Source organism: Aptenodytes patagonicus, chromosome 5 (assembly GCF_965638725.1).
Source record: "Aptenodytes patagonicus chromosome 5, bAptPat1.pri.cur, whole genome shotgun sequence".
Taxonomy (NCBI): domain Eukaryota; kingdom Metazoa; phylum Chordata; class Aves; order Sphenisciformes; family Spheniscidae; genus Aptenodytes; species Aptenodytes patagonicus.
The window spans coordinates 53,317,274-53,388,111 of record NC_134953.1 but is presented as its reverse complement, the minus strand read 5'-3'; the positions used below and the strand labels follow the sequence as shown (position 1 = coordinate 53,388,111).

At 52.3% G+C, this 70,838-nt stretch overlaps 1 protein-coding gene across 1 annotated transcript; it reads right to left on the bottom strand.

Moving 5' to 3' along the window:
- Positions 1 to 29,465: 29,465 nt before the first annotated feature.
- TMEM121 (transmembrane protein 121) lies at positions 29,466 to 67,030 on the bottom strand. Its single transcript, XM_076338201.1, has 2 exons — positions 66,978 to 67,030; positions 29,466 to 31,456 (listed from the first exon to the last, which is right to left on the bottom strand). Exon 2 carries the CDS (start codon positions 30,803 to 30,805, stop codon positions 29,867 to 29,869), a length of 939 nt encoding a protein of 312 aa, XP_076194316.1. The 5' UTR covers positions 30,806 to 31,456; positions 66,978 to 67,030; the 3' UTR covers positions 29,466 to 29,866.
- Positions 67,031 to 70,838: the final 3,808 nt, after the last annotated feature.

Sequence of the window (70,838 nt, the reverse complement as noted above, 5' to 3'; positions counted from 1 at the left end):
CCTGCCTGTCCTCTGACAGCATAGGTGCAGGGCTTGTTTTGCCACCTGCACATCCCCTTTAAAAAGGTCAGAGCTCCCCGTGCATCACGCCTGGTGCCCAGCACAGATGGAGGACGAGATGCAGAGGTTGCTGTCCTTCCTGTCCTTCTGCGGGGGGATGCTGAGGTCTGGTCTCTCTCTCAGGGCTGCTCAGCAAGATGGGGAAAGTTTGAGGGGTCTGTCCATCAGAGCAGTCCCTGCCCGGCCGTGGGTGCTGAGCCCTGCGTGCGGGGCGAGGGACAGGCAGCCCTCCCTCGGAGACGCCAAGACTTTCACAGCTGCACGGCTCCTGCAGCGTGTGGGAAGCTTGGCGAGCCATTGCCCAGGGCAAGGTTATATTTAGGATGGTTTTTGTTTAAGCAGAGGGAAGATGGTCAGATTTGCAAGCACGCTGGCTTGCCCATGGGAACGGTGTCAGATTATGGCTCTAAGCAGGGGATGGAAAAGCAATTCTACCTGCAGGCTGTATGGCATGGGGAGGGGGCTCTGCTGATGGGCAGCATGGAAGGAACCACAGTGCTAAGGGTAAGAATAAGCAAGAATTAAGAATCATAAGCTCTGACCCAGGTGCACAGAGCTGTGCAGGGACGATGGGGCCACCCCCTTCTGCATTATCCTCCTCTTCTGACGGATTAGGGTAATTCAGAGAAGGGAAGCAGGCCAGGGAAAGTCCGCTTCCCCTTTCAGTTGAGAAATAGGGATCTCTCAGCTGCCCCCACATGTGGGAAAGAGGGTCCCAGAAGACTTCCAAGTGTTCTCTTACAAGCAAGAGCCACCCGATTTGGGCAGCTCTGCTTCTTTGCCATATGCCTTAATCTTGCAGCAAAAGAATTCAGGGAGCAAACTACCGGTATGTCCTGGTTTCAGCTGGGATAGAGTTAATTTTCTTCCTAGTAGCTGGTACGGTGCTGTGTTTTGGATTTAGCATGAGAATAATGTTGATAACACATTGATGTTTCAGTTGTTGCTAAGTCGTGCTTACACTAGTCAAGGACTTTTCAGCTTCTCATGCCCTGCCAGCAAGAAGCTGGGAGGGGGCAGAGCCGGGACAGCTGACCCAAACTGGCCAAAGGGCTATTCCATACCATACGACGTAATGCTCAGTATATAAACTGGGGGGAGTTAGCTGGGGGAGGGGTGACCGCTGCTCAGGAACTGGCTGGGCATCAGTCGATGGGTGGTGAGCAATTGCATTGTGTATCACTTATTTTGCATATACTTTTATTATTATTATTTTCCTTTCCTTTTCTGTCCTATTAAACTGTCTTTATCTCAACCCACAAATTTTACTCTTTTCTTCCCGATTCTTTCCCCCATCCCACTGTGGGAGGGAGTGAGCGAACGGCTGTGTGGTGTTTAGCTGCCTGCCAGGTTAAACCATAACTGGTGTTAAAGGGAGAGCCCAGTTAAAGGAAGAGCTCCCAGTGCCTTCAGGAAAGAGCTGTGGGCAGGGTAAGGGGATGATGTGACTTTACGCTGTCAGCTCAGGCATCCGGGTCTGCACTTTTCAAACTCTTTGCCATGGGCAATAAAACCTTAAAAATGCAGGAAAGGTTCCCGCGTGTGCTGGTTTCTGTCCTGCACCCTGGGGCATGGGGGACAGCATGTTCAGGGAGCGTTGCAGGGGGAAGGGGCCGGATCCTGCATGCAGACAGACAGCTCGTTTCTGCACAGGAGGCAGAATTTCTGTATCAGACACGGAAGTTGGAAAGAGCCCAAAAACTGCAGCTGTGTTGAGCAAATTGGATCGTTATATTAGAAACTGAACAGGAGGAATCTGTGAACAAGAGCAGCTTGATGCTAGCTATTTTTCATCTGAAGAGGGATTCAACAAGACGAAACCATTTCCCACCGTTACCTTGGCCACAAGATGAGATGACAGTTTGATATTCACTGCCATCATATCTCCTGCTATCAATGCAAGTAGCCCGTCACGCTTCTCCCACCCCTGCCTGCTTCTCCGGCTGACACGGTCCTGCTGGGAGCACACAGAGCACCCAAGCCCCAGAAGTCTGGAGAGCAGAAGGGCTGAGGCACAAATCAAGGCGAGACATGTCGGTGACAAGAGCCCTCCACGGCCTAATGCACTGCCCAAAAACCCTGCGCCAGGGCCAGGGGGGAAGGGTGGCTGCAGGTCACGGACAAATAGAGCCAGACGTCCTGGCAGACGAGTGCTGGCTTTGGTGCTGCTGGAGGGGGATGTCACAGACCCACCTGGTTGTGGGTCCCCAGGACCCACCTTTGGGTGCTCACTGTACTCTCTGCATGCAGTAGTGAGGACTGGAGCAAGGAGCAAAAAGGCATGGGCTACCCTGGCTGCCAGGCTGCTTGGTTGGGCTCTTAACCATGCCCCATGGCTTTATTTAGCAGAGAAGTGGCCTGCAGCCCTGCAGGGGAATCAGCTACCAGCGTAGTAAGCTGTGACTCCACTTCCATCACCTTTGCTAGGGGAAAACACAGCCCTTTTCTTCACTGGCAGCGTGAAATGGGAGATAGGCTCTTCTGCAGGATGCACGGGATTGTGCCTGGTTAAAAGCCCCAGCCAGCCAGCAGCATCCAGGGCACAATCCAAGACTGAGCAGGGGCTGCAGCTTGCAAGGAAGGTTTGACCAGGAGCTGTGCTGCCCATGGTCGTTAGCTCTTGGGGACGGCAATGCTACCAGCCTTGAGCATCAGCTGCAGAGGCGAGCCCACCTGTAAAGGTGCTGGGGGCTCCTCTCGCCTTTGCTGGCACAAGCCTGCCTGGAGCAGGCTCCCATGCCTGTTGCAGCACACTTGGCAAGGGGAGTTTAAGTTAAATGTCAGTTGTGATTTGGCATTTTATCTCTAAGTGGGGGCGAGTGACCTTTCTGGCTGTGGTTGTCACATGTTCCTGGCCCCATGGAGGCAGGTGCAGGTGGCTGGGGGAGGAGGCACCAGGCCATGCACCAATTTTTGGCAGGAACAACATTCATTCTTTGCTGTTTGCTGTTTCTTTACTGCCCTTGAGTCATTGTTAAATTTGTCAAGAATGATTTACAACTGTGTCAACAAGTGGGATGCAAGCTGCTGGTCCACACTGTGGGGAGGAAGAGGGAGAATAGCTCCTGAGATGCGATACAAACTGGAAAGTTTGAAGAGAAAAGCACAGCTACGCTCCTAAGTTGCAGGCTTGCCTAGTCGGGTATTGCTGTAATTGCTCTGCATTTCCCATGGTCTGTCATTGCCCCTGGACATTTCTTTTGCTGTTCAAATGCTGCTGAGTCTGTTTGACAGGGCTGAAGTTCAGGCTACGGTTCAATATCTTCAGCTTGTTTCTGCAGCATGCTGAGAAACGGCATGCTTGTCTCCCCAAAGATGTCATGGTCCCTCCCTTGCAGGGAAGGCTTTGCATGTTGAACCCCAGAATCACCAAAGGACATGTCGTCGCTCTCTGGAGACCTTTGGAAATGGCATTGGGGATGCATGAAATTTTCCTTCTGCTTTATATCTGGAGCAATCTGGACAGACAGCAGTTGTCTGTTGGAGCAAAATACTACTGCCACGATGTAGTTGCATGTAGCTGATGTGTATTTGCCAGTGAAGAGAATTACTGTAACCACTGACAAATCCGTAATCGCCAAGAAAAAGCAGCAATGGAAGCAACCGTGTGCTGGAGCAATGCATCCCATTGCTGCGAAATGCATGCATGAAAACAGCCATTCTCCCTCCTTTACCTTCAGTAGGTAAAGAAAATTGCCATGCATTTGTACTGTGGGGTCTCAGACCCAGCTGGGTCATCTTACCATCCGAATGGCCTGGGGAGCACATCATACCGGGTCTGAGGCGATGGAAAAATCCCTTCTCTATTTCCCTGTAAAATTTCCCTGTGACGAGTGGATTCTGCTCCTCATTAGGGGCTATTCACATGTGAGTCAACCGTGGTTGAGCTGATTTAAATGTATCATCCTGACAGTAAAACCTGCTGGTAAAAAAAATTACCTTAATGAGAAATCCTCAGAAGGGTTGGAGTGCTTGTCCTCGCAGCTCTGCAGAAGAAACTGTTAGAGCAGAGCACGGCTAGGCAAAGGAAGATGTTTGCTAAAGTCAGGGGCCGCTGCACCACGGAGGGTTTTGAAGCTGCAAGGAGAGCCGTGGCCCCCCCTTTCACATGTGAAAGGGCTTATAAATAATCTGATTCCCATGGCTTGACAAATAGCATGTGCTGGGGTTGCTCTGCAAAGGGCTATATCTAGGTAGGAATTCCCCATTCATGTCCCTTCCTTCGGCATTCTGCTCCTCCTGCTGCAAACACAGCCTATTGCTGTTATTATTGTTATTGCTGTTATTATTATTACATATCACTTTTTAATTGCCTGGTAAATTTGCAATAGCTTGAAAAAAAACAACGGGAGGACGTATAATTTGAAATGCTAAAGAGAGCAAGAGTAAAGACAGGGAAAATGCAGCGCATCTAGTAGGATTATTGAAGAGGTGATGAGGACATTCTTAACCTTAATTATTTCAAATCAACTCATTTTGTAGAGTGTGTAGGTTTATGAATCAGATGAAATGTAAATTGATTCATAATTTCCTTTAATTTTCTGCTCTTTGGAGAATTTAGATCCATATTAATATAACCTGTACCAGCCAGTTACTAAGAGACAGGAGAAAATTAGTATGGGCGAAGCTGGAAGACTGGCATTTTAAAATGCTCGAGCCCACCTGCTGCGTGGAGGTTGTGATTGGGACTCATCAGTGCGGGGCTGCTCCCGGCCCCCCCAAGCCCCCGGCTGCCGCTGCCTCCCATGAGACTCCCGGCATGGGAAATGGAGGGCTCAGGGAGGAGAGAGGTGGGCACAGGTAGAGGGCACGGTCCGAGCTTGTTCCTGCTGCTCCACAGAAATAAAAGCAATTCAAGAACTAGTAGAAAAGTTAATATTGTCCATCACAGAGGTGGAGATCCGCTGCCCAGTCCCCTCTGGGCAGCCTCAACTTGCTTTTTGCAAGTATTTTTCCTTCCAGTGCCTTTCATTTTTGTGACGTTCTCCTCATTGTTTCCTCTCTTGAAATTATCCTTCTGGTGCCTGTTTTCTGCTACCCAAATTTGCACATTAAGGGAAATGTATGAGTCAATCGTGTTGTGCAGTGCTGGAAGAAAAGGGTCTCGCTGTAAGTGCCAGTACGTAAGGACTGCACAGGAGTTTTGAAAGCTTCTCAGAAAATATCTTCCCCTGCATGTTCCTGCTGGCAGGTTTTACATAGTGTGGTTAGAAAGTCATGAAGGGAAATTCAGTGGGAGAGGTCCTGTGCTCTGCTGCTGGATGTCCCATGCCACTGGGTGATGCAAAGCAACACCATGTCCCCCAGGTACCAGCTCCCTGCCATGGCAGGCTCCACAGGGATGTGCAAGCCCCGAAGCACTGTATGAATGTAACACCGGCATTTGCCATTCCTGGTTTCAAAGAGAAAGCTTTCCTTTGGGAAAGAAGCAAATACACGAATTACCAGCTACAGGACAAAAAATAATCAGGCCTGCTGGACTGCAAGAATAAGGATGCCTATAAGCAAAGTTTCTTTCTTGCTCTTTTTATTTGTACTGAGCCTGTGCTGTAGCTGTTTCCTTTGCTGCGCACCTGGAGGCTGAAGGGGGACGTGGATGGAGGTTTGGGGACAGCATGTTCATGCCCTTCTTCAGCACAAGGCACTGGCAAGCTGCACTGCAGCGGTCTGGGCTGACCTTGCTTGCAAGTCCTTTTGGGCAGTGACAAATGCCTTCCTTCGGAGACTGCTCTTATTTCAGGTTGGACGGAAACCAAACGTAAAAAGCACATGAGACAGCTGGCCATGTGGGAAGCTGGCTCTGAGCGCTCTCGCTCTGCGACGGGAACACTTCATTACCATTTTTTTGACTTGTCCTGCACGTTGTCCTCCTTGAGTCAGCCATACTCATGTGGGTTGGGCAGCTCAGGCATCTCTGCCAGTGCCGGCGATGGCCAGTGCATGGAGCTCGGTAGGGATGCATGCAGCCACCTGAACAAGTCACCTTGAAGCCCTTCACTCGGCAGCTGTGCCGGTTCCTGCAGCCAGCGGTGGGCACAGGGAGATGTGGGGAGGCAGCAGCAAAGTTGTTTCCCAACAGGGCATGTGTTGGCAAAGCAAAATACAACCCAACCAGAAATGTTTTGAGGTGGCATTTACTGTTTGTGCTCCCGGCTGCAGTCTCGTTGCTGTTCCCAGCGGACAGGGATTATTATTTCCTTGCAAGAACGCCAAGGCAGGGGAGATGCATGCACCCCATGCGGGAAATGCAGTTTGTGGCGAAAGCGCTGCACGGGTACGTTCTTGCCAGTGTATTAAACGTGCTGAGTAAAACAGCAGGTCATGGTAATATTAATCCAATAAAGCAAAATCAATAGTGGAATTCAGTTCAGGAGGGAGGGATTTCACGGCTGCCTCTTGCAAGTGCAAACACACATTATGTCATCAGCAGAGCGGTAAATCAGCATTTCTGAGACCAGCTGCCCAATTACTGAGGCAGTTAGATGACGGGAACTGTAAATTGGATGTATGCAAATACATAGCATGAGACAGTAAAGTAAACACCTCCAAGAATTACTGAGAAATCTCTGGACCGAGTCGCCGACTGGATGGCTAGCCAGGTGTGATGGCTCACAGGGCATGGAGCGGAAAATGTGCCTGGCTGCTCTCGTGCTCGTGCACCATCCCTAGGGCCCTGCCAGGACAGCTCAGAGACTTGCAAGCTCCCCATGGCCTCGCCACTATGGCTGGCAGGAGCACTGATGCCTAGCACTGCTTAGGCTGTCTCACAAAACGCATCTTCTCCATATGCTGCTTTACATCTACTTCAGGGTCCTTATGTGTCATGGACCTCTGGGTTTCTACAAAGCTAGGAGTAGGAGCTGCAAGATGTGGCCAGCTCCATGCTGCTGATCCTGAAGGTGAGGTAGCCATCATGTATTTCCATGTCCTTGCTCTGAAGAGCATCTTTCCTGAACACATGCTGTGCTAAGAAATTATCTCAGTTTTGTCTTTTCAACAACTTCACAAAAACTGAACATTTTTAATTGCTTTCCTCCATGTACAATTTTTTCCCTCTATTGTACTTAAAGAGATAAGGTAAAGCTGTGAGTCAGAGGGAAGCTGAAGAATTTGAAGCGACGATGATGGGAGAACTCAAAGTGTACATTTGTGCCCACAGAGGTGATGAGGAAAAGCAATGAGTTCTGTGTATTTGCAGGGAATACACCCGCGCCAGAGCGCACTGTGAAAGCCTGCCTGGAGCGCGCCTTCTCCTCTGCCTTTTTTAAAGGACTTCTGCTCACCTTTCTCTAGTTTTGGTTCCTTGATATCTATTCTCTTCACTCCCAGGTTCTCCTCCTGCTCCATGCGTTGCTTTCTTTCTCTGAGGGTCTGTCCATCCGCTACCCCCTGCTTGGGACAGCACTTCTCATGCACTGCTATGCATGCTTGCATATTACAGTCTTAAGTTTTCTCATTTGAGCACCTGCATAAGCCCGAACAAGGGGGTTTCCCTGCTGATCTGCAGAGGACACGAACAATCTGTGGGTGACCTGTCTCCGAGTGGCGCTGAGCCCACCAGCTCTCTTGGTAATCCCCTAGACAGCCAACTGCTCTTACAAGCAAAGTGCTCATTGCATTTTCAGCTTGAAATTTATTGAATTTTCAGTGCTGGACATTGTGGTGTCTTCATCGGCTACTGCAAAGACCTATTTAAATATTGTACATCATCTCCCTGCACAGGTGCTTAAAGACTGTGGTCAAGTTTCTTCTTTACCCAGCTCTTTAATAAGCTAAAGAGATTGAGCTCCTTAAATCACTCATTGGTGTAAAGACAGTTAAAGAGCTAATTACCTTGGAGGCAGGGCTCGGGACCCAAAGCAACGTGAACATGGCTCTGCAGAAGTGACTTCCGGAAGCCTGGCTTCCTAAGGAAAATGGCACTCATGCACCTGGGCTGTTTGCCTGTTGCTTGTCTGTCTGTCTGTCAGTCCCATCCTCCTCATCTCAACCTGTTGCAACCCTATTTGTCAGAGGGACGTAGTACCATGGAGGTGCATGCTGGAAGCCGCCTGGGTGCAGGGACCTGGCAGCCGTAACCTTCCCAGTTATAACAGGGGGGGTCTTTGTGCCCCAATTACTGTGGTTAGCCATGGGTTTATTGCGTGCCTCTCACAGTACCGACAAACCAAGGGCACCCTGCCGAGGGAGGTATCGATCGTGAATTAATAGCAGCTAGCCTGAGTTGAGCACATCGTGGAGCGTGACAGGCTGCCAGCCCTGGCTATGGAGAGCTCCTTGACAGAAAGACGAAGCCTCCTCAGCTTACCCTGGGGGCTCCCTGGGCTGAGACCAGCACTGCAGGTGTAGCAGTCAGCAGTGGTGAGCAGAGCATGGCTCTGGGATGAATCTCCTCCCCATTGCACCTCACTGCACCCAGCAGGGTCTCAGCCCCACCAGAAGGAACCTTGATTTTGCTGCTGTCTTGGCCAAAGACCAGGCTTAGGTGCTCCGGCAGGACCAACAGCAGGTGGGGAGGAGGAGATGCTTCACTCACTCTGGTGTACCAAGGACCCCCATGATCTGGTTGCAGCGATGCAGCCTCATTTCCAGGACCAATTTGGTCTCTGGCCTGTAACTGGGTGAGGAAAACTTCAGGGAGGAACCTCCTTGCTGCCTTCCCTTTGTGTTGCCCAAACTGCAATAGCCGAGGTGGCAAAAAGGAGCAGCCTGGCTCAGACCTCCTGCTTGCCCGGAAGGACACTGCCCTGCACACGCCTGCCATGGCAAACATGGGGCTGCAGCTGGTGAGAGCCTCTCTGCTGTTTGTCTGTCCCTCCAGCAGTCCTGACAGGATGTTTCCAAGCTTAGCCTGGCATTGTGACACTGCAAAAATCTCCTGCCAAAGCCAGCATCTGCCAGAGCGGAGAGTGGATTAAAAATAACCCTGCATCTGCTGGACCAAGCCTGGGAGCTGCTCCTGGGTGAAACATGGCCGTGCTCCCAAGCGATGGAGTGGGAGAGAGTGTGTGCTGGAGGCCAGGTGAGGTTTTGGAAGGGTTTTTTGAATTTGCCATCATCGGTCCCTGGGGTCAAGATTTCATTCCCTGACCGGGGGCTGGCCGGCTCTGTTCTTGCCGCAGGACGTGGGTGCCTGTCTGGCAGATGGAGCAGGCAGCACTGGCCCGGCTTCCCGGGCGGCACGTGCAAACAGACCCAGCACCAGTGTCGAGGGCAAGCTGCTGCTTCTGCTCCCCCAGCCCAGCCTCTGTTTCAATTTGTGTTTGTTTTAATTTTAACTATCCAAATCTATTTTAATTGGCAGCCGGCCAAGGTCAACCCACCACAGCCAGCTCCCAGTGAGAGCTGCCATGCTTTGGGGGGGGGTCTGGTCCTCGCAAGCTGCCAGGGGATGTGGGTGCGCCGCAGGACAAGGTACTGGGCCCCACAGTGCCAGGGGGAAAGGGCGGCTGTTAGCAGAGCCCGGTGTCGTCAGGGCAAATGATGCTGCACTTCCATCCCATTGCTGGAAATTTAAATATTTCATTATGCATTTATTATAATTTAGTTTCAAGCCAGCCAAGTGCGTAATGAGTTGTATCAGCACCAGCATAGGGAAACGCAACTCCTGACTGTCACTGGCTGCTCACCCACCCCACATGTCCTTGGGTGACAAGGCTGCCCTTGACAGGGACACCTTGCTGCCCAATGACCTCTCTAAGGACAGGGCCATTGGCTATCATCAGGCCTGGGGCTAGCAGGGCTAGCACAGGGATGTATGAGAACTGCTGGCTGTCCCCAGGGGATGGCCATGGTGTGGGAAAAGGCAGAGACAGGAGCTCTCAGAGAGGGGTAGGATTTAGCCAACCACCCTTCCAGGCGGGAGGCAAGCAGTGGGACCAGCAGAGCCACGCAGAAGCCACCAGGATGCTCAAGAGCCATGCTGCAGTGCCCGGAGGATGTGCCCTGGGTGGTTCACTGTCCTCCTCTTCAAACTCCAAACCCCCAACAGAGCCCTCGGGATGGTGAGATGGCCCTTCGGGGCTCTTGTGTGCCCTGTCAAATGCTGGAGGGTGCTGAGAGCCTCTGGACAGGGTCTCGTGGGGATCCTGAGGGCGGTGCCAGTCTTTTGGAGCAGGCTGCTGCTCTCCCAAGGCAATGGCACGCTCCAGAAGTGTCTTCACAGCCCGGTCCTGGGAAGCCAACAAACACACAGGGAGAAGGAGGTGAGAGCCTCACAGCTTTGCTGCAAGGCCAGCGCTCTCCCTGTGTCTGTGCATCACTCCCCGTGGCCAGTGCTGCTCTGAATGCTATCCGGGAGATATCTGCTTCTCCTCTTTCCTTGCTGCAGGAGAAAAGCATTGGAAGTGGGGGTGGTATCTCACACAGGGATGCTGCCCTTCAGCCTGGGCTGCTCCAGAGCACAGCTTCTGCACCTGCTGCTCTGGTGTCGGGCTTGCAGGTCTCTCCACCATCGTTTCATGGAGCAGCAAACCCAGAGCCACTGCCTGGCTAGTGCTGGCATGCAGGAGGGGCGTGACACACCCCACAACATCACACCACCCTTTGGATTTGGAGCATTCCCCACAAATCTGTTTTGGGGGCTGTCCTGCTCTCTTGCTTCACCTAGAGGCTTGGATTATTTTAATCCAGACTTGAAAATGTGATTAATTCCGATCGCTGATTCATGATGTCTGCTTTCTGAACCATAAGTGCTTTAATATTTCATTTTATGTCGCTTTCAGGGTTACATAGTTTATTCCACAAACAAGAGGTTGGGACAGTCATTAGCGTGTGAAATCAGAAACGCATGCATCAGTAACTATGGCAACTCCAGAGAGAACACCAGCTTCTAGTAAAGTCAAGAATTAAGCTTACATGAAAATGCTGAAGTAGGAGAGATCCTATCTGCTGAGGGCTTAGCGTACAGAAAAGGAAGGTCTGAAATACTCAAGTAAACTGAGCCCACCCAAATCCAGGATTGCAGGCGGTCCTGTGACCCAGCCGTGCTGGTGCAACCCCGCATGAGGGCAAGCCTGCTCGCATCTGAAAAATAAATGCATGTAACAGCTCAGCCTGCCAGCCTCATCCAAAGGCCTCTCGTGCTGCCCCTGCACCCCTCCACCTGCTCATGGGGGTCTATCTTTCCTAGGAGCAAGCCAATGCTGTAGCAAAGCTCCCGGAGCAGCAAGGCTCCAAGCAGAGGGTATCTGCCAGGGGATGCTTGAAGCAGCATCCATAATTGATGCTGTAAAAACAACGCTGCCAGTTTGGGCCCTCTCGTGATGTCGTGATGGGCCCTCTCAGATGCCAGTGCAGCTGCTTTCCATACAGCTTGTAGATTCAGCAGTTTGCTGCACTGTGTGAAGGCGTCACAGAGCTCCCCCTAAATAATTCAGGCTATCTTTTGACAACTTCAGTATGTAAGGACTTTTCCTCTCCACGATGAAGTCTTTGCTTTGTGCTCCTGAAAGTTTATTGCCTCCTCAATATTTTCCTTATCCGTTATATACTTGAGAAAACATAAACAAAATAACATCACTGGAGAGCAGTTCTTAGATGCCATCCCCTCTGCGGAGCGATTACACCTACGTGGCTAGAGAGATTAGACGTGTGATGGGTTGGTATTAATCTGCAAGCAATCAGGCGCCAAGCCCGGGTGCAGCTCCGCAGACGGCATCTGTTTGCACCGAGCAGGGTTTTTAATGCTGTGCCGAACAAGGCGCTATAAATACCTCAGCAGCCCAACAAAAGGCAGGAATTAAAGGAAATTAAATTTTTTTGGAAGAGACTGCTTTTTCAGAGACTGATTTAGCGATGCTAATATCGCTACCTGTGATTATGTTTGCCCTATTCCCAGTTGCTTTTCCAATGTAATCAGCCTCGAAGCATTCAAATGGAAATCTTTCCCACTGCTTTCCGCTTCACACTGATTTGGGAGTGGGAGAGGAAAGGAAACAGCTGCCGGCTGGTGGGGGCCATGGGGAAATCAGGGGTGGTGTTTGGAGGGTGGGAGCTGAGTGGTGGAGGATGCAAGGTGAGCAGCACGCACGGGGAGCCGCCTGCGTGCCCCTGCCCATGGCAGGACACGCTCCTTGCCCAGGCTCACCCTGGGTACCTGCTTTACACAGCAGTTCTGGTGTCAGGATACTGTATTAATTCCTGCTTACATTCTCCTTAAACACATCTATATATGAAACAGAGAGCAGTTAAGAAGTGACCCTGCAAGTTACAATTGCATTACAGCAGACATAACGCAGGTCGTTCCTGGCTGCAGCGGAGGACATTTCCGTCAGCTTGTCTCTCTGAGCCAGAAGACACCAGCTCTGCACCCAAGGGACCTTCTGCCAGCCCAAGCTTGTTGAGGACCACATGCTCCACCACTCTCCACGTGCAGGACAGTTAGTATGGGATTGCCCAGGCTGGCCCAGCAAACGCCTAGCACGCACACCAGCTTCCAGCTGTCTTTGCACCAAGGCGGACATGGTCAGACTGCGTGGCCTCCGTCTTTTAAGCATCTGGAGCTTGTGAGCTGCCTTCTCAGTAAATGCACTGCCAGTTATCATCCCCAGCTTTGTTTTCAGGTGTGGGCCCATGGATGCACAGGTATAATTTGCATGGTGGACGTTCAGAAAGAAATCACAGGGCTTATCAGAATGGCCTTGTGCTCCAAGAGATCAAGTTTTTACAAGGAACCCGTACATTTCAGCTGAAAAATCATCAGGAAAATTTTTAATGCTGAAAACTATGAATTCCTTTGAACCCTCAAGATACAGACATTCATGGCCCATTCATTGTGCTCATCAGAAAGATGGTACCATGTGCGTGGGGTACAATTTGCAAAGGCACTTAGCATGAGCTTGAAACCCTGACCCAAATCCAAATTAAATACTTTTCTGGCAAAAGAGGTTTATTTTAGATGAGTTTTTACCCTTACCGAGAGCACATTGTCCTCTGCAAATTATCTGCAGGCTGGAAGTCTGTACATTTATTATACAGATAATAAAAAGAGCTTTTCCAAATGGCAAGGAAATTCCTTCCCTATTTTCTGCTCTCAGGCAGACATGATGCATTTCCTTTCCACCAAGGTTTTGTGAGCATAAGCTGATATTCTTGAACATTCACAAATAAAAAGGGTCATAAATACTGAAAAGGCGAACCAGCCAGGTTAATTTGCAATAGTATTGCAGATGCATTCATTTTATTCACCCCATTTTATGAGGGTGAAGGCTCCTCGGGGCAGGTCGGCTCGAGAGCATCTTGACTTCTGGCTTGGATGTCTTTGGTCTTGCATCTGAATTTTGTCCTGAGCGGTTTTTTTGGAGGAATTAAATATGTATGGCAGAGGGAGACAACATCTCAGAAGCAGTCCATAAATGTAGGCAAATGCTGGACGGGTACAGACTACAGGCACTTGAGCCAGGGCGGCAGGACAGGGAGCAGCAGCAGGACGTTAGCATCAGAAGCAATGAAGCCAGCTGTCAGGAGTAAACCCCAAGGGGAAACACTGTGGTCAGAAATGCCTCCTGATGGGACTGGTGGAAATCTTGTTGCTGCCTCCACTTCGGAAGGGCCGGGTGATGCACTGGATATCTGCTGCAGGGAGCATCCTACCACGGGCAGGAGCCTCCTGCCCCCTGGGCGCAGCTGAAGTGGGCAGGAGCGCCCCGGCTGCCCAATGTCTGCGCTGTCCGGCATGGGGGAAGCTCAGAGGTCCCTTATTTTTATGGGTTTGAACTCCTCCTTATGTGTCCTTGGCCCTGGGAGTCATCTCTTGCTCTCCTGATTCGCTCGCTCTGGCTGCAGCAGAGGTTGCCCCCACTCGCTTCGTGCCTTAGGCAGGGAGAGCCCAGTGCGACAGGCAGGATTTTCTCCCTTTCAGGAGAAAGTGATAAAAGATAAATTCTCTTTGGCCCCATGCCCAGCTGCCTTTGAAGGCTCCTTTCTCCTCTGCTGTTGTCTCCTTTGTTGTGATTGCTTTGATTTGCACTACAGAGGCTGTATCAGAGCCCATATCAGAGCCCTTGCACTTTTCTGGGCTGGAGGGACATGGGATTTAAGGTAAGAGCAGTGTGCCGCAGCACAGCACAACCTGCTCTCTGTCCTGCTGCAGCATCCCGTGAAGCAATGGATGCTGCTGGCAGCAGCTCATGGGGAATAAGCATGGAGCTTCACGGAGCAGCTCCCAGCCCTGGGGGTGAATGCGGCCAGGGTGGCTGGCTTTCTGCCTCCTGCCTTCAGTGGGATTGCCCTGCTGCCCGTTTATCATTTTAAATTGTGTTCCCGCTCACTTTGAACTATCTCAATAAGAAAATAATACAACAGAAGACTGGTACCTGCGGGGTGCCACCAGAATTACCACCATCGGGTGATGCTTTTCCATTTCCAAGTACTTTGAGATCTATCTATGAGCCAATTTTCAGTCTATAAACTGCACACATCTGTACCTCACGTGTGTATTAATCAGGCTGATGGGTGATACCATGGCAGGTGCCTATGTGTAATGTCAACACATTTACTTTTATCAATCAAGCTTGTAACTACATGGGAAAAAAATCCCAACACACAGGGTTTGACAGGATTCATTTTCCATTAAAGTGTACAAACTGGAATTTATTTTCCATTAAAGTGTACAGACCACCAACCGGGGTGGTCTCACATGCTTTGCAAGCTGCTCTGTCCATCGCTGGCATTCATCCTGCCATGGCTACTCGCTCCTTACTAGCCCCTCGTCCCCAGCTCCCAGGGACACTGCTGTGAAAGCTGATTTTACAGAGAAATGATCTGATTCTTCAGGCCTGTCAGGTGGAGAGGCTGTCACACAGCCACTCTGCGTGACGGCAGCAGAAGGCACCTTTATCCCAGACATCTTCCTTCATCATCCCCAGCTAGGGAAAATAATTTGATAAGTGACTGACACCTCTTAGGCAACGCTGGAAAGAAAACCCATTTGGAGATAATTCGGCTTCTGCTTCGTGAGTTTGCTTAATCTTCCCACATCCTGGCAGGGTGTGTTAACATGGAGACAGAGTCTTTGCTTTAAACAGCTCATCAGCTCCGATTATTGACTGCAATTCTCATGTCAGCACCCGACGGGAGGACGCAGCAGCAGAGAACAGCCCCAAGCTGCAAAACCCCACTTCCAGTCCATGCCCCATCAGCAGAGCTGCCACTGGGCTCTGGGGAAAGGAACTGGCAGGGACAGAGGTGAAATAATTCACAGGGTTTGTAACATGCTCCCTGGTATGACTCAGGATCTCAGCGTGTCCCCTCAAAGCATCACGGTGATGTGATGCTGCTAGCAGAGGCGGCTTGCAAAAGCAGGGGGCTTAGAGAAAGCTTCCTACCCACTAATTGCAGCCTGTCCAAGGTGTGACAGTTCAGCCAGCCCCTTGGAGACAGCTTTCTCTGGAGGCGATGTGGCTCTGTTCAGGTTTCTGCTTCCTGGGCAGGAGATCAGCAGCATGATGCTGAAAGCCCAGGAAGGGGGTGTTTTATAGAGGGAATAAATGGCTGAGTTTGGAAGCTGTGAGATGAAGTCTGGTGATGGCCTCAATGGAAAGATGGCCCTGGATCTCAATATATACATGGATTAGATGGAATGTTAAATTAAGAAGACATTTAATGCAACACAGAGGTTATGAGTTTAAGGGGAGAAGCACCAGCCCAGGTAGTGGGGAAGGTTCCCACGCCAGCGTCCCTGTGCTGAGGCATGTGCAGCGCTGCTGGAAGCCGGTCCCCAAGCTTCCCGGCAGAGGACAAGCCAGAGGCTGTTGATGATAACATCTTTCTGACAGGGAGGTTCACATCAGGCCATGAATTTCAGGTGGATGTAAAGCACACAAGATTAAGCTTTGTCGCCTGGAAAAAAGGCACTGAGGAGGTAGTCTTTGTGAAGCCTGGAGGCTGAGCACCCTGGGCTTGCAGCTGGACTTCTGATGAGCAGACCCCGCATCCATTAGGGAGATGCTGGCGCTTGAAGGAGAGGTGAGAGACTGCAATGACTGCATCTAATGCGGTGTGAGCCCAGACAACTTGGCAATCTCTCTGAGAACAACAGTGTGCTGGAGGCTGCCTGCAGAATAAAGCAGCTGAAATTTCACAGCTCTATTATCACGCTCTGAAAGGCAAGCAGGTCTCTGCTCTCCGAATGAGGACTGCTGGCCAGCCCTGCATGCTTTAATGGCCCAGAAAATCTCACCTGTAAGCGTAGGTGCAGCAGGAGCAGCTGGCGAGATGCTGGCGATCACCCTGAAGGAGAGCAGGATGCTGCACTCCATAATTCACCAGAAATCAGAGAAAAGCCCTCCCTGGGAGGCAGCCTGGAGGTGGGTGAGGAAAAGCTTGTGCCTGGTCTGCAAGGGCCGTGGCCTGCATGGGTCCCTGCACAGGGTGAACATTAGGTGAGGGCTTTTGCTGTCTCCCCCTGGCGTGAACGCCTGCTCCTGTGCGCCCCTGAGCCTGAGCTCTGTGAAAGCTGCCCCTCTCCCCACGCTCTGCGCTCAGCATCCTGCACAGCTTTCTCCTTGGAGAGTGCTCCAGTTAATAAGTCTTTAAGGAAAGCAACAGCTCATATCCCCTTGATCTTGAAGAGCTGTGATTAGTGCTGCTAGGGCCTTCACAAACCCTCCGGGGCAGGTTGGGAAAGCAGCTTGTGCTGGAAATGCTGCCGGCTGTAGCAGGGCTGGGGGATTTTCTGGTTGGCTGGCAGGTGGGAGCAAGGAGAGGAACTCCTTGCTGATGCCACAGCATCAGGAGATCCCCGGGGGTGAGTGCTGCTGCGGCAGCTCCGGGATCCTCCAGGCTGGTGGTCCTTTCGGTGCCTTTGCTCAGGGACAGAGGACACATCTTTCAAAAGCACCTGAATAGTTCAGGAGCCTGCATGCCCTTGGCAGTCCTCATGATGTCCACAGTTGTACAAACGTCCCACAGTGCCGGTGATGGGCCCAGGGACCCAAGCAGGCTCCAGAGCCCGTCGTTCCTCCTTCCCCTCACGAGGAAGGCAAGGCAGCAGCCACTGTGGCTACAGCAGCTCCATCAGGCTGTGAGATGCCAGGGACCTGTCTGTCTGCATTTTCTTCATCAGCATGACCTACATCTTCTAAATGTTTTCCAGCACCTCTCCAACTCTGGCAATTAGTTGCGTATGAAAGAAGCAACACTCCTGCCCAGGATGACTTTCTTAGTAGAGAAGCTGGATTGCTCCACGCTGGCAAAGCTTTGCAGACCCCTGCTGTGAAACACGGATCACCATCTGCCCAACTAAGGTGGGCTCCAGAGAGCTCCCAGGTGTCTTTTAGCTCCTTGCCACCTCCAGGAGGACAAGAGAGGAGACCCACCACAGCCTGGGGGAGTGGGAGACTATTTACCAGCCCACGGGCTGATCCGGTATCTGAGCATCATAGCCCCGCTGCAGTCCATCGGTCTGCACCTGCATGGCTCAGGAAGCAAATGCAGAATTCAGACTGCTCCAGCGGCTGAGAGCGGCCTTGGGAATGCAGCCGCCGAGGCGGAAAATGGGATCTGGTCAGCTCTTATTCCTTTGTGTACACAACTGCTCCCTTTCCTCTCCTAATTGGGGGCATTTTGGGAATTCTGACATTTTGGCTGTAAGCGAAAACGCAGCATTTTGTTTTCCACAAAAATTGATAGTTTGCCAAAGAAGACAAGGAATCTCTGAGGAATCCCTGCCCTCTCCTATACCTCCAGCCTGAGCCCTTTTAACCAGTGCTCTTGAGCCAGCCCTGCGCTGTCCCCGCTTCCCTCTGCTTGCCTGCTTGCAATGAGGAAGAGGAGGAGGATTTGGGCTGGATTCTGTGTTTCCGCTGCCTGCTTTCCCCTGGCTTTGCAGATATATGAGCCCCTGAAAAACCCAGGAGACAGAACAGCATAATTAAGGGAAAGAGGCACTCCAGATGACACTGGCTGTAGAGAACGGTCCTTTCCCCTTCCTCTTGGTGCTATCTCATTGCATCGGTCTCTCGCTGGGGGCATGAGTCACATTGGTTCTGGTGATGGATGAAATTAGCTCCAGTGTGAAATGGGAAATAAAAAGCCATTCACTGACAAGACAGCTGTGCAGGCACGAGGCTCAGGGCAATGATCCGCTCTGCCTTTTTCTGCTCTTGCGCTTTTCACAAGCAGATCCCTTTTAATTAGATGGGACGCAGTTCTAAGTCAACTATAAATGATATTATCAAACTAATAGAGTGTGATCATATCCTGGCTTTTATTGATCTGGGAGCTGCTGCTGGCTGCCATGGGAACTGTGAATTTCACATAGCTCCTCAGCTCTGGTTTGTAGGCATCAAAAGAAGCGAAGTGAAGAGGTGATGAACCCCCCAAATGTCCTTGCTTTGCAAAGAACCGATGAGTTGTTCTCCCCAGAGACTCATCCATTGGGACTTTTTCATCCCCTCTTTCTTGGCCAAGGCTGCTCTTCAGCATTGTCCTTCATCTCCTGGCAGGCTGCTGCCCCTCACCCTCCTGCCCCCTTGCTTGCCAACCCCCTTGCTGTGGCTGGACTGGGCGAAACCAAGAGTGACAGAGAAGGGAAGCAGAGAGAAAAGGGAGGACTCTCCTGCTGAGCCGCATAGCCTGCATGTGAGCGCTGAATGGAGCAGTGTTCGCCCCGCGCTGGGGCTGTCCCCAGGAACAAACCCCCTCTGTCCCCTGCCACGCGCCCCACAGGAAGCCACCCTGCTGCAACGCGCCTCTGTGGGATGTGAAAAGGAGAAGCTTCCTGAAAGTTACCTGAGGGGAGTGAGAGAAGATTTAAAAGGCGGCAAGTGCTCATAGCAACTGTGCCTGCACCATCTTAACACAGGCACCATAAACGCTCTTTGATTTTTGTTTTAACAAGAGCAGCACCAGGTTCAGGGCACATGGACTTGCAAGGGAAGGGATGTCCTTTAATAGCTGGCTTTGTTCTTCTTCCATGAGTTCATGTGGGATGCTGGAAAGGTTGCTGATGCCCGCAGTCAGCTAATATCTGGGGCCTTGCAGAGAGATCAGCGGTGGTGCCAGGAATGCCCCAGCTGCGGCAGGTGTCCTCACTTACAAACCCAACCTTTCCAAAGCACCCTGGGCATTTGCTTTTGTCAGGATCAAGCTTACAACAGGTTTCTGCTTCTTTCTCTTTTTCCCAAACATCCCTCTGCAAACCACCCAATTGCCCATTTCAGATTTCCTGTCTGTCCCTGGAAGAAATCCTGCCCCCATCCTGCTTAAGCTTTGCCACAATGCCCATTTAATCACTCCTTTACTGGGCTGAGCAGCTTGCCATATCCGTCTCCTCCAGCCCAGACCTTTGCAGGGCATGGTCCCAGTGGCACACCGGCCCCAGGAGGGGTGAGATGCACCTAGCACGGTTCTCAGGAGCACAGTAGCAAGCTTGGCATTTAATCTGCTGCAGCACCAAGTGGGATTTAGCAAAGGATCTATCTGTAATTGTCAGTGCCTAAAGAACTTTTAAATATGTCCTTTAACTCATTCCTGAAGGACTTGCACTATTTTAATGAGCACCTCAGGAAAGAAAAGCTCTCTGTAGAGCATTAGCTTTGAGAACCAAAAGCAATCTCACCAACACACAATATCACGTTTGATTGACAAGGCCAATACCCATAAACCACACTGATTGACATTAATTAGTCTGCCAGCCTTTAATTGCTTCTGATCATGTCCTACATCACTCTGATTAAAAAATTAGTCCCATGCAAAAAAAAATCAATGCAGCAGGGGGTGGTTTGAGAAGATCTCAACTGGGGCCTGGGATTTCACCCTCAATGCCTTCACTCAAGGAGCACGGACAGATCTTTTCAAAGGGACATCACAGAGCAGGGTCAGGCAGGCAGGGAAGAAGGCTTTCATCCTAGTATTTACAATGAACCTCTCCTGCTTAAGGTATTTTTTTCTTTAGAGGATCCCAAATCCTAGAAGAAGAGGAGATAGAAGAAGAGAGCAGCTAGGCAGGCAAGGCAAGGCCATGCCAGCAGCCAGAGCTGCAGTGTTATGGGGCAGCAGGAGCAGGGATGCAGGCAGGACCCAGCTGAGCAGCTGGTGGGATGCAGGCAAGGCATCCCCTGGGTCACCCACAGCCGTGCATCATCACAGCCCCTGCTTTGAGGCTAGACTTGGGTCTCTTGCCACAGAAAGACAGTAACACACTTGGCAGAGAATCTTTCCTTTCACCCAGGTCCCATCTGATCCCTGCAGGAGGCCATGTCCCTGCAGTTCCTCCCCATGTCCAGCCCAGCAGATGCACACCCACCATGCCATGTCCTGACCTTTAGAAGCACTGATGTGCCGGGGAGCAGCTGATGAGGCACAGGGGAGGCTAACTGCTGCTCACTGTGGCACAGAGGGTGTGGGCACTCAGGCTGGGGGTCAGCTCACCTGGGGTCAGTTTAATAGCCAGCTTTCCGAGCTGGAGCCAGCTGGCTGGACGGACCCAGCTGAGATGCGCTCCAGCCTGGGGCAGCACGGGCGCATCTGGAGCCTGCAACCTCCTGCTAAGCTTGAAACACTAATGGCAGCCAGGACCTAGTCATCTTTCTCTCTTTCCATCTCTTCTCCCTTTGCATTTGATTGTGTTTGCAAATGCATCCTACACTGCACCCTCTCTGCTGCACACAGGCAGGCTGAGTTGGGTGCAGGCTGCAGCCTCCACTCTCCTCTCCCCTCCCATCGCTGCCCGCCTCACCACCCTGCGATTTGGGAACTCTGCGGGACCCGGGGAATGCCTCCCCTACCTTACTTCTCTCACTGAACCCCGCAGCACTCATGTTCTTTGCACATAATAGTATGGATGTAATTTCCAACTTTTAGGAAAAATGAATAGAGGAAGAACTCCATCAGGCGGAGTCCCCGGAAAGTGCCTGGCAGAGGTGTGAGGAGGCAGAGAGAGGATCTTGCAGGGCACAGCCAGCCACGGGAAGCGATGCTCAGAAGTCCCAACAGCCCGAAGCAGGGGTGGCACAGGCTGCAGGGTACCACTGAGGCTGGTGGCATCACGTTCCCAGCAGAAAAAGCCTGGCCCATTGACAACGTTGTGCTTGGGAGGTGTAAGACTCATCTCTGCCCACGCTTCATGGGCAGCGTAGTGCCAGCTCCTTCCTACGCAGAGCTGGAGAGGGCTGAAACGCTGGTCTCCATCCTGCTGGCTTTTATAGGCCTCCCTGGGTCTGAGAAAGACTGGCATATTATTCAGTAACCTCATCACAGTTCAGCCAGCAGGTGTGTAAGTGGTCGCCGTTAAATTTATCTGTGTGATTGCTGGGGCTCGTATTATGGAGCTGTATAATTTTATCCTTTCTGAATGGCTTACAGTCCTTTGCCACAGCCTGTCAGCCAGAGATGTCTGAAGGACCATGGCAGGCTGAGCTTGACTGCGCTTACCAGCAAGCTGGGAAGTCGAGCCATGCAATGCTTCATAGCACCGGTAGCCCCGGCACGCAGAGAGCTGCTGCCGACATGGTGGGAACAGGGAGACGGTAGCCATTACACAAGAGGAGAGCGGTTTTTATGACACACTTTTTTCCATGGTACAAAATCATGTATTGACATTATGGTGGAAGATCCTTTGCCTGGTTATCGCTTGAAGACATACATTTTATCTAAGCAAATGTTTAATTGCTCCTTGTTGGACACTGGTCATGGGACGTTAGGCATCAATAAAAGACGACTCTTAAAATATGGGCTGAATACTCTTTCCAGCGCAGTGTGGTGGTTATGATCACAGAACTGATCTGCTTCACTGCCTTTTTATTTTGTCATTTGTTTCCCATTTGGGCAAGGTGGCTGATACCTCTGCCATAACCACGTCCCTGCTTCTCAGCACCAGCCTCTGCCCTGCAGCTTTCCTGATGCAAAATGCCCCATCCCTGAGGGGGCCACTGCGGACAGAGCCACACATTTTAATTCCTAGCTGACGTGGGAAGAGTACAGCCTTGAGACAGAAGACGAGGCTGCATGGTACTCAGCAAGAGCATGGAGACGCCGGTTGCTCTGAGGACACGGATGCTGGAGGGAAGCATTAATATTCTGGGCCACCACATCTCCCTGCCATCTGTTGCACCAAAGCAAAGGACACCGAAATAAACTTCAAAATCCCCTGCAAGGGAGAAAACTCTGGATGCTATTTCTACTGCAAGCTGTTCAAAGCTTGCTCAAAACATCTTTCTCCTTTCCAAATGTAGCATTTTTCACAGCTGTCCTGCCTCGGGGAGATGGGTTTGGTAGCTGCGAGGCTTGTAGGAGTGTGATGGTACGTGCCGGAGGCGCACGGCGTGCTCCAGCGCAGCCAGCCCGGCTTATTGCTGCAGATAAGGACGAGGCAGAAGCCATGTGGTCTCCAAAGCAGCTGTCTTTGAGCTGGCAGTCCTTCTGGAGCAGTTTGTTCCTGAGCGGGCAGCACCATTTAAAACTTTTAGACGTTTCCTGAAATGTCTGATGGAAAGGAGGAGAGGTTTCCCCCAAAAAACCTGCAGACTGCTCAAGGCCCTTGTGCTGCCCTATCTCCTGCTAAAAGTCCTTCCACCAAAGATCCACCTTCTCCAAGAGCTGATGTCCTCTTCCCAGGAGGACATCAGGAGGAAAATTTTATGAGGATTTACTCTTTATTTGGTGTTTGGGACTCTCCCAGTATAACATGCTTACTGCCTGGGGCCCATTCCCCTGTCTTCTGGTATGTGCAGGTAAAGATTTATGCTATTCCAGGTGCCAGCCTCACCGGAGAGATTAATGAGAGATAATTTCTTACAAAGAGGTTTATTGAGTTCTCTGAGTTCATTCACCAGCTGTGAAGTGAAACATCTGAAAACAGTTTTTGAATACTAAGTTCTTCCTGGCACTAGTGCAAAAAAGGGAAACAGTGCCTTTTTCTGCTCGAGGTATTTATTCTGCGGGGCAGAGCAGGCTCCATGTGCAAAGCCCTGGGAGCTGAGATGCTGGGTTATTAGATGCCTGCTGGCGTGGCCCACCTGGGGTGTGGGAGGATGTGCCTGGCATGCTCAAGGTGCTGTGCTCTGCTTCTCAGCATCCTCAGCCCCGTGAGCTCCCATGAGTGAGGGGTTGTTATTTCATGGCAGATTTGGAGAAGCAGGGGAGCCCTGAAGACCAAGGCAAGGGTGATCAACTCAGCTAAGGCAATGTAAAGGCACTGGGAAAAGGGTTTGTGGCTATGGCACCCTGCAGAACCTCATGTCTGCTGGCCTTATCGCCCAAAATGTTGGTCTGGTTTCATGGCAATATCTCTTCTGCTATGTTACACTTTAAGGGTGAAGGAGGAAGGTCCTTCCTTGGACCTCAACCTCAGCCAGTCCCCTCATTGCGTGTGTCTTGTTGACCTGCTTCTTGGGACACCCCCGCTCTCTCTGCCCTATCCAAAAGCCAAGTGGGAGCTCAGCACTGGCTGCTGCACCTTCATGCTGGGCTAGTGCAGAGGGCAGAGCCCAGACCAGCACAGCCCAGCAAAATAACGTGTTGTTGTACTGTTAGAGATGATGCTGTTTTGCTGCAGCCGGTTTTCTTCCTTGATGCATGACTCTTCTGAACAGAAATCACCCTTGCTTGGATTGGAGAAAAATGGTTGCAATTAGTAAAATGTCCTTTCAAAAACTCCTCCCATTAGCAATTGGGCAGGTGGCTGCACAGGGGCCTCTGGGGTGTATATTTGTATGCAAATATTGGCCACAAGGCACTAATTATCCTCCTCTCCCATCTCAAGCACATTCCTACCCCTGCCAATGGATCATTATACTAATTTTTATCTCAGTTGCACTTAGCGTACCATGCCCATAATGTGTTTGCATTTTTGCACAGACATTGAGGGTACCTTACCTGGGAATAGTGGATGGGGAAGCCCACAGCTGTAAGGACAGGTTTTGGAAGATGATTTACCATTTCCCTCAACGTGTTACAGCGAGTCCCCAGAAAGCCATGGTCAGCCTGTGGGCTTTTCCTCTGGGATACACCAGTGGGGAGGATCTGGGCATCTTCACTTATTTATTTATTTACACTTTGACACCCCTTCCTTGGAGGTGACTTTTCTGCTACCTGCAGCATTTTTCCTTTGAAATCCCCCTCATGACAGCATCCCAGCTCCAGCAACAGGACTACTGCTTCTCCACATCCCGATGAAGAACTTGCAGAGATATGTTTGTAAATGCCTTTTGCACACATGAAATGCTGTAACATCAGGGAAGCTCACATAAAACCAAACTACAGTACTTGCTCTTCCCTTTGACTGGTCTTTGTCTTCAAACAACTGTAAAAGAGGGCAATCAATATGCTTTGCCAGGGTCTTTTTAATGCGTCCTGAGCCATTATGGTCATAATGTTTCTTCAGGCTGCGTGTCAATACATTTGAGACACTGAACATGTCAAAACCACATAAAATCTTTATTAAGGTGAAATTAAGTGAGCAAGCTTGAATCAGTAACTTAAATGGTATTATCCTTCAAGGATGCCAGACCTAAAAACCAGACACAGCTGAAAAATCCAGGGCATTCAAAGTTAGGATAAAATTAATGAGAAACTCAAACTTTTGCCACAGAGCCTGGGCAGGAGGAATTTAGGCAGACGGGAATTGCTGTTATGGTGCTCTGGACACCTGCCCTTCATTTTTTATTGCAGCATTGGCCTGAGCTAAAGAAGTGCAGTGAATCTGGGGCAGGCAGGAGGAAAACAGTTACTGGCATGAATGTTCAGTCTCCCTCCGCTCAACAAATTAACCCAGATTGAACAAAAGAAAACAAAAAAAAAATTACTTATTTGCATACGGTCTGAGGTGACCATGCACAGGGCTGCACTGGGTGGCAGTGGGACGCGTGGCACCCCGCGGGGAGGCCATACGGATTTCGCAAGGGAGGGAATGGAGAGCCTTTTTACCCTACTCAGTTAAATACAACCCGACAGCCTCGATCCCTCCCCGCTGTACCTGTGGTGCCTGTGGCAGCAGGGCTGTGCACACAAGCACACGGCGTGCTTGAGGAGGAAACTGGAGCAGTGCAGGTTAGGAGGCAAAGCATCCCGCCGCTCCGCTGCCTGCAGGACAGTATCTCCCTGCACCCCGCTGCTGCTTCCCCACAGCCCAGGCAGCTTCTGCCCCCTGCGCCTTCCCAGGGTTACTTTAGGAGGTGATGCTGTCAGGTACCCGCGAGGCAGCAGTGGGTGTTTGGCTGGGACTGGGGCTCACTGCTCCCTGGCCACGCGTTAGCAGCCGTGCCCTGGGGCTGCGAGGGAGCCTGTGCTCTGGGAAGGACCAGGGTGGGAGCGATAATTAAACCCCAGGAAAAAGGAGCAGATGCTGGGCTAGGCTTGGAGAGCAGCCTGTCCCCAGGCACCCCACTCTTGGCCTGTCATTTGCAAAATCTCCCACTGCAGAGAGCCAGCCTGACCGCAGGGCCATCCTTGTGCTGTATTGCCCAGGTGGGTGTCTATCTTCTCCCAAACTCTCCCAGGCACTTTTGGACCCTGCAAAGAGACCAGTGCTGTACTCATGCGGAGAATCTGGCTGCAGGACCGCAGGGTGCTTTCGGCTCGGTGCCTGATGCCAGCCTCCCTCCTCCCAGCCATGCACAGGGGCTGCAGCATCAGGTATTTTCACCTGCCAAAAGGAGACCGTCAGAGGACAAGCAGGACATGTGAGAGCTGCCAGGACCCTGGGAAAGAAAAGCTATAGCTCGTATCCCACTTGTCTTCCCAGTGCCCATAGCTGGGGAGCACGCTGGCACACAGGTCACCGCAGCAGCAAGGGGCTCGTGATGCTGCATGCTGGATGCGAGCTCCCAGGAGGGTAAAATTCAGCTCAAGGCGGTGAGAAAGGTGGAGGTACTGCAGGTACCATGAGGCTGTTGGGACATAAGAGCTGGGTCCAGGCTCTTCTCACAGACAGTGTCAGGCAGGCAGCAGCTCAACCCCATTGCTGCCTCTTCATCCAAATGTTTGGCAGGGGGGACAGGACCCAGATGGATTTGTCTGGGCTCGATGCTTCACAACAGCCTGGTATGGCTTGCTTTGCTCAGCTTACTTGTGAGCTCCTGTTTTGCAGTTCTCCACCGCTTGGGAAGTGGATGGGTTCAGTCCAGCCCAACCCCGCTGCCCGGAGAGCAGGCGGTGCAGGGCTGGGACAATTTGCTGCCCTTTGGGACCAGCCTGGTAGGAAGGCTCAGAGAGGCTCAGGTTTTGCATCTCCAGAGGGTGCCATTGCTCTGGTGTCCCCTGCAAGCTATGGGGTGGACCTGGCTCCTCCGGAGGCTATCGCTTGGCTTGGAAGAAGGCATACACCTCAGCGCTGCCCAGTGGGTCAGTAACTGGTAGGACAGCACCACTTGGGTCCCCAAGCACCACTAGCCTCTCCTCACCAAGGGCAAGGGCTCCCTTGTGCCCGTGGCCTGTTTTTGAACAGCAGCGAGGGATGCCGCCCCCGTGGATTTTTCCACTGGAGGGCTGGGAATTTGCGTCCCTTCTTCTGCATTATTGTTGTGCTGCTTTCATTTCAGCAGGTGGGAGTCTATAGCTTGCCAGGAGGATTTCTCATTTCACAAAGAAGCTCTTTTGCCAACACACCTTCTCAGCGGAAAGCTGAAAAATTGCTCGGTTCCAGCCTATTTAGTTTTAATTGTTTCCTTTAGTCCTCATTGCCCGTGGCAAAATATCACCTTCCCCTAACAAACAGCCAGGCTGGGAGCCAGTCACCCTGCGCAGCTGCCACCACCATGCTGTCCCTCCTGCTGGTCCCACGGTTCCCAGGGGTCTTGTCTCTACTGGGCAGGGCTGGATTTTGGGGAGGAGGCAGCAGCTTGCATTGCCCTGAGCAAGCACTGGGTGAGGAACAGTTGCAGTGCTCCCATTGCTGCGCTGTCTCCATGTCTCCAAGGTCTTTGCAGGCTGTGCTGGCTCTTCCCTCTGCTCGCAGACGCCCACCACGCCGCCTTTCCCAGCTAGCTCTTCTCTCCTCTGCTTCCCAGCCTTCCTCCGGTGGCTGCTGTGGAGGGGCTCGTAACACTTGCTTTCAAGATGGCTTTGAAAAGAAAGGGTTGTGTTGCTGAGTGAGAAACACGATGCACACGGAGCCCCTGGGGGATGTTGAACAGCAGAAGATGAGAAAAGACTCTCCTCCCTCCCTTCGCCACAGAGCAGGCTTTGAGCACCAGTGAGCTCAGGTACCTTTACGGGAGCGATGCAGTGCACTGCATCCCAGGTGAGCATCGCCTCCAGGACCTCCCCTCCCACTCCTGCTCCTAATGCAGCGGCTCAGGGCAGCCCTTCCCCAAGGACACCCCTCTCCACAACCACAACAACTCCGTGTCACCGGAAAGTGAAAAGTGGAAAGCAGGGCCTTGCAGCCTTGGGAAAAGGTTGTGGGGACTCCTAAGCCTGCTCGGATGTTATGGCACCAGGAGGATAAAGCACTATTCCCTTTCCATGCAGGCTCCATCCAGGGAGCATAGTCAGATATCCTCCCAAGCAACCTTAGCAACAGATAAGGCTCAAGGGAATATTAACTTATTCCAATATATGGCACAGCTGGAGAGCTAGGTAGCAGGCTGAGACAGAACAAAAATATACGCAACAACCTGTCAGAGTAACCCCCAGGCAATTTATTTTATCCCCAGGATAAAATACCGCTGCGGGTGCGGCCTGATGCTGGGCGCTGCCCAAGCCGGCACGTCCCAGCCCCGGGCTGCACAGCACCGCGCTGGAGCTGGCAGCACCACGCTTCCAGCACCTGCAGGTTTTCCTCCGCTCAGTTCTGGGGAAGAGCTGTAAAACAAAGGCTCATAAATTAATTACCTAAAAGAGTGGCAGAATGTTATTAGATACTTGGGAGTTAATTGTACTGATGTTAATCGCAGGTATTTTAATGGCACCAGTAGAGATGTAATGTGTAATTCCATAGGTATTCCAGAATAATTTAGCAATTTAATTAATTTCTGCTAAAACCTTTTAAATCACCTGCCCTCTTCCTCTCATGTTCTCTGAGGGAAAGGAGGAAGAAACTTTTTCAGTCGGCTAAATTTATTGCAAACTCACTTTTGTTGGCAAAGATACCATTTTATTTCTCAGCAGATTTATTCCCGGTAGAGAACCCACCCCACAAAGTCATCCCTGGGTGACAGGGTGGCCAAGCAGGGCTGTGATTGGCTGGTCCTAAATTTGGAAGGCTGGATCAGGGCTGGGTGAAATGTTCTGGACAGATCATGATTGGCTGAAAAGATGGGACTAAAATGATTTGTGGATTCAGGTCAAATTCGATAAGCAGAGCCAGGACAAAATGTGGAAGAGAAATGTAAACAGCATCAGGCATTTATTCCTGTCTCCTCAAAATGAAATGTTTGGTTTAGAAAAAAGCAAAAATATCCCGTTTCAGTGTGTTTGACATGCAGCTTTTTTGCTTGTCTCCCTTGTGCCTTCCCCCAGTTGAAGGCAGCTGAGAGGTGCCCAACCCCTGGGGAACCCTCTCAGCTGGAAAAATGATTTATTTGCTTTCTGCGCCCACCGCTCGACGAGTGCAGGGCACAGCACCTCGGGACGGCACTTGGGGGTCCAGGGGAGCTGGATATAGACAAGGACGAGACAAGTGATTTGGGCCATGTGGGAGCTGCCCCCTGAGCTGTCCCCCTCCGTCCCCACGCTGGCAGAAAAGAGACCACCAGAAGCCATTGCTCTCACGGGGCTTTTATTGTTCGGCTGGCCCTTGCCTCCCGCCCTGCTGCCCGCGGCCAGCCGAGCCCCTCGCCACCGCGCACGCCGGCGGAGGAGACCCGTGCCCACACCCAAGCCCAGCTGCCTGTCCAGGGCAGCATGTCCTTCCCAGCTTTTTTTTTTTTTTTTTTTTTTTTTCAATATTTTATTTTAAAAATATAGTAGCTGTGGAAAGCAGCCCTCTTTATAAACGCTCGATGACAGAGTGAAATGCATTGTCGCCACCCTTATTACTAAGCCCTCCTGGGTGCCCGTGCCTGCCTGCAGCAGTGCCGGCGGGGCCAGGGCGGCTGCACCGGCTGCTGCAGGCAGGGAGTCTTGCAACGGCAGGGAGAGAGAGAGAGACCCTTCTAAAAGTAGAAATATTGTGCTGAGTTGTTTGGAGTGAATGAAACACATAAAACACCAGCATTAGATTAGCTTTAGCTTGTCAAATATTGCTCCCAGCAGAGTCGGCGTAGTGAACTGGTGGAGGCGCAGTCCCCCTCGTCCCAGGGCAGGGGAGCCATGCCAGCCCCCAGCCCCGCTCCCTACCACAGGGCTTGCTGCTCTTGCCTGCCACTGACCATAAGGACACTGGCCCCCGGGGCAGCCCAGGAGCCCCCGGGAGCCATTATAAATAGGAAACTGTAAACACAACCATTGGAGATAAAAGACATCTATGATCACAGGGTTTACTGGTTCAAACATCCCACCCTCCCCCCCAACCCGTACACCTATGCCCCTGTCCCCACTCCATAAAAAGGTCTCCGGTAACAAAATCTTCGTTCCAGGCTTGGAGTAAAGGTGAGGTGCTTGAGGAGTAAAAAGGGACATTGCAACCTTAGTGGTCTTTGCTCAGGAGGGGAGAAGGTGGCGGGAGGGAGAGAGAGGGTTAGCTGGTTCAGGTCCTTTGCAAGTTCATTTGGTTTGTCTGGAGGACTCCTAGGGTTATACCTGAGATGAAGACATCTAGGGGACACTCCATAGCTCAATTAAAACATGGTTGGTGTTTTGTGCCTAGAAAAGCCCTCGCTGCCGGGATTTGTCCATCGCGCTCGCCCCGCGCAGCAAGAGAGCAGCATCCTTCCTCCACTCAGTACGGGGCTATCTGAACCAACACTCGGCTGGGGGTGATCCCTCATGTGTCGAGGATCTCGCTGGTGGGTGACAGCTCGTGGGGGATGCCCTGTGCGCTGTGGATGGTCTGGTTGTGGGAGAGGGAGTTCTGCTGGAGCTCCAGGGCAATGGCATTCTGGGGGAACTCCTTCACCTGCCGCTTGTACTCAAGGAAGGTGCATGCCTTGGTGGCGATCGCGATGATATTCTTGCCGATAAAGATGGTGGAGACCCTGCTGTCCTGGAACAAGACCATGTTGATGGCCCGGATGAAGATGGTGACAATGTTAATAGTGACCAGGCTGAGGACGGGGTAGAGCATCATTTTTTGTGGGGCAATGTGCTCCCCTTGCATGCTGATCTCACTGAGGGACACGCAAGGCAGGATCAGGAGGAGTATGTAGCAGTAGAAGAACATGAGCCCCTCTGCCCAGATGGGCAGGCCGGTCCTGTGTGGCTCCCACAGGTTGGCCTGAATGTCCAAGATATCCAGCAGGTCGAGGGCCACCCAGAAGAGGCGCCCCCGCAAGTCCTCTTTCTTCCGAAAGGTCCGTATGTACTCCATGCTGTCCAAGGCCACCAGCACCAGGTACAGCCCCGGCACGCAGATGGAGAGGAGCAGGGTCAGGGCTTTCCTGGCCACTGTCTCCAGGTTCTTCTTGTCCGCTTTGTAATTCTGAAAGATGAAGTACAGCTTGATCTCCAGCACGAAGATGTAGAGGAACCACAGGATCATGGCGTAGCCCCTCTTGGCTGTCTTCACCTCCGCTCCCACCCACACTGCAACGTAGCGCAGCACGATGAGGAAGCAGATGTCTCCCACCAGCACAATGATGCAGACGCCGATCTTGCGGGGTCCCTGGTTCTGCTCCACCAGGTAGGCGTCCATGAAGGCCATGCTGGTCATGATGACGATAGTGGTCAGACAGACATGGCGCTTGTCAGGCGGTGGCAGCACCATGGTGAGACGAGCGGCCCTCCCTCCGCACTGGCACTAGGGGAGCAGTCCTGCCGGTGGGGCACAGGGGGACATCTGTGGCAAGCCCAGGGACCAAGGGCTGCTCCGTCCCCCAGTCCCAGGAAGAGGTCCCCAGAGGAGCAGCGGCTCAGCTGGCAGCCCCGCTCTCCCGGGGCTCTGGGCTGCCCCTGCAGACCCTGTCCCCAGCTCTTCGCCCTTCACTGGCTGTGCCCTGCAAGCACCGCAGCTCTGCCCCCAGCCCCGGGCTGGCTGAGCAGCCCAGCCCCAGGCAGCCTCTGCCACCAGTAGCCAGGGCTCACAGAGGTGCAGGGCCTCCTCGAGGGATGTCCCTCCTCTGTGGCAGGTCCCCCATCGTTGTCAGGGTCCCCAGCAATCCTATGGCACTAATGCACCTCTGGGCTCCGAGCCCCAAATCCTGGTACAGATCTCTGGAAACACGGTAGGCAACTGGGCAGCAGGCAGACCTGGCCGGCAGGGAAGGAAGGGGAGCTCTCCTCTTCCTAGTGAGACCCCACGCTCCTCAGGGTCTGGGGGGGTCCCGCTGTGTCCTCACGGGGAATCACCTTCACACCTATCCCCGCGGGGCTGTGCCATGCTCCTGCTGCTCCCAGCTGTACACGCATCCCTCCATCCCTGAAAAAGATAGCAGAGAATGAGCGTTAGGGTCCCTCCACGTGCTGGCTATGAGACGGCAAGGACAACAGCCCCCCTCAGCTCCCACCACACCGCAGCATGAGCCAGGCTCCGGCCAGGTACTGTCCCATCACCGTGGCACCCACCACCGTGCCCTGTATGTGTCTTAATGCAGAAGAGCTTTTTATTGAGGACGAACACAGCCTAGGGTGTCCTGCATGGAAACACGGCGTGCTGTCCTTACACAGGCACTCTCTGTCCAAAACTCCTCAGCAAGCTCAAGCCCTGGGTGCTCCTGCAGAAAAAGCAGGAGCACAACCCAGGTGGAGACAGGCAGAACCATGAGTGCCCCGTAACACTGCAAAGTCCCACTGGGGCCGTGGCACCCCCAGCTCCAGGTGTCCCAGCCGGGCTGTGTCCCAGCTGCAGTGGGGAGAGGGACCCACGTGCTCTACGGAGGTCCCAGCCTTGAGGGGAGGTTCGGCTAAATTATGGCCTTGGGGTTTTACCAGTTACTGAGAAGGGGAATGCTCAGCTTCTGGTGAGGAATAAATAAAGGCGAGCTCTCCGGAGAGGGCTCTGGGTTTTTTTCTTACCACTTGAGCAGCCGCCTGACAGGGTGTGAGGAGGTGCTCGGCACGGCAGGCTGCCAGACCCCTACCCACGGCTGCAGCAGGGCAGGGGGTAAAGCAGCTCGTAGAGTGTAGGGCACGTCCCTCCTTGAGTAGGGGTAAGGTTAGGGCTGGCACGTGGGGCTTGGGTGTGGCATGGCAGGGGAGGGGGTAGCAAAGCTGTCCTGGGGGCGGCATGAGGTCCCAGCAGCTTTCTAGACTGGCTCAGCTGCTCATGGCCACAGCTCCTCCTCACAGTGCTGCGCTTGCGTAATTCATTTGTTAATCTTTTCTGCGCAGGGACCGCACTCCTGGGAAGTGAGTAGTTTCCCGTGCACTCAAGAGCACTATCCAAACTGCTTACACAGAGTGAAGAAGATGATACATAACGATCACAGGCAGATGTGCCTATCACACACTGTGTGACAGCAAGCCCTACGTGTGTAGGAACTCCCTGGGAGGAAAGTGCTTGACCCCACAGACCCCCCTACAGATGACCCCATCTCATCCTGTGGAGCCTGGCCACCACGGCCGCGTCTGCCTGTGGATCCCTGTCCCTCATGCAACCCGCGCTTTGCCAGCCCTCAGCACTGTGCACCTGCACAAGCTTCGGTGGAAATGACAGCCCTGGAGATAACATCTCCGGGGTGACGCAGCCAGGCTGCTGGGGTCTGCAAGCACTCCTTACCCAGCCCACTGGGGTTAGGCTGAGCCTAGACCTGGATTTGGAGGGCTGCAAAGGTGCTGAGCCGAACCCCACACATGCATGCAGTTTGGCTGCCTTTCTCTTGGGGCCAGGGGGCATCCCTGCTTGCAGGAGGGGGACCAGGACCCAGGGAGAGCCCTGGGAGCTGTCGGAGGGACTCGGCACTGGAGCCTGCCCAGGACTCAGTGGCACTGCTTCTGCTCCCCACCGGCTAGCTTAACAAGAACATGCGAAAACCTGGGCTCTCTCATCTTTTCGGGAGAGAGGCAGAGGTGGAGGCTGAGGGGAAGAAGCCAAGTCTAAGGAAGTGTAAGCCATTAAAAACCTGCCCTACTTTGTACAGGGAAGTGTATTGCAGCTGCTTATGTTTATGGGGCCTCATTTAAATAAAAGCTGGATTCTCTCCTGCTTCAGGGAGAGAAGAAGAACAAAGAAGAAAAAGTGGGAAGCCAGATGAGTCAGAGCCAGCCCCAACGTGTGCCTGAGTAGGTGGACACCAAGGATCCACGTACCTGTGCCCTGGTTCCCAAAGGACAAGGCAGGCGAGGACGTGGTGCTCAGCAAACGTTAGCAGGGGACTTAAAAACTGCTGCCCCAGCCAGGACCCACACATTGCTCTTCCGAGCCCACTGCTAGACTCGTGCACAGCTGGGAAAACTGGCACGTTAAAATCATTTCTCAGGCAGAAACTGCTCAGAAAGAAACCAAAGAGCCCAGGGGGATTCATGAGTACCCCTAAACTGTGCTTCCCAGGCAAGGCACTCACTGTAGCCCTGCTCTCACCACCGCGGCTCTCTGCGATGCCGTGTCTGCCGTTTAGTGCGTCAATTTGTTCTTTCTTGAGGTTTCAGACAAAAATATACAGTCATTGCTGTAACTGCTTTTAAACTCGTGCCAAGTTTTACAGGGGATTTATAGCCGCGGATGGATAATTCCAGATAAATTAGGTCTTTCAGGAGGGAACGGTCGTTTTTTTCTTTCCCCCTTAAGTATGTATGCCTTCAAAAGACAGCGGTTATTTAAAGGGCAATGGGTGCATCACAGCACGTTAAGGTTAGGAAGCAGCTTGCTGGTAAATCACGCCCTCTGCCCCTGTGCGTTACACATGTGGTCTGGGAAGCCGGGGGATGGCACACGCTCCCAGCCCAAGCTATCCTCATGCCTACATGAAAGCACATAGAAAAACCCTACCCTGCCTCTCGGTGAATACCCAGGGCACCGGACGATATTAATTCATGGTGATTACAACACCAGCAAATGAGTCTTTCACCACTGGTGCTGAGCAGATTGTTTTCAGCAAAAAGCATGCTCAAATGGTGGATTATTCCCTCCTGTCCGCTCCCGAATGATTCGCAGCAGCTTGGGATGGGTTTGATAAACATGTTCATTTGTTACAGTGACCTTTCAGAGTGAAGGAAGGGGATCGCGGGGCTGAGCTGAATCACAGGGCTCAAGTGCTGCTTTCTCTCAAGCTAAATCCTCTATTACCCAGGGTGAGCACCTCTCTTGCCTTTTGCAAATAGTTTCCAAGCATTTGCTGCGGTGCAAGCTCTTCTTCTTATTTTCTAGCTGTGCAATAGCTGGTATTTTTCCCGCCTCTTCTAGCCCTGGTGCTATATGAAAATACAGAGGTCTCTGCCTATCCGTGGAGCAGAGCTTGCCCGCTTGAGTGATGTGTGACCATCCTACCAGGGAGGGGACACATAAAACTCTCCTCGGAGGACTATTAAAAAAAGCAGGTAGTTCTTAAACAACCATTACTCTCGGAAATCCTGATTCATAATTTTTAAATGACTGCATTTGACAGTACGTTCAGAAACCTCTTGAGAAACGTGCTGGATAAACAAGAAAATGAGCATGTCAGATAGACACAAGAGCATATCTGAGGCAAATATTTGTTTAGATAAGCATTCACAAAATTTTTCTTCCTGCAGGAATTCTTGCAAATAAAAGGCAGCCCACCTGAACGTAATAAGCTTGGAGTGTTATGGATGCCAGTGAGCCAGGCTGGCAGCTTCCTATGGGAAGGGATCTAGCAGCCTTTGCATCCTGCTCAGTGCCAGGTCTCCCACGAGCAGGTATTGCAGCGATGTGTCAGTCTTGGCAACTATGGGCCTCCTTACCGGGACAAAATTCAATCCATAATCACATTTCTCCTCTACCACTATTCTACGCAAACAGCTACGTCGCTTGCATTGGAGCGAGCAAGTGCACTCGGTAACACCCACAGCAGCTTGCGATCAACTGGTGAGACGCAGCCCAAAGGCACTGTCCAGCCGCACCAGTGAAGACTCGCAGCACGGCATGGGGACAGTGTGTCCCCCCTCCATCTCCGGGGCAGGCAGGGCACAGGGGCTTGCTTGGTGACACCCCATTTCCCAGCACAGCCTGCCCCTTCCCAGTGTCCCTGCAGGGCAGGAGAGGCTGAGGTGGGAATGTGGGGGGGCTGTGATTTCCTGGAGAGACTTGGGGGTCCTGCAGGTGTGTCCAAACCCAAACTGAAGTGCATCTCTGCCCTGCTTCCTCTGGCACTGAGGGAAAACGGGCAGCAGAGGTGCAGCCAGCCCCTGCCCTTGTTACTCTGGTGCCTCTGCTCTGGCTGTGGAGTTATTTCTTGGTCTTGTACCTGTTTTCCCAGCCCTCCCGGCTGCTATAAATCACCTGTGGTTACCCGAAGACGTGTGGTCACAGCCTTGCTTCACCATCAGCCCAGGCAGTTTGGAAGAAAATTAAACTGTGCTTTCCACCATGACGCCGGTGGCTTGTTGCGGTGTGATTAATTACCGCTAGCTCTGCCGTTATCAGTGTCTGCAACCCGCAGCCACCCATCACCAGTGCCTTCCTGCATCCCCTCCCACCTCCACTCGCTGCCCGTGCCCGGCGTCACCTGGGATGGCACCAGGCACCACACCTGAGAGCTGTGCGGGTGCAGGGAGCCGCCAGCATCCCCGTGAACCCGCACAAACCCGTCTGCTAGGTCTGGGGAGCATGCGGCCGCGGGCAAGCCTGGACGGCTTGTGGAGCCACTGTCAAAATACAGCCTCATTAATGCCAGCAGGTGCTTCCCGAACCCCAGCTCTACCTGGCAAATTAGTTGAAATTATTTAAGCGATTTGAATTCTGTCTATAAATAAAAGAGGGAGCGAGCGAGGCAAAAGTATACACAACGCGCTTCCCAGGTAGTTAGGATGCCACATTGCTTAAAGCTTCATTTGCACTTTAATTGCTTTGATTTATTCCAGCTTTCCTGGGTGTAAATCCAAAGCTCCCCTTCACTTTGTCCTTCAGCCCTCTGAAGAGCCGCTGCTCCACAAAGGCCTTTCCCACGCGCGCCCCCTCCCCGGCTGGCAGTGTCCACCCCACCATGCCCTGCGCTGGGTCACAGCACTGTCCCCAGTGTGGGGCAGGACAGGGCGATGGGCACAGCCACCTTTTGCAGGGACTAAAAGCCAGTTGCGGCAGAGCCACCCGGGCGATGGCATCAGTCACTGGCAGCCGGCTATACTTCAGAGGTCAGGGCTGGGAAGCAGCTGTTAATTGCTTATGCTTTTTGTGACTCATTGAATTATTCGCAAGCTCTGTGCACCGTGTAAGGATGGGGTTTACAGGGAGACCATATTCTCCTCTGACTGAGGAACTATAAATCATGTCGTCCCCATGCCATTGCATTTTCCTGCCTCACTTTGCTGAAAATCGGTGCCGGTGGGTGTCTCATTCAGCCTCACTGACCTGCAGGCTGGGATTTCACCTGTCCCCTCAGGACAGTCCCTGGGGACTGATGGAGGGGGGGATGCTTGTACACTAGGGAATGCGGAAGGTTGCTTCTGGGCAGCGGCTGTGCCCTGCCTCCTCTGAGGCAGTACCGGCATCTCAAGTGCATCCTGTGAAGGAAATGAGATTGAGGAAGATTTTTCCGGACCCTGCCCACTAATTTTGTCTGAGGAGGAAACAGCCCACTTGCTAATGATTACAGATAATTTACCATGTAGGCACAGCAAAATGGGGAAAGAGCTGTAAACTGTTCCCAGAACCTGCCCAAATTAAACAGTGCAGCAGGGCTGGCAGACGAAACCAGCTCCTGCTTAGACCAGTGAGCGCATCCACTGCGCTCTCACGCTGCAAATCCCTTGATTCCCTCGGGGGGTTCATTTCTCCCCGTTTTCCCAAAAAGAAACCTGAGCAGAAAGTATCAGACCTGTTGCCTGAGTAGAAAAAAAATAAAACCACCCTTTCAATCACATCATTTTTGTGATGGGGTGGGGAACTGCTGCTTGCCCAAAGCAGAGCCCTGCGTGGGATGGATGGCCTTTTGTGTTCGCAGCCCTGTCCCCTGCAGCCGTCCTGGCCAGGGCTCCCCTGACGATGCAGCTGGCTGGAGCTGCTGGGAGCATCTCCCCATTCACAAACATGCTGAGTTTGATGATATTTGACAGACGTGTCAAAAAAAAAAAGGCTTTTCAGATACTTTGGGTGTTTAAACATAGTGTTTAGAGAAGGTAAATGATTCATTTAAAAATTGAAACGTTAAATTATACTACTATGTTTTGACACTACCAAAACAATTTACCATTTTCCCAGCAAAACATGCTGCTCCTTTAGAGGAATTGCTTGGCATTTCCAAGTTGGGTGGATTTGCAAGATTTCATTCTGATCTGGACCAAACCCCAGATTTAAGTGTCAAAATCCCCCACCGTTTGTTGGTTTGGGCATAAAAAGCAGGGCTCTGTCTGGTTGTGTGTGCATTTGCCACTGTGGGAGATGCACATGGAGCTCAGTGCCCATGGCGTGCAAGTCCTGCTTACAGTGGTGTCCCCATCCTCTTCCCCCTATGGTGGGCTCCCTGCACCCTTCGTGCACACCTCAGCAGAGCTTTCCACACTAGTCCTGGGGCTTTTCCTCTCTCTGCTACCTCGGGGGTCCTCCTGGACGTGCCCCATCCACAGGGACCTGCTCCTCTGCCAAAGTTCATCAGCATCTTCCCCGTGCCCCTGTCCTCCCTGCCCTCCCAGCTCCCCTCCAGCCCCGGCACTCCTGCAAGCACTGTGCCCAACATTGGCTCTCCCAGCGGTGATACGACTTGCCCCTGCCAGGGGAATTTGACCCAACTATACTCTTTTTTTGTTTTCCAGGCTGTTTCTCCACTTTTTCGAGGCACTGTTGGATTTTAAGTGTTTCTTCCAACATGCTCCCAGCCCACCCCACAGTGTGCCATCAGTAGATATAACCAACACCGTCACTGGTCCCCTAGCCAGGTCACTGGTGACAGTGCCAGCTCCCCAAGCAGGACCTGTCCCCTGCCTGGGAAAATATTTTGCTTTCAGCTGAAGGAGCTGTGCCATCCTTGTGCTGGGGGTGAAGCATGTCATGCAAGTGACCGGGCACTCGGTGCACAGAAGCCCTCTTCCCCCAGGCACCGCAGGGTTGGCAGTGCACCTGCAACTTGCATTGCACAGCTGATCTAACTAAAATACAGCAATACACCACCAACTTCGACTTCTGCTGGTACCTTCCTAGACAGATAGACCTAACCAGACTGGTCACCAAGTCACACTTGCAAGCAAAGCTCAGAGCTTTGATTTTCTCTGTGCTGCAAATAGGCATAAATGCAAACACCAGGACTAAGCCAGGCCAGGAGCGTAAAACTTGGACCCGATTTCAGTAGCTTGAGGCTGTACTTTTGTGTGTGAATCACTGCTAGGTCCTCAAATAACCTCACATTATCAGTATTGGGGGAAAGGAAAATACAGAACCAGTGCACAGTCCTCACAGGGATGCTTTCCCCCACTGCCTGCTGGAAAACCCCATAGGTGGAGGATGGAAAAGCTCCCTGCTCTTGCTGGTCCTTGTCCTCACTCTCCTGGGTGCTGGCAGGGAGGCACAAATTTTCCTGGGAGCAATGCTCCCAGTGCCCTCACCCAACACACCAGAGTGCTCTCAGCACTGCTCTGGCAGCATCAGGTGCCTTAGTGCCAAGCAGCTCTGGCTGCCCCTAGTCTCATCTAGGCATGATTGAGGGGGAGTGAGCTAATTAACAGAAAATGGAAGCTGGTGTGTGAAGCTATAAATAGGAGAGCACTGGGAGTTTCCTAATGCTAAAAATATGCTTGCAGAGGAGGGGGCTGTTGAGGTCTCTGGGGCAGAACTCTAGAAACCTCCTAGGGAAGATGAATCTGAGCTCTGCAGACATCTCCTACCTACCTGAGACAGGGTTTAGGCAGGGATGATTCTGCAGTAGATGGCTGAAGGGATGAGGGGCTGGCTTGCAGGCTCTTTTCTTCGAGACCTGGGCAGAGAGGCACCTGCTGGTTTCTCTGGCCTGGGCCAGACAGGATGGCAGACTAAAGGCAGTAGCTGAGGGGCCTATCCTCTTAACCTTGTTGCTCACCCACACAAAGCAAGGAAAGGTTGTGGGCAGCAAGTGGCTGACACATATAAACCAGGGCAAGCTCAAAAGGTAAGAGCTAGGAAGACAGAGGGGTCTGACTCTCAAACTGCAATCCTGGAGATCCCCTGCTACTTGATGCTGAAGGTATTGAGCACTTTCTGCACTCAGTGGCTTTTGGAAGGCACTGTGCCAGCTCCCATAGGAAGCTCTGTGCTAGGGTGGAAGGACAGCGAGAATGACTGTGTGTGTGTCATGCTGCCATGAGAAAGCTTCCCCCTTGTCTCCCTAGGCGAGCAGAGGGCCTGGGTGCTTGAGGCAAAGAGTTAGCTTCAGCATCATGTAGGTGGGGAGGCACCTCTGGAGGCCAACCCGCTCACCTACCAGCCCTGAGAGACAGCTCCTACACAAAGCAAGGGGGCATCTCTCCCCTTCCTGGGAGCTGCCTTCGGCTCATCCCTGTTGCCAGGCTGTGGTGGCATGTTGCAGCCAGGCAGCAATTGGAGAGAAACAATTATGCCCCTGTTATTCCCTCTCTGCCCTGAGCAGAGGGTTAGTGGAGGTGGGATGAGCTGGGCAGTATGCAGAGCATGAGATGGGCAGTCTGCTGCTGCCGCCATCAGTTTGGCCTTTGATTAAGAGTGATCTGCTCTTAATTAACACAAGGCAGCTGTTGGCCACTCTGGTGGAATGGAGGAGCAGAGCCCAGTGACTGTGATAAAAGGAGAGCGTGTCTGCTGGCTCCTGTTGAGCCTGGCAAAGCTGCCCTCTCCCCAGCTGTGCACCCGGGCTGCCTGCAATGCTGCCTCCAAACCTTGCTGGGAAACTCTTTCCCCTCCTGCAATGCCAGGATTCAGCTGCTGTGTGAACTAGTGGCAGAGATGGGGGGGATCCAGTTAATCCCTGGGGTAATCTTGCTGCTGCCTGTTCTCCCAAACCACCTCAAGATGGTGTCGCTGACAATGCCTGGCTGGCTCCCACAGGGTTTATTCCTCCATCTGCACATCAGAGGAGACTTGCCTGTGACAACAGGTCTCATCTTCTGGTGACACCTGGCATGCTGCTGCTCACCCAGGTCTAAGGCACCCATCTGCCCTGCATGGGGCATCAGGCTCCCCCAAGAACAGTCATGGAGCTGCTCAGCCTGTTGCGTTTGCAGCTGAGCCAGTTCATCATGAGCTGAGAAGGCATCTCAGCTATTTTTGTTCCCCAGTGAAGTGACTTGTGAGCAGGCAGCAGGGCTTGGGTGTACCCCAGTAAAACTTCACCAAGAATGTCATGTGTTCTTGCTGAGTTCAAGTACCAGAAAGCTCACCTCAAACCTCGGTAATGCAGGGACAGCAAGCAAGAGAGAACCAGTGGGTGACTTGCAAAATCAAGGGACCTTTGCCTTGCCATACACTTGATTTTATTTTGGCAAGGCTGGTCCAATGTTAATTATTGGTGGCAACAGCTCACCGCTGGTCATCATGAAATCTTAGCAGGATGAGAACTCCCGCTGACACATCCTCTAGCAGACAACTATTAACTTGTCTGGTCTTAAATCACAGTTGAGTCATGGTAGGGCTTGGTGGTGCTGTGGAGCTGGGCCTCAGTAGACTCTGCCTTACATTTGCTTTCCATCATTTAAGTCCACACCACTGCTGGGTCCTCCTGGGACAGGCGTCCTGCAGGATGGTGTGCCAGTGGGTTGTGGTGCTTGTTAGGCTCAGGAGGACAGCAAGCAGATGTGGTTGGCCTTCCACAGAGACACCAAGCTCAGGGTCACCCTCCCCATCTTGTGCGTGCCCCAGCCTCTGGGCTGGGGGCAACGCTGGCATCTGCTGCTCTGACATTGCTTGGGAGATGAACGTTGCACCCATCTCAACGCAGTGCAAGAAAAATAATGCCAGCCCAGAGGTCGCCAGGGAGACATTTCTCTTCCTCTGGTTTCCAGCTTTCCTTCTACGAGCCATCTAATAAATCTAATAAAATCTGTCTTGCTGGTGTCCAATTCAATTCCAGCATCCAGAGACCAGACTTCTTATATCACTCACAGACCTAACCAGCCTCATCCTTGGCATATGAGCCAGGCCGAGGGGCTGCTGCAGGCTACTCCAGAAGACAGCAATTACCTAGGATCAGACCTCGCCCTCCCAATCAATTATATGTTTATAGGTTTTCCTTGGGTCACACCTAATTGAATTATTTAGATGCTTGAACACCACGGTCAGAAGCAGCTGACAACTTCTAGACTGAAGTCTGGGCACTAAATGAGGTGCCTTGTATTTCATCTCGAGGACGACTCTCCACAGCACCTCCTGCTTATACCCTCATGCAGCACTTGGCAACCTGCAGCACTCAGCCTAACGCCATCTCCAGCGAGCACCTGGGCTTTGACTCCTGCTCTAAAGGCAAAGGCTTTCCAAGGTCACATGGAGAGTCGTGGCCAAGCCTAGTTCCCCAGATTTGCTCCAGCACTGGAAGCACAGGGGCAGGAAGGTGGCTCTGCTCCATGGAGCGTCTTCTGGTCCCTGGCCCCGGGTGGCTGCAGGGTCACATTTCAGCAGAGCCTGGAGGCTCACAGAGCCAGGGCTGCAAATGCCCTGACCTGATTTTCCAGGAGCGTGTCTGACAAAGGCTTCTGGTCTCATCATCTTTACAAAGAGGATCACCCATGCTGTGTCACACGCTGCTAATGAACTACTGCACAGCTTCCAGTGGGAGGGATTTGTGTTTCCACAGCACTGCCCTCCCAAAGGTCCTCTACCCGCCTCCCAGGCAGCAACACAGCGATGTTCCAAGCCGCCCGGGGGGCCAGACCCGAGACATGCTGGGAACCGCCGCAGCCCCTTGCATGGGCACCAGCTGGGAAGGGGTCGGCATGGCCAGGGCAAGCATGTGTGGGGGTATTTGAAGTAACAACCTGTATATCTTGCTCAGGATCTCTGGTACCCTCTCCTTTGCATCCGTCCTGCGGTGTCAGCCAGTCGGGGACACTTTCGTACGCCTCGTGCAGCTCAGACCACCAGTGGCCCAGCCAAAACACCCACGAGGTGCCCCCGCAGGGGTTTGAGCTGCAGATTAGGCAGCACCTCATCGTGCAGTTTGGATTGAGCTGTTAGTTTGCATGAGCTGTTGGTTCTTCAGGCTTTCTTTGCTAAGGAAATTCTTTCCCTCCTGCAAAAAAACTCTTCATAAAAAAAAGAAAAAAAATATCCAAGTCATCGATCCTTGTTGAGGATCCGTGCTCAGAAGGACTCGTGCTCAGAAGGACTGACATGTCATGCCAGCCCATGGAGCGCTGTGAGCCAGGGAGGGCGAGCGGGCAGGGGCAGGAGCCCCGACTGCGGTAGTGGGGAAGCTCCCAGGCTCCTTGCTGCTAGGTCCCAGGCAAGGAGGGCTCTCGGCACGGAGGCTGCACAGAAATCGGGAGATGCTGCGGCTTCCCCGTCCAACAGCGCTAGCAGGCATCCTCTCCTCCAGGAGGATGTGACAATTTGCTGTGCTGGAGCTCATTGCCAAGGAGATAAAATATTTATGGCTGCTCTCTCTTGCTTCCCGTTTCAAGCCACGGTGACTTATTTGTTACAAATTTACATGCATGTTTAAAGACATCTTTACATTTCTTCTAAGTACAAAAGGTTTATTTCTCCATGTAGTGTTTTGCCAGTCAAAATCAGCCACCCCATCTACTCTGTGCCTGCATTTGTCCCCAGCTTCAGTGCTCATTTTCCTCTTGGTAATGATTATCATTATACTAAGAAAAATGGGTCATTTAGAGCAGTTTCTCCCCAGATGAAAGGCTGTGGGATACAGGATATCATTAAAATTCTAAACCTGACTTCCAACCTCAAAAGCAGGCTCTTGCTCTTCACGTATCTCTGTGGAGGGAGGGAAGGAGGGGAGGGTGCACGATGAATGTGCTTTGGCCACAAAATGACTTGCTGAGTCCATGTGGCCTGTGCTGCTGACATCTGTGCTGGCATTAAACGCCCTCGGGCTGAGGCCGTCACTTGCCTGGCGGTGGAGGGCAGAGGCTGCCTCCCATGCTCTCCAAGGCTGCCTCCCAGCCAATGCATCCATGGGGTTTGCATTGCACCCTCTTCCCAGCCATGCCGTGCATAGGACAGTGCAACCAGAGTAGGCAATGGGAGCTAATTCCTACCATAAAAAGAGCAATTTAGCTCCTGCCAGGAGTGGTGTGGCCAGGTCAGGTCCCCTGGAGAAGGGAAGGCTGGCAGGCTTAAAAGCCTGTGCTTGGACAAGGGAAGAAAGCAGGCTGAAGTGCTTGGACGCAGCATCCCTGGAGGCAGTGCCTGCCTTGCCCTTACACATTGCTAGGACTTAAGTAACCCCTGTCTGAGAGTGTCAGTGCTGTCCCACGGGCCAGCTGGCTGCAGGCTAGGACCTGCCACCCGTCCCTCCAACACCCCCATCCCCGCAACGGCAGGTGCCTGGGGATGGAGGAGGTGCTCACCCGAGGTCTCTCCCCACCTCCTCAGCCCTGGATCCGGGCTGCCAGCACCAGGGTCCCTGCCAGGCTCCGGGCTGACTCCTTGCCTCCTCATTCCTGATGATAGGAAAGAGTGCCCTGCCCGAGCTGGGTGCTAGCTTTGTCTGCGACGGCAGATATCCCATCTGGCTGGTGTTCTCCACTCCCCAATCTCTAGCATGCTGCTCCCCCAGAGTCTCGTTTCTATCTCCTGGTATCCCCAGAAGGGACTTCATGGGAAATGTTTTGCTTGGAAAGGCTATGCAACTTCTGTGCAAGCCTGAAATTGTTGCGTACAGAGCTGTGAGGCAAAGCTAATCCATTTTGCATCTTAGCCAGCTGCTGAAAGATGCTGTTTAGGAGTGGGGAGCTGCTGTTTTTCTCCCCCCTGTGAAATGGGAGGGACAAGGGATATTCAGAGGATAAGAGATGGAGACTGGCCCAAAGTGGCTAATTTAGAAATACCTTTTAAAAAGGGAGACTTGCCCCACGTTGTCAACTTTTTAAGTTGTTTCTTTCTAACTGTGCTCAGACTAATTTTTCATTCTCTTTTTTCACATTTTAAATCAAAATGCATATGGAAAGCTCTCTTCTGCTGATCACAGCCAAGCAAACGCACAGCAGCTAACGCCACATCTTGCAACGGGATGCAGGAACAGCTGCATCAGCCCGTTGTGGTGACTACATTAAGCAGCTCCACATCACAACATTGACCTCACACAGTCACAGCCATGAGTTACCATCGTGCATCACTTCCAGGCTTGCCATGCCCAGGCATGCGGCTCTCCCCATGCTACGCAGTCCCCAGGCACCCAAAAATTGTGGCAGCTGCAGAGCCGGGCACCCTGCTGGGGAGGATGGAGGCAGGGGAGCGTGGGTGGAATGTGGGGCATCCCCAGGGCAAGGCAGGGAGAGCAGCTCTCCTCGGGGCCACGTCTCTGTTAGGGGTGTCTGGATGACAAGTTAGTTTTGGTCCAGCAGACAGGCTGAAAACCCAATATAAATTATTTCTGTTTGACCACCACTTAATTATTTTCACTTGGGTTTTTGAGCAAAATAAAAAACTGCAAAGAGTGGTTAGGGGTCAACCTGAGATGCTTTGTTCAGCCCCAGAAAGATGTCCTTTCTCTCTGGGGTTATTTTACCCTTCTCCTCCTCCTCCCCTTCCCTCTGCTGCTAACTTTAGATTGACTTTAAAGTAGCAAAGATGGACTTTTCAGGAACAATAAAGAAGATAAACACCACATTGTGTGGTTTGCTAGAAAACACAGTTCCAGGGGAAGAGGATTCAAACCTCATTCCCAACTAATGTCAGACAAAGGAAAGAGCAATAAAACCTCTTTCTATCTGTTAATGGCCACAGAGCCATCACCAACCTTTGCCCCCTCTCCTCCTGCAGGAGGGAAGCTCATCCCTGGGGAAGTGGCAGTAAAGTGTGGAACAGATCAGAAATTTCCCAGTTTTTCAGAGAAAACATGTGAAATGTGGCAAATGCCTCTTTCTGGCAGGTATTTCTCACTGAATTTTCAACTGTAAGAGGCATGGGAAAATCAGTGTTTGTAGAGCAACACACAGGCATCCCTCCTGTACAAAACGGGCGATGATGAAGACCTGCTAAGAAAGGGGGGAGACTGGGGGGTTGCTGCAGCCTGGGTCACTGCTGAGCTGGCAGAAAGCCCACTGGGCTGCAGAGGCACAGTGGGTGCACTTGCAATCAGCTTTTATTTTAATTTGCATTCTGAAACCTGCTTCTGGAGGCCCTCCTGACCTCCCTAAGCACCACGTGAACACTTCGCACTGATTTTTGCACAACCATTTTCCCTCTCCCATCCTTGCTCAGCCTTACCCTTTGCCACCCTCCAGCTGGGCACACCACCACCCTCCCACAGGGTCCCCTGTGACCGCAGCCCCCCCTCCTGCCTGATTTGCCTCGTTAGGCAGCCATTTCTCATTAGGATTCCTGGCAGCCCACCTCCCAGCGCAGGGAGACCAGGGACACCCTCTGCCACCACAACTCCAGCGGTGCTTGTCTGCTCCGTGGCCCCGTGCATTACGCTTTCCTGTATTTACATATTTGCATGACACGAGCTGTCTCCCACTCTGGGTAGTTAATTCCTGTGTAATCAGGTAGCTAACATCTGCCACAGCAGCACCGTGAAGCCCACACCTTGTAGCCACCACCACGCTCCTGCCTGCAGGGATGTCCCCATGTCGCATGTCTCTGCTCTCTGGGCAGAGGCAGCCCGGAGAGGCTGGGTGAGAGCACAGAGGCCAAATGTTGGATGGAAAACCACGGATTTCTGTTTTTGGAGGGGTGCAGCAGGAATGTGCAATTGAAAGGGGGGTCCTCGCACCCCCTAGTCCTCGCCCGGTGCCTGCCTGGCCCCCCTTGCCCTGGCGGAGTGGGCTTTGAGGCAGGGTGCAAGGGAGCGGGACAGCAGGCACCAGGCAAAGACTTAGCTCACTGCAAAACCAGCTGCAAAGTGTTCCCACCCTGAAAACAAGAGGCACTAAGGACCTGGGTCTGTGCAGCTGGGGAATGGCTTTCAGGCATAAAAGCCACCGCAGCTGAGCTCTTCTAGAGGAAAGAGTAGTAGCTCTCTGCTCTCTCTAGGCATAGAACATCTCTAGTACCCTGGGGGCTGATTTCAACAGGATTTCTGCTATTTCAGGCTTTGGTGAACCAAGTGAGTGCAAAATGCAAATGCTGCTGCAAGCAGCTAGGCCTGGGCTGTGTTTGCTCCTGCTGCACACTGCGAGGGCACGCTGGTCTGGGGGTGATGGTGCTCCCTTTTGTGGTGTTGGAGGAGCTGCCTTCCCCACTATGGCTGGGGCCTGATGCCCTGCTAAGGGGAGCTGTGCTTTTGGGATGGAGCTGTCCCACTGCCCAGCTCCCCAGCCAAGCAGTGCCTGCCACCAGCACAACCCTATAGGACACGGGGATGGTGGGACTCTCCTTTCACCTTGTGCCATGTCCTATAGAACCCTGACCCCCTCCTGATGAGTGTATTGCTTGAGTTTTCTGCTTGCTCAACTGCAGGCTCCTGCCAAAGGAGGGACTGGTCTCCTGAGCTGCTCTTGGCTGATACTGTGACACTTGTACTTCCTTCCCCGGGTACAGCCATTAGCACTATTAGCTCTGTCCTGCTCTGCTGCTCTCCCTGATGAGTGCTGGCCAAGGGCGGGGATGTCTCAGAGGAGCTCTTGGCCAGCGGGGATGTATCCCTGCTTCTGAGAGATGCTCTTTGGGCTGTTTCCCCCAGCATTTTGCTTCAGCTCAATTTCTGGGGGTTTCTTCCTGCCTTGGGAGCCCCACAGCCCTTCCCTGAACCTCCCTTGTTTCCAAATCCCTCTTCCCAGCCTCCTCTGTGTGTCACAGCCATCACCCTGCTCCAGTGTGACATGCTGGGGCTGGTGGCTGGCCGTCTTGCCCGTAGTGACAGTCGGGTGTTTCTAACCTCATGGCTAAACCCTGATGTCCTGCAGCAGGCAGGGAGCGAGCTGGCCCGGGCAGGACATGCTCCCCGCTTCCTGTACTTCTTTGGCCTCCAGAAATAAGGGCAGCTCCAGCTCGCAGTGTGAGCTGCAGGGATGCAACCCCCCTGTGGTGCTCAGCCCTGCTTCCCAGCTGGGGCGGCGGGTCCTCCAAACCTCCCCTGGTCCTGGGATGGAGCTGGATGAGGAGTATGCTGATTTGAGTGTCTTGTACGTGAATACTGAGCTGTCCATGGCTTTTTGGGTGCATCTTTGTGTTCCCTTCCCATTGAAAGCCGATTTCTTTGTGCTGTACTCCAAAATAGCTCAAGTGTACTTGTAGGAGAGATTGCAGAGAGCTGGCTTTTCTTTCCTCCGAGCTGAAATCCAAGTGCTATTCTGCGCAACGCCGGACTGTTTGTGTGAGCTACATCCTGCAGGACACCTCGTAAGTCTCTGGCCCTGAGCAATGGCAGGACTGGGAGAGCACAGCTAGATTCAGGCTTCCGCTAATTTGACCTCAGGTCAGCTTTAAACTGATTAGGGCACATCCAGTGCAAATCCTGAATTAGTTCAGTTTACAACTAAATAATAACTATACACAGCTTTCCACTGAGTAAATTACAGAAGGGGTATATTTATGCACATGTAAACTTAAACAAGGTCTTGAAACACAACTAACCATTTGTTGCCATACAAATCTGCCACTGTCAGATTGCCGCTAATGCTGGGATCTCCTTCTCTGCTGAGCAAGGAGTCATCCCTCCAGTTCGTACATGGTTTGGCCTACAGTGCTCGGCTCAGCATCTTCAGTAAGAAAACAATGCAGATAAGGAGGAAGGGAAGAACAAACCTCCTACAATAAACACAGGGCACATCTGTCCCCTTTCTGCTAGCTGATAGACACGCTATGCCGAACACCAGCTCCTAGGATGTCATCACTTATCCCCGGGTCTTGCTAGACAGCATCTGCTGCAGGTGAGACTATAGATGGACTGTTAGAAGTGATAGTAGATGCTAAGATCCCATTACAGGCGTCATTTCTTCTGTCAACACATGGTGAGTTTATATCTGCAACTTCTGTTTGGTGATGGTGAGCTCCCAGAGATGAGGAGGCTCCTCAGTGTCAAGCGATACACATTTCCGTGGGCTGGAGATAATCCATAGCGGCACTAAGTGTTATGGGACTCTGCAGTGAGAAACAGCATTACTCATTTTGGGCAGTGCTTACCAGGGAAAATCCCTGGGAAAGTCTCCATTTTTTGGTACAAATGCTACATATCAGTAACATGGAAAAGACTCACGAAGTCTAAGCTGAGCAAGGCCATGCCACTTTCCCCTCCCCTACCACACTGAAAGTAGAAAACAGATTTGGCTTTTTCATTATCCATTTGGAAATTCATCCAGTTGGAAAAAAACAAACAAACAAAAAACTAAACAATCCATGCTTGGGTCATGTTCAGATGCAAGCCCTGAACCTGAGCCTCACGCTCCATCCCCAATTTAACCAGGAATCAGCTCACCGCCTCAGAGCGCGCAGCAGCTGACAGGGTTTTGCTGGCAGCGGCTGCCTTTGGCTCTCTATACCCCTGCATACTAATACGAAGGAAAATGGGATGGGTAATTTAATCCTATCCTGCTAGAAGCAAAGCAACACACAAGCCTGCTCATCCTCTTCTCTAAGTTTAGCCCAACAGTGTATTAAAGAGCTGCCACTGGATTCTTGCCAGCCCCTACTTAGCTAAACTACCTGACTCTGCAAAATAGCAGAAAATTCTCCATTCTGTGTCATTTCTGATCCTTGGGAGAACGACCCACATCCATCAGGAAACTTGATCCCCTGGGCTAGTAGGATGCCAGTGTAATTTGGGAAAATGGATGGAGCGATGAAGGCTTTCTTGTAACACTGGGCATGTTTCTTGCGGACGTACTGCTGCCTGGAGCCTCAGCTCAGGGCTCCCTTCGTCCCTCCATTGTAAGCCCATGAATAGTAATGAATAAATCTGTCCCTGCTCACTTATAAATAGTTTATAAAAGGTTCATAAATGATTTCTAGATGTTTTAATGAATAGTTAATCAATTGTTGCAGGGCCCAACAGGTCAGCAGATTGCTTATAGCCATCAATTACAATGTCTGCTGATGAGCTTATAAGCATCAGTAGGACTCCGCTGATGTCTGCAATGGGCTTGCAGCATCTTTAAAGAGTTAATAAATAATTAATAAATTATGCGAGTGCTTAATTAAAAGCTGTAGAAGGCAATCAAAAAATGCATTCTTGGAAAGCTATGGGCAACACAGTAAGCAAACACCTATACCTGGGTCTGAATCCCTGCCTCCGAGGAGCAAAGCCAGCAGAGAGGTCCCAGCCGGGCAGGCAACCTGGCTGCCCGAAGAGCAGCAAATTTCCTTTGTTCAAGGCAATCCAGCCGATTCAAAAGAAACTCTGTGCCTGCCATGGGCTGGAGCAAGGCAGACCGCCCCTGTCCCCTCTTTGAGCCCAGCAGCGGGATGCAGCAGTGCCTGCACCAGGGAGCTCGGCCACCTTGTCCCGAGCTGCTGCAGAAGCATCCTCCGTGTGCTGGCTGCCACAGGGAAGGCACTGGGAAGCCAGGAAACATGGATGCTAGGGAAACTGAGAAAATTTCCCAATTTTGTGGGGCTCTGGTCTGCGCCTCTGGAGATCAAAGTGCTCTTCCCTCCTGGCCAAAGGGCGATTTGGGGTGAGGTGCTGCTCTCCTGGCCTCAGCAACCCCCTCTGCCAAGGTGAGAGGATGGCACACAGAAATGCAGTACCAAGGAGTTGTGCGCTATAGCACCATGAGACAATAATGTATATGGTGTTTGGCCTCCTTAGCACAAGTGCTTTATTATCATTAAATGCTGAATATTTCCGGATGATAAAAGCAATTAAGTGTAAAAAAAGGTAATGATCCATTTCATATTGCATCCAAAAGATATGAAAATCCCTCATAAAATTATCACCCTAGCACAGAATTGGACCTAAATATCTTTATAATGTAAGACAGAGAACTTTGCTTACAGTCGGAACATTTATAAGGCATTCAATTAGCCACCGGAGGGTTTCTTAGTATTCCCCAATTCTCTATGAGCACAGAAGCAATTACAGGAGATTCTAACTTTTTAAATTAAAGACAAAAGACAGGAGAATTTGGATAAAACCTGTTCCCAGGTTCACCCTAGAACATACGTGCAGAGGAAATTTCATGCAGATCAGGCTTAATTTACTGCACAATTTAGTTCAGAGCCAGAGCAAGGCTCTTCCTGCGCATTTGCTGGAAGATCCTTCTGTGTGGGAAGGGGACAGGTACGTGATGTACCACTCTGCGAGCAGGTCCTGAGGATGCTCCCACGAGGGGCAGGGTGCCATCCCTTGTCCCCCTCCTGCTCCCTCCACAGACCCCAGCACCCCTGCAACATCCCTGAGCCCTTCAGCGGGGGGTCCCATCCCCCTCACAGAGCCACTCTGGGGGTGTCCGTCATGGGAACTCCTATCCCCCTTGTTCCTGGCCCGTGGGTGCTGGCAGTGGCCGCACATGTGTGGCAGTGGGTGTCCATGCCTGCAGCCTGTGCTGCCCAGCTGCCACTCAGCTCCTGCATGCTCCTCCATGCATCATCACACCACGCAGCCATGCCCAGGGACTAATTTCGGTTAGAAGTAAGGTGTATATTTGTAATGCACAGTTAATGGTGAGGGTAATTAATCACAGCAGCAGATTAGCAAGGGACATGATGGATTTCCTGATTCTGACATCTTTAAATCACAGTCAGTTTCTCCTTCCAGATCTGCTTGGGCTGAGCCAGAAGCAATGGGCTCAGCAATGCATCACCAAGTCAAACCTCCCCACAAACCAGTGTCGCGGTGGGAGCCCCCATCCTCATCCACCCCACTGTGGGGTACTGGGGCTCTCCCACCTGTGGAGAAGGCACTGCGGGGCGGGAGGAGAACCTCTCCCCGCACCAGGGGCTTTGATCACTTCCTCCTGATATATATTTTGAGAGCGTTTCAATGGATCAAGATGTCAGATCTGTAGTGCTGCCAGGAAACACCATTTTCTTTTAATAAGCAGAAAGCAGCAGGTCATTTAATCTCCTGTACCTGTTCTGCTCCTCCAGCAGTTAGGTAGGACTGCACCTTCCCAGGGTGGCAGCACCTCTCTGTTCCTTTGTGGGTGGCTCTGGCAGACCTTTCCCCTTCACCAGGAGAGCAGCCACCCAGCACAGCCCCTTCCCCGCAGCTTCTAGGGATCCGCACACCCCTAAACATTTGCATGGGCTTTTGCTTCTTCAGAGCTGCTCCACACTGCGATGTAGCCTCACACAAGCACCGGCAGCTGGTCCCAAGCATTTGGGCCTCCCACGACAGATTTTTCATGAATGGCTTCACGATCATGGCAATACTTTAAAAAGGAATCTGAAGCCATGCCTTTCGCTTTGCTTTTTGGCTCTTAAGCCTGCAAGACTCGCTTGGCTCACATGTAGAGCCTTGTTCTCTAGCCACCAGTGCTAGACGCTTCACACTGGCTTCTAAGGCAAGCCAAAAACCTCCTGCAACCGCATGATAGCCCGCTGCCTTCCCAGGCGGTGAGATTGCGAGGCTCTTAATGCAACCACAGCCCTGCACCCCAGCCTCCCTGATGCTGCGTGGAGCCCCGAAGGACCCAGGCAGGCAGAAGCATCACGAGGAGCGGCTGTGTGAGCCCTAGCATGGTCCTGGTCTGTGGGGTGTCCCTGGGGACCCTCCCCGGACCTGGCTGGCACAGACTGCTACGTGAATCACTGCGTGGTCAGCGAGTAACAAGACGGGTTTCTCCAGACACCATTGCCCCACCACTGCGAATCCAAACCCTTCCTGTAAATCCAACCCTGTTGGAGGAGGCTGGGCTGTGCATAGGAAAAAGTGTGCAGGGGAAGGAAACAACACTGAAAGGTGAACTGAAAGTTAATATAGCTGCATAAATGAACTCAGACACTCAGCACAGGGAGGACGCAGGAAAGCGTAATGCTGAAAAGTACTTTTTTTTGCTGAAAAGCAAAGCTCTCTGCTACTTTTTCCAGAGCACTTGAAAATCTGAGCACATCCCAACTCCCTCAGGGCACTCCCTCGAAACCTCTGGCATTCCCCGAACGCTCTCTGTGGGTATCAGACAAAGGGCATGCAAACTGTTTAATCCCACGCTACAGCGCATTTTGACGCTGCTGTTTTGCTAGAGCTGAGATCACTACAGCAGAGGCCAGCTGCAGCAAGGCGAGGGAGGCAGGGCTGCAGGCAGCATCCCCTGCCAGCATCCTCAGGGCCTGATGCCCGTCAGCGTTTTGTTTTACCCAGGGCGGTGTGTTGATCCCAGCAATGCTAGAAGCCAGCGTTAAAGCCATGCTGTGGCACTTCCCAGCTGCTGCTGCCCAAAGAAACGTTAACATGCTAACTGCATGTTAAAATGGCAGAGCTGGGCACCCGCGCTGCTTTCCCTGTGCCCAGGCAAGGAAGAGAAGAATTGCTAGCGTGCAGAGAGATTCCCTGCCAAGAGAGCAAGTGCTGGCTCTTGGGCCACTAACATTCAGCAAAAAAATGGGGAAAAAAAGAACGTGTTTACAAATATATATATTTTTTTAATACATATATGCATATCTATATGTATGTCATTATGCTAAGTCATGGTGAGACAAAGTGGATCGGCTACAGCCTTGACGTTCTAAAATTAGGTTTCATGTAAAATAAGTATTTGCTTCAAGTAGGGCTGTTGGTATTAAGATTTATTTTCATGCTGACTTGTATTACTGCTTGATATGATTGGGTAAAGCCCAGGGCACATGTATAACGTTGCCATTCATAACATATACATGGATTCATGACCTAGCTAGCAAGCTGAATTGCCTTGCAATCTTTTTTCCGCTGCAGAAAACTTAAGAAGTATGTAAGTCTTAGAGCAAAAAGAGACCCTATGTATTTACTCTGCAAGAAGAGGTCTTGAATGGAGTTGTAGGAGCCAGAGAAAGCATTGCACCAGCTGCCTAGCATGCATTACCCACTAGCCCATTAGAAATGGGCTCATTTCTAAGAGCAGGACCCATCGTGTCCATGGGACTAACAGTAGGCGACAGGGCAGTAAATGCTAGTGGAGCAGTTGTATAAGCTCCAAGACAGCCCATGACTTCCCTTTCCCCAGAAAAATTCCCAGTGTGTTTATTTACTTCAACTCTTTAACCAAATGCCTCTGGCAAAGGCACTTTACTGTTATTAAGAAAGCATAAATTGAATGCTTACAAACATATACGTGTGAACCACCATGCTCCTGCAGGAATAGAAATATGGTTACCATCAACAGGCAGAAAGAGTGATTTTAATAATGACTTATATGTCCCCTGGGGCTTTCCTGACATGGTGAGGAATGCGTCCTCCCTGCAGCTCGGGTGCAGGGCTGGGAGCAGTTACCTGAGCCCACGGGGTGGCTGTCATGGGGATATGGGATTTACTTCATGGAAACAAAAGGCCCATCACCAACGGGGGCCAGGGAGCTAAGGCTGCCCGCGGAGAGCAAGGAGAGGAGGCACGAACAGAAGGGGAAGAAGCACCTGCTTATCCCCATGTGAGGGGAAAACAGGCACGGTTTGGTTTCTGCTGCAGAGGAGCAAGGATGACAGGAAAGGCACTGCATGCACCAGGGACACTGCTGAGAAACAGCCCTCTTCAAGAGACCTCTGCCAGCCCTTAGAGAAAAAACTCCTGACAAAAGATGGAAAAGCCACAGCTAGCTAAGGAGAAGGAAAATTTGGGTTTCTAGAAAGCTTTTCTCCCAGGGAGAGAGAGATCCATGAAAGACTGGCTTAAAAGTCCTGGGTTTCTAGGGTCAAGGCTGAGCTGTGACACCCCGAGGGAAAGAAACAACCTGATGCAAGCAAGACGATGGAGATGTATCCACTGAAAGAGCCTGACCAGCTATACGGAGGAATCAGGATCACCAGCGCCAGCTGAGAGACCAGGTAGTTTTAGAATAAAAGGACCACATTGAGGGTTTGCTATACACCTCCCTAGGAGTCATTTTGGAGCAATGCTGCTGGAGACAGCAATACTGCTGGGACTCATACCGTTTTGCAAGAGGCTCCTTTCCAGGCAGAGACTGAGGTGCAGATGCTCAAACTGATTCTGCTTGGATGTGGCTGGAGCAGGCTTTTTACCTGCCAATTACAGAACCAACACGAGGAGATGCTGCTTTTGTTTGCTTTTTAAGTAGAAAGAGCATTATAAAAAAGCCAGCTGTAGAACGTAAGCTTGGAGTGAGCAATCACCACTGGCTTCAGCTTAATTAAACAGAAAGGTATGAAAAACAGGCTGGTAAATGAGGGCTCCATCCTGAAGATGAGAAACTGGATGAAGGGATCTCTTTTGGGCCCTTTGGCCTCAACTTCAGCAGGGGCTGTTGGCAGCCCCAGCCAGCCCAGGAATGCACCTGGCTGGGGTTGCTGAGCCACTGTGCCGTGCCATGCCATGCCATGCTGCATGGGGTGCACACCCTGCACGAACCCCGCTCACCGGCCTGGCAAGGCTGGATCAGCACTGCCAAACGCAGCAGGGCCATAAGCACCAGCGAGGGAGTAGAGCTATTTAAGCCAAAGGACAGTGCTATCACAAGAACAAATGAGGATAAACTGGCTATGAATAAACTCAGGCTGGAAGAAGGAAGGATGGAGCTTTGGGCCAGCCCCGGCGCAGAGGACACAGAGAATAGGAGTCAGGTTTTATTCCCAACTTTTCCAAGGAGATGGCAGGATGCTGCACCCGGGGCACCAGGGCTCTGGGCTCTACAACCCCAGAAGTCCTCAACCCACAGACCCGCTATCACCTGCCACGTGCCCTTCTGCACCCCTCCCGCCATCATGGGGCCAGGGGCTCCCTGCAGGACACCGCACCCTTGCCTCCCAGCTCCACCAGAACGCATAACCCTGCTTTATTTCATACACGTGTTTTTTTTAAAACATACATGGCATTTCTTTACAACTGTCAGCATCGACCTTCATAGCTGCCATGGTGATGAGCACCACAGAGAAGCCTATAAATAACATGAATGTGCCACACGCTGGCCCTTTTATGGGCCCCACTCTTTTTGATTTACTTATATGCAAGATATTTTACAGGACAACCCAATTAAGCTTGACAGCTGGCTGACAATGAATTCCTGCCCAGCGACGGCTTGCAGACACTTTATATTAAACCAGACAGCATGATGCAGAAGACCAGTAGAAGCTACTGGTGGGATTTGCATTTGTACTTGCTGATACCACTGGAGGATCCCCTACGATCTTTACAGCAACAGCCACTAAAGGACCCCCATGCCACAGGAGACAGGCAGAGCACGTCCCGTTCAGTGCTGAGCAGCAGCACAGCACCAGGCTGCAAGTTTTAGGAGGGACCCTTAACTTCCCCCGCTGCGTGCATCAGGCAAACATTCAGTTACAGGGTCCCACCGAGTTTCTGGAATGCTACAAGAACATCGCACGCCTGACATTGCATACATTTTGGCTACGACTTGATCTGAGCAGGTCGCTCTGCTGTGACTGTAATGCAAAAGTGCGGTCAGCCACCCTGAGCCTTACAGCAGCTACGAATTTTGTAGGAGGCCACTGGGAACCGAAAGCCCTTGATCAGGGGTGCCTTGGTGGCATCAGCACCCACCACTGATCTGAACTCAGTCGCTTTGCCTGCAGCCGGGCTGCTCACCCAGGCTTCCACTGCGTCTTCCAAGACATGCACTCCTCACACAGCATCCATCATCAGTAACATCTCACTCGGATGTTTTTATCTGATACCTCTGTCATTCCAGCAGTGATTCCTATATTCCAGAGGGGCAAGGCAGAAATAAAACAGCAGACCCAGGGCTTGCACAGCATGTCTCTCTCAGCGCCCGATAAGTTGTAGCTATTCTGGGAAAGCCTCTTTCACTCCCCAGACCCGCTTCCACTTTTTCTCCCAACCAAATAAACGACCGTGATGGACAATGCTCATCCCAGAGCTGCTTGAGCCAGCTGTCCTTCCCAGCTCAACGGCGTCTGTCTTACTCTCTCCCTGCATGTTCCTGTCCCACCAAGCCGGGGGAGAGTATCCCCAGCAGAGATAGATAGCTGAAAAATGAGGTTATTCACTGTGGAAATAATCAAAATTGCCTTCTATGTTGCTCTCTGGGGAAGGCAGTGCCTGGATCCTGCCCCACCTCTTTGGAGAGTCAGGGGAAGGGAAGCCCCTGTAGCACATGGGGAAAAATAGACTCCTCACTTACAAATAAATGCAACACCATTTTTTCAGCTTTTTTCAGCTGGAGCCCAGTACTGGATTTCAGGCCCAAATATCCGTTTTCAGATTTTTGATCTTGAATGATTTAACAGTATTGAGGAAAGCAGGTGCCTTATAAAATCACAGTCATTCACTTGAAAACCCAATTTTCCAGCAATTTTTCAAACAGAGAGAGTTTTGATCGGCTGCGGTTTGATGTTGAGCTGACACCTGAACCCAGGTGGCTGGAAGGTTAACAAAGAGCCATGAGTCCCAATAATGCGACCTAAACTACCCGAGCTCTATGATTATTTGACTTCAGGTTTATGAATTCCCCCCAAATTCACATTAAGGGTGCCAGCTCTCCCCTCTCCTTCAGCATTTTCTCCTTTGATGTCTGCTGCATTTTCCTCTACTCTTTCTTCCCTCTTCCCTGGATGGTTTTATTTTGCCTTTGCCAAGAAAATCGAGCGCAGCGCAGCTTTGCAAAGTTCTTTTGCAACTATAAAATTCCTATACTCCCCCTGCTAGGTTTGGGTGCAAAGAAGGAGTTCAAAGTAATGCTCCTCTCTTCTCATGAATTTGAGGCAAGATTCACGTGGGACCGTGAGGCTTCGCTGCCAAAGCCTGGTTACACAGGAAGGCAGGGGAGAATTAATCAAGAGGTGATTAAGACCCACCATGACCTCCACCCTCAGCCAGGGAGGCACAAGCACTGCCCGAAGTCTAAAGGCACACGATGCTATGCGAGGTGAAAAATTGTGCTATGAAGTGGGACGAGTTGTGCAGCTGCAGAAAACATGGGAAGATCAGAAAAGCTAAGAAATAGAAGGAGAAACCAAAGAAAACACGAGATTGATTTCTATCAGAAAATAAGAACTGAACAAACCAGTGATAATATTACTGTAACTGCAGAAGGGATGGGGAGGAGTGGAAGGAAGAGCCTCCCCTTCCTGAGGAGCTGTAGGTGGCTCACTGCTGTGCCGTACGCTGAAAACCAGTGGTCATGCTCACTGAAATTTAAGATCCATCAGAGGAATTCAAACCAGAGCAAACCAGAAGCTGGATATTTTGCAAAGGGATTAAAAGAAATCTTTAGAATAGGAACCAATGGCTCCATGGGTAAATTAATGTGGAAGCTGCCCAGGAAAAGGACATGTAGCATCAATGAAAGCTTCGTTAGCACCACCGGTGTGCGGTACCAGCAGATTGGGAAGCCGAAGTGCAGGCACACAGCCTGTGCCGGGCAAGGGGAGGTGCTGTCAGCAGAACTACTAGGCAGCACTTTCTCCTGGAAATGCAGAAAAGCAGGGAAGCTGTTGCCAGCCAGGATCTTGCTCGCAGAGGTAAACTGCAGCAGGAGCTTAAAATCCAGCTCTGGAAGAGAATTGCAAGGTTGCAGTCCACAGAAGGGATCAGTTGCTTGGATGCAGAACTTGCCCAGCCCTGCTCACTCACACACCGCCAGCAGATCTACAGGAATTTCTTGTGCTTTTTAAATGTAGGCATACTAGTCCAGAGGGGTCAACCCAGGCTGTCCTAACTTCAATAACGCAACAACCCGTTATCTTTAATAATAAAGTTTCTATCAGACTACACTTTAACCTCGCAATGTAAATGATGTGCAAGGGCAGGGGGTGGCTACAGAAAAGCTAACCTAAATCACCCGGCTCTGCTGCTGTTGCAGAAATGAACCCGCAGGGAACAGAAAAGTCATCCCAGGGCAGTGGCAGCCAGCAGTCTGAGCTATCTGCTAATTGCTAAGGACAACCAGGGACCTGCAATTTGTTTGCTATCTTGCTCGGTCTCATGTGTGGGAAGGGCAAGGGCACGCTCATATGCTGCGTGGTTTGCAAACAGCACTGGGGGAAAAGGTCAGCTGAAATGCTTGAGTTGGGAAAAAGCAGCCACATACAAGGATTAGTAATAGCAGCTTTCTTCTTAACTGGAGTTAACTAGCAAGACCCCAGAGATGTGTTTGCCTAAGCAGGTAACGCTATGAACTATTTAATGGGGCTAGCCCAAAAGCAACTACCCAGAGCTCCCAACATGCTGGGTAGTGCAGCAGCTTTCTACAACGCACCTGAGCAAGGCCAAAGTGCCTTCAGGCACACACAGCCCCTATGCCCAGCTATTTCAATAGACAAGATTTAAACACCAGGAGTGCAGCATGGCCTGCAAATGTGCATGTCCCCATCTACTTGTGCAACAGCTGTTGCAGTGGTAGGAAATGGTGAGACTTCTCTTTCATTTTGGGGGGCTAAAAAATGTTTTCTCTGACCTTCCCAGCCCCGAGACCGCTGGAGTTTTGGAGAGAGCATGTTTCCAAGCTGCTCATCTGTTTGCTCCCTCCAGCCTCACAACCTGAGGAAGAACCGCTTGGCCCCAGGGAATCAAGGACTTGTCTCCTCCATGGGTGCAGGGACCTGGATCCACTTCCAGATGCTTCTTCTGGGAGAAGGAAAAAGTGTGATGGGCTCGTGGGAAGGGATGAAGATTTCCTTATGCAGCCGGAGCATCAAACCCACGTTCAAAGCAAGCTCTCTGTGGATGCTCTGCACAGCTGGGCCCTCACACGGGTTTATATGCAGAGCTGTCACAGTCCGAGCCTCTGCTTTGCAGCCAGATATTTATATTCTGTGCTGATTTCCCAAGGGTCTTCATTTGGGCTCATCATCCCCACAGGGATCAATAGGACTGCAGCTGCCGTCCTAGCATCTGCAGCCAGCTTTGCTGAGCAGCAGTGTGGTCTGCTGGATAAAGCAGGGGCTCGGAGCCAGGAGCACTGAACGCCAGCCCAACTCCTGCCAGGAGCCTCTGCTGAGGGCTCAACTGAGCCGATTGGTGTCTCTGGAGACACCCAAAGCATGTCCTAGCTGGGCGTTAACACCGGTGACCTCGTGTCTGGCTGATGCTCAGGGATCAGGCGGCACTGGGGACGGTGCCCGGGGAAAGCACCGAGGAGCTCTGCGGCTCCCACAGGCAGAGGAGGCCAGGCGGTGGTCCGCTCCCTCCGTACCCCCACCCCAGCCCTTCCCTTAGCAGATGACTCTGACTTGTGAAGCTGAAAGCTGAAAGGCCACGGCATCCATGGTCGGGATCAAATGAGAGGAACATAATTAAAATAGCCCGCGTAGTCTCAGATCGTGGCGGTGGGGAGGTGGCTGGAGACATTGCCCCTGCCTCAGCTCTACGCTTTGGGTAACGCCAGGGGAGAAGCCCTTCTGCGGGGAAGTCTGGTGTGTGCAGCTGGCTGCAGAGCCAAGCACTGCTTGCTAGCAGAGCCTTTCCAATCTACCTGAGTGCTTCTGGCCCTTGCCAAGCTCTTCTTTCTAAAAACCCTGTGGAATTACAGGTCCAACAGCAGTCTGTAACAGACATACCAGAGACCAGTAGCCATCTAAGACGATGTGGAAAATATACCCATAACTGTGGGCTAAAATCTTGTACAGGATCAGCTGCATTCCCTTTCGTGGGGATCCTGTGATCTGTAACTGATGCACGCTTTGTGTTTCGACACCGCCTCCCAAATATCTGTATTAATGCCAGGTATAATCTACCTTCCTTCACTCTTTGCTCCATGGTCACTGTGCTCAGACGTACAATGCAGGCATTGCCCAGCACAGGGATTCAAGCCTGATCATCAGCAGCAAAAGCTCTGCTAATATAAGCTATAGCGATGCCATCCCAGCCCCTCTGATCTGGAGGAGCTAGACCTGCAGGGAAACACACTTGTCCCCCAGCCACTGCACAGAGCCACGTGCTCAACAGCATCGCCTTCGGCTGCTGCTGGAGTCAAGCCTGACCCACCAGCACATTTCCCTGCTACGTGCTCCTTCAGCTGTAATGAAGCGCCAGGGGAAAAATTAAGGCTGCAGTTTGTCAGGTGTCTTTGTATGCAGTGATGGATTCTGCATCTAGTTATTAACCTCTTGCAAAAGCTCAGTGTTATCTTGTATGGAAGTAATATTAGGTTAAACAGCTGTTGATAACTTATCTCCCACTATCAATGACTTCATTCAAGGCCAATATTTACTCACACCCAAGAAGCGTCGCTGTATTCCCAATGGCATTCTTTATGGAGTCAAATGAGAGCAGCTTTTAATAGATCTTAGGCACTTAAGAGGCCCATATTATCCAAGCGCCTCCTAATCTTGAATGTGTGGCACAAGAAAACTCCCGGGGGAAACAAAGCCTGGACACGGCACACAATCTGGGGAGGAAACCTAACCTGGGGGAGGAAACCTAACTTGGGGAGCATCTCCTGCAGACAAAAAAGTGCTGACCCAAATTCCCCACCTGCTGCCTCCTGCACCAACCGCTCGCGCTGCTGCTCCTTCCCATCCTTCCTCCCTTGGAAGGCAGGTCAGCCATGGGCTAGCAGGTCCCAACAGGTCCCAACCTCTGTCTGACCCTTTCTATCCCCTATTTCATCCTCTAATAACAGCCCTTCAACCGAGAGCTCAGAAGAGACATCACCTGCCACTCCACTCCATCATTCAGACCTAGCATAGATAGGTTCCTCTAAATAAGTCTTTGTGCTCTAGCTGTGGACACTGTCAAGACCATGTCAGTGGTTTCCTTCATGGCATTTTTCCAGGGAGTCCATCCTCTTCTCTATTACTTTTGCTGATGCTGTAACAGTATTGCAAAGCCTTAGGCAGAGGCTGAGACCCTGCTGTGCTGGACATGGTAGAAGCAGAGATCAGAGAAAAGAATTTGCATCCAAAAAAATGAGATCCCTGCAGTCTAACTTCTCCCATCAGTATTTATGGGGCATGATCTTGCGCCTCAGGCCTGGGATGGGGACTGGGCATTCTGGGTTCAGATCCCATGTGTTTCCCATCAGCACAGGAGCTTGAAGCCCCCCGCCACACTACTACGCACACACACACAGCACTGCTCAGAGCGGTCAGCGGTGGCACAGGCTGTCCACGCACGTGCTCCTGCTTTCCCTGCCTGAAGTTAGCAGGCGCGAAGGCAGAGTTTCCCAGAGAGCTACACAGTCCGGGCTCTGCTCACTTGCTCTCCTCTCCTCCACACCACCGCTGGTCCACACTGCAATGAGAAATTATACCTCGGCGATCGCTGGGCTGTTTTATTACGCCATTGCAGTTGGTGGAGTCAGCTGAACTGAACCCATGATCTGTAAGCGAGCGGCAGCCCTAGGAATGGCCAAGGGCTGGTGAGAGACCATAGTTAATGCTTAGTCTAAGCTGCAAGTGGCAGGTACATTGTAAGTGTGTCCCCTGACTCAGTACCCAACTGCAATGAGTTTATAGCCTTCGATATTGTTACATTAATCATAAGGAATCTCGCAGTTCCTTAGAAATACAGCAACAAACTCTCCAGGGCTGGTTTCAGTAGTTTTATTCCTAGGTAATAGCCCTCTCCCTCATTTATAGCTATGTCTAGACACAAAGCGAGGAAGGTACTATAAACACTTGATGTAAAAATCCTGTCTGCCTCCTAATTCCTGCATTTCACATCCCGACCGTGCATGGAGTGCACGGGCATAAAGTCTGTGCTCACACACCTTCCCATGCCACCAGCCCTGCGTGACTGCAGCTTGCTGTCCCCAGCACCGGAGCGTGGTGGGTCCCCAGGGGCAGCCCAGAGGGGGCTGTTTGCTCAAGTCCTACAATCTGCCTCAAGAAAATGGACAAGTGGGAAGGAAAGAGGCAAGGTATGTTGCGAATCTTCTCGGGAAGATGCAGTAGGAGCAGCTCTGCTCCTGATGGCATTTCTCAGCACTGCCCTTCCAGGCACTCTCTGACCACACAGGACAGCGTGAAGAGGAAGAAATCAAACTCACCCGCCGTAAACAAGAGGAAAGAGAGGAGCTATTTAATCCTTCTTTGGGTGATGCTAATTCATTATTGATCAAAACCAACAAAATTAACATAATGGGATGAAATCCTAAAATGTTCAAGGCCTCTATGGATGTCAAAAAAGCATTTACTAAGTTTAAATATTGTGTTTAATGCACCCATAGTTCCAGTGACACCACCCCAGTTATACCTCGTACAGAGGGAGCCTCTCTACCTATTTTAAGTCTCCCCAGGGCACTTGAAACAACTAAGGCCTCTGAGACAGACAGAGGAGGGTGAGAGTGGTCAGGAAGGATATATGCTGAAGCCTGGGGACGACCCAATGTCACCGAGACTGGGCACATCACAGGGAAGGAGAATTAAATCACGACCCTATGGGAGATGATGGTGATGCTGCCCGGGACCAAGGACACGAGGGAAGGGGCTTGGGAAGGGGCTAATTAACACCATCACACCTCAGCCACACTGGGCCAGCTCAGGACCACACGTCCTCATGTAAGTGTCACACAAGTGTGGCATCTAAAACTTTGGCCTGGGGTTGTTAGGTGCTCAGGTCTTGCAGAATAGCTTGGCCAAGCCAGCTCACACCACTGGTGACAAATCCAGCAAGCAGAGCAAGGAGAGAGGCAGTCAGGGACTGATGGCGGGTGAGCCAGTGACCTGCCTGTGGTGACTCCGCTGCCAGCAAAGGGGTGACTTCATCTCATGACACTAGTTGTTGTCAATTATTTTCCAGATCTTGTGTGTATTCATGCACTGCACAGCACTTTGGAGCCTTCAAGATGAAAGGTACTTTCACCAGCACTTCAGTGGCTTGTTTCCTATTATAGGTCTGGTTTTGACACTCCCCCACCCTCTTATCTAACTTTCTCTACAAAGCTCTTCTCACTTTTTCATCTTTCTTCTGTGGTCCCTAGCCAGGAAAAAAATACAACCAAAAAACATATTTATTTCCGTTTTGGAAAGCTTGAGATTAGTCAGACACAGTGGTCTGGGGATAGGAGACTTTCACAAAGGTGATTCTTTAACAAAGAAGTCTGCATACTCTTCTGTAAACTCCTCTCTTCAAAATGGCTTGGTGCTTAAGGAAAAAAGGCTTTTGTTTTTCGCTTTTAACAAGCCTAGTGGATGTTTTAATTAAGTTGGATAGGAATTTTCAGAGTTACTTGATGTGAAAATGTGAGTCTATAAGAGCCGCCTTTGATGCTTGAGTTATGTTTTAAACACTTGATGAGTCCTGCAGAGCTGTTAATCCTTTTAGCATAGCTAATAGCTATTGCTAGAGTGCTCATGAAAACGTGTTTTGTTTGTGTCTCTGCTGAGCTGGAGGCTTCCTCCAAAATGGCAGCAGTCCACCCTGGAGCTGTTTGCAGACCCCAGCCCCAGCCATCCACCGCACTGCTTGGGGTGGGGGAAGAGGACACCTGGGGACCCCAGGGCAAGTGGCTGTTAGATGGGAGCCACAGGGGTCTCCCAGCACATCTAAACAGGGTGATGCTGGACCACTCCGAGCACCTGCTCGCAGGAGCACATCCTGGTGGCATCCCGGAGTTGTGCTAGGGTGAGGTCAGAGGCAAACAGGAGCCCCTCCATCCCCCTCCCAGATGGGTCACCTGTGTGTGGTGCCTGGTGGGAGCTCAGGAATGGTTGCTCAATAGCAGGGCACACTGCAGTCTGTGTGTGCAATCCTCTGACATGTCTAGAGTTGCTACCTTAAAATAAGAGCTTTCCTTCTCAAATATTTTGAGTTCACCTCTCTCCAGATCTGGAGAGCCACCCCTCAGCTTGTGAAAAGGCTTTCCGCTGCTCTGTAGCTCTGGATTTGCTTGAGGGACAGGTAGGGAGGAACAGACTTTGGGGAAATGCAAATGCCTTCCACAAAGGATGCTTCAGAGAGAGATGAAAGCCAACTCCATTTGCATTAGTTCCATAACTCTGGATGTTTTCCCTCTCCCGTTTAGACTGGAGTTCACACACACATGCATACATGTTTTTGCCACAGAGCTATTCCATTGCCAGCTGCTCCTCCCAAGAATTTTGAATAAATCCCCATTTACACACAAAGCTACCTGTCAGAGCACCAGCAGCAACCTGCGAAGGCAGAGGAAGCGCCCAGGTAGCTGTGATTCAGCAGAGCCCTGCCATGGCTCTCGGGGCCAGTGCGAGCTCGCTCCCATCCCCCTGTGCACAAAGGGGGACACACCGAGCCTGCGGCAGGACCTGCACCTCCCTCCTGCCACCGCCGCTGGGCAGCATTACGGTCCCATTAGCCAAATAAAAACCAGCAAGATGATGAGCTCCACCACAGTGCACGGGCTGTGCTTTTATGTGGTCCATAGCAAAATATCAGCGGCAACCTATCAATTTGTTAAAGCAGAAAAACAGGCATGGGAAAACACTCTCTCTCTGGATCTTTGTGCTAAATAACTGAATAAGCAGGGCTGTCTCCCAGGTCGGTATGTGCCTGTACGCGGCGCTCCTGGGGGATATCCCACTGCTGCCACCACCTTTCCACAGCGAGGTGGCAGAGGAGCTAGGGCCCAGATCCTCCGCTGGAATTCCTTTGAAGAGCTCCTCAGAGTGCCTGAAGCATACAGCAGGGCACCCAGAGCCGGATGGGGACACAGGAATACAGCGTCAGGGACTCCGGCTCCAGACTAGAGCTCCAACCGTGATGCTGTGCCAAGCCATGCTCACTTCCTCAGCTCACCACTCTGAAACCCTCCTCCAGCATTTGCACAGTGTTTTGTATTTATTTCCCTTATTATTTTTTAAAGGGAGCAGGGGGATACCTCTCTGGCAGCAACCCTGGTTCTGCCAGCTCCAGGGGAGTTTAAGAACAGTTATGCACAGGCAGTCCTTGAAGCCACAGAGGTAAACGGGATGGGGCTGGAGATCCTAGTACTGCTGGTGTCTTAACCAGAGGCAATTTTCTGTAAAACTGGCTTAAACAGGCAGCCAAACATCTGTTTCATTCTGATGGCAAAAGCTTTGCATTGGGAACCAGAGAAAAACCCATTTTATATTCAGCCCAGTCTACTGTTGGTTGCAGCAAAACCTGTAGAGAGCCCTAAAATTGCAGGATCCATGCTTATTTCATCTTACGTCCGTGACGCTCAGGAGAAGGGGATTTCTGGAGGAGGATTTTGCATGCAGTGATGAGACTCTTGCACTCACATTCATTCTTGTAGATGAGCCCGAGGCACCCTCTGCACCCAGACAGGCACCCAGAGGAGAGGGGAAGTGCCACCTGCAATGTGCAGCCACAGGGTGGACATCCCGCAGCCTGAATGCAGCCCGGCACAGTGTCAGACCAAGGAGCTACCCAGGACCCACGGGGCTCAGCAGGCTTGGGAGGTGTAGAGGGGATGGTACCGGGACTGGGCATTATGGTAGGCTCAGGTGAAGCCAGCTCACAGCTAAAGAGGCATCCAGATTCCTGGCAAAAAACACCATGGGACACCTAAACCCTCGTGACAGCTGCCTTGCTGCCCAATGAGAAGTATGACAGCGGCGTGTCCAGAGTGAGGACTCTGGATCTGACCTGATTCCAGCTCAAGAGCATCAGATCAGACTCCCCAGGCAACATGCTGGGCTGAGCACAACTTCCACGCGGGCTCCAGCCCGGCAGATCAATACCCCACGCCCACAGGAAGTCACGGCTCAGCTGCACAGCCTGTCTGCCTGACCGATGGTGACAGTTTGCCACCATGCAGGAAAAAGGGGGAAAAGGCTGCAAATGGGGACCTTCCAGGCACAGGAAAGCCCCTCCGAGTAAAATCCACACCCGAAAGCGCCAGCGAGGCAGGACCCCTGGCAGTACCCACATCCTCCCGTGCACATCAGGTCTGCGGGTGGGCAGCACCTCTGCTAGCCGGGTAGAAGAGGGGAATGTCCGACTCAGAACATGTTCAGCATCCCCAGAGGAGGGCCGACCCTCTCACCATGCCCCAGGGCATCTGGTGACCACCGGGCCATGCCACCTCTCTCACGAGCCATGCCACCTCTCCCACGCTGGCTTTCTGAGGTCGACTGCAAAGAGGGTTTCCAGCGCGGAACCGCAAGCACCCGTGCCCGCAAGGCAAGCTTCCCGGCACTCAGCCCTGTTGCAAGGAGGGCTGGAGGGAGTTCACATTCCCTGGAGAGGACAGAGATCAAACACGGCTCTCACATCCTCCGGCTGAGGCCTAGCTGGAGAGCATCCCTGAGACTGGGACGGTCACCTGCCAAGGCGAGGCACCCAGCACCCCGAGCAGCAGGAGGCTCTGGGCATGCCCTTTGGGGACACCCCCGTCCCACGGGTCCCACCCCGGTGCTCCCGGGCTGAGGGCAGGTTTCCTGCAGCCAAGTTTGGTCCAAAAGCAACAGAGGCTTCTCCCGCATCAGCCCAAGCAGCCGGCTCTGCTCTCCCCCCGCGACCTGGCCACAGCCCCCCGGCACCCCCCCAATGGGGGCGGACGGTGCGCGGCGCCGCCCGAGGGGGACCCCGAGCCGGGGTGCTCGGGGGAGCCGGCGGCACAGCGGGGAGCGGAGGGGAGGGCGAGCGGCCGCCGGGGGGACGCAGCCCGGGGCAGCCCCATCCCTGCAGCATCCGATGGCGGAGCGGCGGGGCGGTGGAAGGAGACCGTGCCCGGTGGGACCGCAACGGGGGAAACTTATGTCGCGTCCGGAGCCCGGCGAGGCGCTAATGCACGGGGGGATGCTCGGAGCCACGCCGCGGGGGCGGCGGGGACCCCCGGTGCTGCCGGCGGTGCCTTACCTGCGGGTGCCGCTCCGGAGGCTGCAGTCCGCGCCGTAAATCCGTGTGCCGGGTGCGGCGCCGGGCGGGCGGGCGGGTGCCCCCCCCGGGGCCGCGGAGCCCCGGCCGCCCGCCGCTCAGCCCCGCGGCGCCCGCCGCCCCCGCCGCGCTGCCCGCCGCCCCGCCTCGCCGCCCGCCGCCCCGCATCGCCGCATTGCCGCCGCTGCCGTCGGGGGCTGCGGGCCGCCCCGCCGCCGCTCGCCGCCCCGCCGCCGGCCCCGCCGCCCCGCCGCCGGCCCCGCCGCCCCGCCGCCGGCCCCGCGCCGCGCTCCGCCGTCCGCGGGAGGCGCGCTGGGGGCGGGCGGCGGGGCGGCGCGCCAGTGCGGCGGGGGGGGGAGCCGTCCCCACCGCCCCCTCCGCCCCGCGCCGCCGGGGGGAGACCGGCCGCCGCCGGGAGGGGGGCTGCGACTCCCCCCCGCCCCGAGCCCGCCACCCTGTCTGCAGGACCCGGGCGCAGCCCCGTCCCCCGGGACCCCCGTTCCCGGGAGCCGGGGTTTCCTCCGCCGCCATCCTGCGGCCGGGGACCCCCATCCCCGTTCCTGGCACCCGAGAGCAACCCGTCCTCCAGGATCCTGTCCCTTTGTCGCCGGTTGGTCCCAGACCTCGGGACACCTGTCCCCATCGCTGGGACCTAAGAGCAACATCAGAGTCCAGAACCCCTGCTTCCATCCCCCCGCCTCCATCTCCACCCCTGGGGGCTGCAGTCAGCCCTAGAGCCCCAGAGACCTCAGCCCCAGCCCCTGCAGCTGGTCTCAGTGCTAGAGACCAGGACCCCCTGCCACCATCCTGGGGAGCTGTATCGGTCCCAGAGTCCAGGATGCTGTCCTTAAGCCCTTCTCCTGTCTGTGCCCCCGGGGTGGCTCAGCTGCTCTGGTAGAAAATGGGGAGGGGGCTGCCCAGTCTTTTCCCCCACCCCATAGCCTGTCTCCCCATAGCAGAGGTTCTGCACCGTCCCATGGGGAACTCAGGCCAGGCATGTGCCCTGACTCAGAATCAATTTTCCAGTCCCCCTCCTGCCCCTGCTATGCCTTCCTACCTCTCCCAGCCCTGCCCAGCCACAGGTACGATGCTTCACCAGTGGCATTGCGGTGGCAGCTCTGACCCCAACGGCACTGAAGGCACCCTGCCATAGGTGCACTTTGCGTGTGGGTGACAGGAACGGGAGCTGACGGCATGCGAAACATTTTAACTCCACAGACCTTGGCTTTTGACAGCAGCGGCTGAAGTGCAGTGAGTCCTGTCCTAGCCATCCAGCCTCAGTCTGAGTGTTTCCTGGGGTGCAGAACCAGCGACCCAGGAGAAGTGGCTCCTTAGTTAGCTGTATTCATCACTGAGGAAGTGCAGCACTGAAAGGTGAAGGGCAGAAGGATGCCAGCCTGCAGCCCTGCTCACACCACTCCTACCCGAAGGCTTGCAGCACTTTGCAAAGAGGGAACCGTTGCACACTCACTCTTTGCAAAGGAAATCACTGTCCCTTCATGGCATGAATGGGGGGCCCTTGTGAGATGCAGAATTGGCTGGTCCAGGGTCACCACCGCCTCTCAAGCAGCAGACCGGCTGACCGGCTCAGCTCCCTGATGTGGCTACGGTTCCTCTGCACTGGGATGCTAACTACTGGAAAATTATCGAACCCAGAGCCAACAGTTTCTCGAGGCAAAGGCTGGAGGCTGCCCTGTAGCAGGTCACCATGCTGGGCTGGGCACACATCCCCAGGGGAGGCTGTGAGTACCAGCAGAGGGGGGTGCCTTCACAGCCTCTTGCCTTTAGCCAAAGCTGCTCCAAATGAATGAACCTTCTTCAATTATGGATGGGACTATGTGAGATGGGGGCCCTCTCGGGCAGCTGAATGAAAGCAGATTAAGGCAGCAAGTGTGTTTATACGAATATGAGCTTAATCCACTAACCAGATCAATCAAAGCTGCAAGTGATGCTTCTCCCCTGGAGTGCCTTGCTATTCTTGTGCCTATTCCTACATCGCTGCAGGAAAAGAAGCTTTGCCTGGCATATACAGCAGCTGCCCTCCTACATCTGGACCTGCTTTATCTATGCAGGCCAGCCACAACCATAATTTCCAACCATATAAACATATGGTCCCTCATAGCAATGCTGTAGATTGCTATGAGGGACCTGTGGCCATGCCAGGTATGGCAGGAAGGCTTCACTTCTGAGTTGGAGCACCAATATAGTTGGGACGTGAAGTCTTGCAAAGCAGGGCAATTTAGAGATCTCTCTGTGTACTCCCGGTCACTTATCACACTTATGCTGAATTATGCTTCACTTACACAACCTCTAAGGTTGCTACTCCAGTGAGGCAAAGCCAGCTCTTATGCTAATGTGACTGTTTGTTAGTCTAATAACTCTTACTTGCATTTACTCTGCAGCTTAATATTGTCAACACTCCTTAATTTCAGTGTGAGAGTGCTTTTACAGTGAATTATAACAGTAGAGGTTAATTTTCAGAAACGCAACTTTCCAACAGGCCCATATCCGTGGAGTTTATAGCTGGAGAGATTTGTACACCATCACACCTGACCTCGTGCACACCGCAGGCTGCTTACCCAGTTACTTCTGCACCAGACCTTGTATTTGCCTTGGCCATATCTACCGGTTTCTTCAGTGTGGAGCACGTCTGTGTTTCCAGATCACTCATGAGCCCTGCTGAACCTCCCGAGACAGTGTCTCTCCGTGTCCCGTGCCCGCAGGTCCATGCTGCCTTACCTCCCAGGTATGCTGGGTGGCAGGAGACATTACAGGGCAGGCAGCATACAGGACATGAGCTCGGCGAGTTTAACTGTGAATCAAAGCACTGGGTCATTCGAGCCAGTTCAGAACAAGGTTTAAGGATTTTAAGGGTCCTTGTTTGGAAATACACATTAGTTGGTTGTCTGTGTCATAAATCTCTCCATTTATCCTGCTGGAGCTAGATGAATAATTGAAGAGAGGTTTGTGGCTAATTGATTTGCTGATCAGTGGAAAGAAATCATGAATAATTTATCTGACGAATATTATTCAACCATCCGTAAAGCTGGTCAGTTACTGAAAATAATTAGTTGCAAACACTCAATTTTTCAGCCGATGGCTTTGTCCATTTGCAAACGCACCTCACACTTCTTGCCCTCCAGCGTGGGTCCCCACAGATTTTTCCTAGGCTCGGTGCAGAGGCTGCTCTTCAAAACAGCCTGAGCACTTCACCATGGCTCTTCTGCTCCATTTGCTACTTCACGTGCCACTGGCAGGAGCTCTTTTCTGCTTCATCCTCACATTGCAAAGCTTCCCCTTCCTCCCCGTTGTCCTTGCAAGTACAGGCCCTCTGGGTTGCACCGAACTTTTAAAGTAGGATTCAGCCAACATCCTCCATGCGGGATCAAGGCTTTTAACAGCTTTGCTGGTGGAAGGGGAAAATGCAAGTACCCACGCGCATGACACCATCTGCTCCTGGCTCTTTTCAAGTGGCAGCTTTGCTATGTTGGTTTAGTCCCATAAAGGTACCTGTGCATCCAACCTTCAGGGCAGAGATGCTGCCCCTTGCCTACACAGCTGGGCTGGCGAAGGGACGGGCTGGGTAGAGCACAGCAGAGGAGGAATATCCCACACCAGCTTCCAGACACAACAGGGCAGAACCAGGCTCCAATTCCGCTTTTAAGTTTAAACCTTTAAGCAGGCCACATAAGCCTGTCATTTTTCCTGCATCTGTGTGACTCCTGGTCCTCCTTTTGCAGGCATCCCTTGCAGCACCTAGCACAGTAAGCATGCAAGACCTGCACAGCCACCTCTTCTGGGTTCCAAGAAAAAGAGGAAAAAAAAAGACACTGGGGTTTCTCT

Excerpts from the sequence above, each read along its gene's own strand:
- TMEM121 (XM_076338201.1), bottom strand. The coding sequence starts at position 30,805 with ATGGTGCTGCCACCGCCTGACAAGCGCCATGTCTGTCTGACCACTATC.